Source organism: Dipteris shenzhenensis, chromosome 16 (genome assembly GCF_047967505.1).
Source record: "Dipteris shenzhenensis isolate YYH24624 ecotype China chromosome 16, Dip_SZ_1.0, whole genome shotgun sequence".
In the NCBI taxonomy this organism is placed as follows: domain Eukaryota; kingdom Viridiplantae; phylum Streptophyta; class Polypodiopsida; order Gleicheniales; family Dipteridaceae; genus Dipteris; species Dipteris shenzhenensis.
Genome location: NC_141611.1, coordinates 23,042,096 through 23,103,614, shown reverse-complemented (window position 1 = coordinate 23,103,614; position 61,519 = coordinate 23,042,096). Strand labels below are relative to the sequence as shown.

The following is a 61,519-nucleotide window of genomic DNA, read 5'->3' as shown; positions in this document are numbered from 1 at the left end:
CTTTGGAAAATCCATTTTAGCTGCTGCTTCCTGGTGATATGCCATCCTATAGGATATCCCAAATGCCTGACAACCTCTTTGGAATGCACTATCTGACCAGGCCAGAGAATAGAATGCCAGTCACATTGTTTCAGTGGAAGCAATTTGGATTTGTCAAAATTGATATGCAATCCCGCTGCTAATCCATACAATGATAATGTGGCCATAAGCATGCGGACTTCCCGAGGAGAGTTCTGTGGCATAAAAAAGGAATCATCAGCATATGCCTGTGCCAAAAAGGATGCAGCCCCAGGGATTTTAAGACCAATCATCTGTCCTGTGCTTGTAAGGTGATCAAGATACATCAGGAGGGGATGAGTCGCAATGGCATAGAAAAGAGCACTAAGGGGGCAGCCCTGTCTGACTGATCTACCCAATGTCCATGACCGAGATAGATGGCTTCCGAGAATGCACTGAGAAGTAGAGCCAGAATAAAGCCAATAAATTGCATTTGCAATCTTGGGACCAAATCCCATCTTTGTCATGGTTTGAGAGATAAAATCCCATTGTACAGTATCAAATGCCTTAGAGATATCTACCTGCAATATGAGCACATCTTGATTCGAGTACTTAGCATATTCAATTGCAGTCAATGCATTGGAGATATTGTCATGAATTTGTCTTCGCGGCACAAATCCATACTGATGAGGATGAAGGCCCGCATTCAGAGTGCCTTGAAGCCTATATACAATCATTTTGGCAATGAGTTTGTAAACTACAGGCATCAAAGTAATAGGCCTCCAATCTGACATATGATCACAAAGATTTTTTTTGGGCACAAGTTTGATGATGCCATGCTTCCAGAAGTGCGGCAATTGATTTTGTTGCCAGGCAACATTGATCATTTGTAAGAGAACATCTTTCAAATCATCCCAAAAAGAAATATAAAATTCCACCGTAAGACCGTCCCAGCCAGGGGACTTGTATTTGCCGAGATGGGACAATGCATTTTCAAGTTCCGACTTGTATGTATACACATGCACATACACACACACACACACACACACACACACACACATTTATGTATATGTGTGTGTGTATGTATATGTGTCTATGTATGTGTATATATGTATACATGCATGCATGTATCTATTTATATACATATTTTTTTGTGAAAAAAAATATCCATCACCATTCACTCAACCGGTCCTATCAAGGCTGAGACTAAGTGGGCATAGGACTGCCCTGCCCTAGCTAGTGATTGTTCCACACACACACACATCCCACACGCACACACAAATTCGACCACCGAGCCAAGCGTTTGACCGGCCAGTATAGTTGGGACAGGTTCGAGGTCATGTTGTTTTCTCGAGGAACGGAGTGCGGATGACCTAGTAGGGCTGCGATAAACTCGTGTTAGGTTGAAGGAGGCAAATAAAGCAAAATAAAGCTTATATAATCATAATCACAATCATCATCATCAGCAGCATCGTTCTTTTTTTGTTGTTGGATTTGCATGATCTTGAGCTGCAGGGATTTCATCAGAAATCGGTGCTCCATCGACGCCAAAAAAGAAGAAGAGGAAGAAGAAGATGGATTGATTGATCTCAGAAAAAATGCATTCGTTGTTCTTGTGGATTTCTCGTCACCGAATTCCTTCGTAGCAGCAGCAGCAGCTGCCGTAAAACATCTGGTACTTCTCTCAATCCCTAACAACATCTTTCGCCATGCCTAGCATTTTGGAAGTTCCCGCTCTCCCCGCTCCCCCCCCCGGTGGTATCTCCGGTTCCTTGCCCCTCGCCCAGCTTCCCCCCGATGGCCTCGATTCCGACATGCCCGACCCTTCCTCCTCCCCCCCCCCCCCTTCTGTCTCCGTTGCTACCCACACCAAAACCATTGGTATGATCCACCCCCCCCCCGATATCCGCAGTATCGTCGATAAAACTGCTCAGTTTGTCGCCCGCAACGGCCCTGAATTTGAGAAGCGCATCCTTGCAAACGGACGGAACAATGTCAAGTTCAACTTTTTGAACCCTAGCGACCCTTACCATGCCTACTATCAGCATAGGGTTTCGGAATTTAAGGTCCAAGTGCAGACTCCTTCTCAAGCTCCTAGTTTGGCCGCTGCGGTCGCTGCTGCTGCTGCGACTGGCCCCGCTGAACCTGCAGTGCCTGCGCCTAAGCAAATCCCGGAAGCTGTTAAGATTGAAGCGCCTAAGCCTGTCGGAAGGATTCTTGAGCCACCCGAACCTGAACAGTACACAGTGAGGCTCCCTGAGGGCATTACGGGAACAGAGTTGGATATAATCAAGCTCACGGCTCAGTTTGTAGCTCGCAACGGGAAGAGTTTTCTTCAGGGTCTGACGCATCGGGAACATCAAAATCCAACTTTTCTTTTCCTGAAGCCAATTCATAGTATGTTCACATTCTTCACAGCACTAACAGATGCTTATTCAAAGGTGCTGATGCCTCAAAAGGGGATCATTGAAAAATTGAAGAGGGATAACTCCCATCGCACTACTGTCTTAGAACGATGCTTGCATAGGTTGGAGTGGGAGAGGTCTCAAGAAAGGGCCCGTCAGAAAGCAGAGGATGAGATTGTGCAAGAAAGGATGCTGATGAACATGATTGACTGGCATGATTTTGTTGTGGTTGAAACAATTGAGTTTGCAGATGATGAAGATGAGGAGTTGCCAAAACCAGTGACTCTTGAGGAAGTCATCCGAAGGAGTAAAGCTTTGTCTCTAGACGAAGAAGAGGAGGTTGCAGATGCAGGTAAGGAAGTGGAGATGGAAATGGATGAAGAAGAGGTACAACTTATCAAGGAAAGCATGAAGGCAACAACCTTGGAAGATACAGCCCCCAAAGCTGAGGAGCCAACGTCTGCACAGCCTCCTTCCACCGAAGATACTGAACCTCCCATGAGAATAGTGAAAAATTGGAAAAGGCCAGAGGAAAGGATCCCAGCAGAGAAGGATCCGACCAAGTTTGTTGTGTCGCCGATTACTGGTGAACTTATCCCAATTAATGACATGGCTGAACACATGCGTATTTCACTGATCGATCCAAAGTATAAGGAGCAAAAAGAGAGAATGATGGCAAAGCTTAGAGAGACAACTCTGGCGACAGATGATGAAATCTCTCGCAATATAGTTGGTTTGGCTCGAACCAGACCTGATATATTTGGTACTACTGAGGAGGAGGTGTCAAATGCCGTGAAGGCGGAGATAGAGAAAAAGAAGGAAGAGCCAAAACAGGTTATTTGGGATGGTCACACAGGAAGTATCAGTCGCACTGCAAACCAAGCGATGGCCCAGACAATAAATAGCGATGATCAAGTAACTGCAATGAGTACCGATGGTCGTCCTCTCCCCGGTCCAGTGGCTCTTCCAAAGCTTGCCCCTCCTCCAGTGAGGCCTCTTCCCCCTCCCCCAGGCTTGGCCTTAAACATTCCACGCCCACCACAAGCTGCTGGGCAGTCGACAGCTGCAGTAGCCCCTACCGCTATGGCCCCACCTCCTGTTGCGAGGCCTACCGTACTTCCAGTCCCACCTCTTCGTCCACCTCCTATTCCTTCCACTCCCATCACGACAATGATGAACAGGCCCCCACCTCCACCTCCGCCGCTCCCAATGGCTGCAACAGCATCTAATATGGTTTCCACTACTCCACCAGTTCCTCAGTATTCCAGTCTTCCTCCACAACCTCACCCACCTTTTCCACCTCCCATACTCCAACCATCCATGCCACACATGCCGCCACCACCTCCTCCTCAGGTTATGCCTCCCCCACCTCCTCCAGAGGAGGCGCCTCCTCTTCCACCTGAAGAGCCAGAACCAAAGAGGCAGAAGCTGGATGAGATGCTTCTTATTCCAGAAGATCAGTTCCTCGCACAGCATCCGGTATGTGCCTTTAGTTTATTTGGCTTTGGTGTCACCCCCATCACGTTCTGTCTGTTGTTGGACGATGTGGCCATACTCTATATTGGTTTTAGACCACCTTTGAAATTTTGTTTCTTACGGGGTTGATGACAATATCATGCTTGCTTTATGCAGTTGTGCTTGATGGAGAGTCTGCAATTATTTTAGTGGGTGATAATTTTTGGGGTGGAGTGTATTGAGATTTTTTAGGGGGTGGTAATGCTGTGCTTGTAGCATGTGTGGGTAGATTTTATTTTAAGAAAATGGGAATGTCGTTTACTATATTCTTACGTTTACTATATTCTTACGTTTGGGGCTTGATGACATCTTACTGAAGCTGATAGTGATGTTTGCAATTCTGATGCAATTTGTTTTTTATGGGCAGGGATCTGTGCGTATTGTGGTTGCTGTGCCTCTAATGGAAGGAGAAGGTAATCTGAAAGGGCAGATGCTGGAAGTTATGATTCATTCTTTATCAGAGACAATCTCAAGTCTCAAGGAGAAAATTGCAGGCGAGATTGCTCTTCCTGCAAACAAACAAAAGCTAAGTGGCAGAGGTGGTGTTTTCAAGGATAACTTTTCTCTTGCTTACTACAATGTTGGACCAGGTGAAACTTTGTCTCTAGGTCTGAGGGAGCGTGGTGGAAGAAAACGCTAGTTTAGGGATGATGGTTATCAGTGTCAAGCTTTGATGGTGCTCAGTATTATGCTAAATCTGAACGCAAGTACTGATAAATTTATGTATATCAGATGGATGTCCTTTTCAGTGCACTGAAAGCAAACTCCTTTCTTTAACGACCTGTGCTGATATAATGTCTGTTTAGTAGATGCCAACTCAAATCTTGATTGCAGGTCTTGGTTGGAGACAGTTAGATTGGTTTACCTCTCATTTGAGCTTTTACGGGGTGGCGGTGGGAAAAACCACCCGCAGAGATGGGTTCTAGGATGGTGCTTTTGTTTCTTAAGTTGACAGTGGTTGTAACGGTTCATGTTTCATGCCATATCACAAAAAGTCATTTATTACTCTAGCTTTTTGATGTCACAAAATGTATTTGCACTGATCTTGAGTATCTGTGTGTCACGGCAGAGGGTTCATTCCATAAGATTAGGGTTAGTCTTGTTTGATAGCAGAGGGGGTTTTCGTTTCAAACGTAACCTTTCTTGCTTGATACAATGTTGGACAAGGTGAAACATCGTTCTTAGAGAAGAATATTCTACTTCAGGGGTGGTGTGGTTATTTAGTCTCAAGCTCTTATGTTAATTTATTTTCTGTGGTCCAATGCATACTGATAATTTGATGTAAAGCAGATGGAACTTACGGTCATGTTTTCCTTTATTTCTCTGTTGTGATCTTTATTGCTTTATGGCAAACTCAAAATGTGGAATGTGGGGTCTTGTTTGATTTTGGAAACACTAAAATATTGGATTCACTGTGGTAGGTGGGGATTAGCAAAATGATCTGTCAAGATTGATTCTAGTGTTGGACAATCCTTATGAAGAAGCTTCACTGTCATGGAAATTACGAAATGTGATGTAGGAGGTGTAGCTAATTATGCTAGATAAAATGTGATGGAAGAGTTGTCACTACCTAATGTTGGAAAACATATGTGAACTGATCTTTAGCATTCATTAGAGCCCACTATAAAATGTTCAGAGGCCTTGCACACCAGTGCCCTGTTGTGAACTGTATGAGATCCATGACCTGATCATCGTATTTTCTCCATTTTTCCCTTCAAAGAAAGAAATCACAAACCTCTGAAATACGAAAAGAATGGAAGGCACATACATACATAGTGGAAACTATTAAGATCAAAAGTAATGTGAACACATATGCAAGGAAACAAGATGGGGGAGGGCAACGGTCGTGTTGTCAATGAAATAGATAAGCTTGCCAAATGAAACCCCAAGTTGGTTTGTAACTAAGGAATTGAATTTAAAAATGAATGAATATATATTTACCCCTGTTCAAAGATGAGAAAGCCAATGAAATGTGATCGCTTCATATTTGCCCATGTCATTAGATGTTTTTAATTATTATAGATGTCAAACATCTATATTAAACATCAAATGCTTTAGATCTTGGAAATCTAGGATAAATATTTGAACAATAAAACTCTAACAAGAGATCCATCATTTCATAAACTTCAAATCTTAAGAAAAAGATGGAAATTCACTAAGAATACAAGTTAGTGTTCATAGAGAGATTGATGCTTTGTGGGAACATGAGTTCTCTAGAGTTTAAAATAAGGTGGGGATTCCACTAAGGTCTTGCCTTTTGGAATTTTATTGTAGGTGTAAGTGTTAGTGTGCATTATGTGCAAACATATGCAATGGAATTGTCTGGCCAATATGAGAATGAGGTATCTACTTGTTTGTTGGATTGTTAAGGTTACTCTATATATGGTCTAAATGAGAGTCATAAGTTATTGGTTCTTTGAATTCTAACTTGAAACAAAAGTAGTCCATCATGGTTTGTAGATTTGCTGAACATGGTGTTCTTTGAGAGGTATTATGTTGAAGTCACCACTATGGCCTTGCTTTTAACAGGTGGCACAATCACGAAGTCCCCATTTAGAGAAAATGTAAAGTAGCTCAGATAAATATTTCAATAAGATTTTTCAATAACTCGTAAAAGGGAAGCGAAAGGGAAAGAGAAAAATGCAAGAGAAGGTGAATTAGTATGGAGAAAGGTAGATGAGTCCTCATCCAAGGCCAAAAACTTAATCCACACAAAGTGACAGTCATCCACAAGGAGAGAAAAACCTAAACCTAGAACTCATTACAATGGCTTAAACTACCACTAATCCTAACAGTAAACACCCATTAACATGGTCAACTTGACCAAATGAACTACATTCTAAACTGACCCAGATAAACATTCTTTAATCAACACCATCCCTTGGGATCCTTGGAGGGCCAACAAATTATGTAGAAGAAAGACTAACCACGATAGACCTTCCCAATTACAACCTATGTGCACATTTTGTTTTTTAGGTTAATGCCTTGATGTTTAGACTTTTTATAAGTTAAGGTTGATTTTTCAACACAAAAGGATCTATTCTAAAAGTTTGTTTAAATTGTGGTAAAATAACAAGGTCAAAGTAAGGTTGATGACTTAAAAACTAGTATAACTCCAATCAAATAAAGAAGAAAAGTTTTAAAAACTAACTCCTCTTTTAAAAGTTTTTTCAAAGCTCATGGAACATTTGATGACATGGCTTTGAAACAATAACTCAAACACTCTCAAGGTATAGAAGCAACTTACATATATAGCTGCTGCAAAGTTAATTTCTCCTAGGAGAAGTTGCAAATAAAAAGTTTTGCAAGTAAAAAAACAAGAATTGGACATTTTTATAAATAATAAGTCACTTTTATTAAATTTAGAAAAGATGTTTTATCACTTGATAAAGAGCATCTAATGCAAAAATCTAAAGCAAAATCTAGCTTATCTTAAGGCAAGGAAGTGGGTATCTCCAAAAAACGAAAGCAAAAACAAAGTTTTAATAGTATCCAAACCATGTAATATGCTTTCAAATTGTACTTTTAAGGGTTCCCTAAATCCATTTGAGAGAGAGAGAGAGAGAGAGAGAGAGAGAGAGAGAGAGAGAGAATGTCATCATTCCAAGAGAGTTGTATGCGGACTACATCAATAGTCAAAGCAAAAAAATTGTAGTTGATGAGAAGAGAAAGCATGCAAGTGACGGAAGGGGAAGTTCAAGCGACTTTGTTCAATTTTATGGGAAGGAGGGGAAGTTGCTGCAATAGGATTAAGCCCCTAGCCCAAGCCATTGCAAGGAATTTCTAGATAATGGCGGTAGAAGAAGAAGAGAGAAGCATATTTGGGTGCCAACAAATATGAAATACTCAACATCTACTATGAAATTGTGCATTCATGACGGATTGCTAAGAGCAATTATGCTTGTAATGTCCTTCAACCTATACTCCACTACTAAGAGCAAATATGTTTGTAATGTCCTTCAAAGTGATAATGGAAATCAATTCCTTATTTGTCCATAAATTGTCTCTCTACAAACTCGAGCTCCTAGCATGAAAAAAATTTCCCCCAAGTTGAAGACAGCTCTAGGACAAAGCGAAAGAAATACATGCAACAATCCAATATCTATTATATTGAACTCCTAACATATGCTAAAGACAAAGTTGGATGTTGTAAACACGTTGAATTTCCATGGATATAACTCAAGAGGGACATTTGAAGAGATGTTTGCCAATAGATGGCTTAAGTTTTGCTTCCAACTACACCATTGGTGTAAATATGGCTATAACTAATTGACTAGGTTTACACAATATTAGCCAAATGATTCAAAAAGAGTTATCCCTTTCTCACGTTAAAGAAACCCTTTCTTTGTTTATCATAGTAGGCAACCTAGGGGAAAGTTTGGTTTAGTTGAGCCCTTGTTGAGCCACGTGTATAATTTTGGGTCCTTGATTTTAGATTGATCTAAAGGCCTAAAATAAGCCTTCCAAATTTGACTACATGCTTTAAGATTTTTGTGCTTTTCAATAGCTCTACTTTGGACTTCCTCTAATAATAGTTGTCTTTTTGTGTTGTCCCGCTCAAGCATAATTCCGACTTGTAGCTCTGGCGAAAAGCTCAAGAAAAGCCGACGACCACACGCTAGATTCTCCTTTCGCATGGATTCCTCTTCCAATGCATGGTGGCGACTCTGCAACTATGGGCAGCAAGCTCTCGGTCGGTTCTCACCCGAGTATTTATGTTTTTTTAACACCTTAGCTCAAGCCATTTCTTTACCTTTGTAGAGATCCAACAAGCTACCAACAACTTCGATGAAGCTTTTTTTTTGGGTGGGGGGGGGGGGGGGGGGGCAAAAACTTCGATGAAGCTTTGATGCTTGGCGTGGGCGGATTCAAGAAAGTGTACAAAGGAAAAGTAAAGGATGACAATAAGATCTCCATGAAGCAAAGCAATCCACGTGCAAAATAGGGTATGACAGAGTTTCAACGAAAATCAAGATGCTGTCTAAGCCGAGGCATCCACACCTTGTATCTTTGATTAGCTACTGCGAGGAGCATCGCGAAATGATTTTGGTCTACAAGTACATGGCCAACGGGCTTGATCACATCCATGTTAGCATTGTCCTTTAAAGACCAGACGTACACACTTGATCGCACCCACGTAAGCACAACCATAAAGGGTAGCTTTGGTTACCTAGACCTCGTGGTCACATGGGTATGATAACTAGGACCTTGATCACAAGGGTACAACAAAAAGACTTAAGATCACAAGGAAGGTTTAGGGCACAAGAGTGTGAGAAGGGGATTTCATTAAGGTCACAAGACTTAGACAAGGGATTTTGGTCAAATTGAGGTTACAAGGAGAGTTTTGGTCACCCTAGCTTTGGAAAAGCCGAGCTTGGTGTCACCATAAGTTTGTTGTAACAAGGAGGCTTAATGTTAGGCTACATGATGTCAAGGAGGTTTGGTATCAAGGTGTCCATGTGCGATTTCTACACTTCCTGGGTTGCCTCCCTCACGTGTCAAGGATATTTCGACCTTTGTATACGATCAAGACACTACCCATAGTACATGCAAACTTATATTTCCGATCATATGTGAGAGATCTACCTGCGGAGCGAGTTCTTGTCAATACCGTCTAAAGCAACCTTAGCATGACTAGCAATATCTGAAAAAGAGAGCTTGAAGTGGTTTTTGCATGCGAAAATATCCAAGATACCAAGATCAAACGAAGCTGATGCATCGCTTCTCGTGTCCCGCAATTGCTTCCTCTGCTCTCATTCATTTTCTCATCACTCGCCGAGTGTTTCTACTCTGCGTGCACACACTTCCAGCAATGTGAGAAGAATCAACTTTTTATAGTAGGCCGGGATATTGCCTCTAAGATCAAAGAAATCGCTAAAAGACTACGTGAATTTGAAGTTCGTCTAACATCGTTCATAGTGTACTGACATCCAAGTAATATGCCAGTATCTTATCCATTCGCAAGACTTATTCTTGGCGCTAATATTCTCGATGGTAATATTCAGGATGCTCTCAATCTCCATGGCCGAGAAAGAGCTCGTTTCCTCATATTACAACTCTTTAGGAAAGGAAGTGTACTTCCTTCCCGCCCCCACATTGTGCGGTTATAATAATTAAATTATATATTATCATATAGATATTTTATTTGCTCGTTACATTCAAAATTGATTATTTTCAATCTAAATTCTCACAACATTCATATCTTTTGATGCATGTTCTGAATGCGAAGGAGCTATGAAATCCAAGCAGAATGCAACATCAAAGGATGACGACACCTTTATTCATATGGTTGTAGTCCATGTCACAATATTGTATAGACTACAACAAGGATCAGTTATGAGCACTTGTGAGCATCACCTTATTTCATGTATTTGTTAGGCTTCAACTTTCAAAATATGCACATTACCAAGTCAATAATATATCACCTGCCCTGACATTTGCAAGGAGGATCAAGTCCTGACGAACCTTGTCTCACATCTTATATCCATATTTTTACATATTCATTTTTTTCCTTTAAAAATTTTATAAACACGATGTCTCATATCCATATTTTTAATCATTCATTTTTATATACAATGTCCCATACTACTACCCTCGTAGCACCACATCTGGCTAGGACAACATGATGCCCGCTCTAAGACCAATGTAGGTGATTGGCATTCCATAGCGGCACAATCTTCACGTCCCCATGGTGACGATGTGTACGCACACATGCATGTACACGTGCGTGCATGTATACGCACACGCACACATGTGTACTATTCTCTCTTGCAATATGTGTGTGCATGGACACACGTGTGCGGGTGCATGTGAACACACATGCACATGCATGTATGTGGGAATGGGCATGCGCAAGCACGAGCTTGAGGGCAAGCAAGCACACCTGTGCGTGTGCGCATGCGTGTCTAGGTTGCATCTCTATAGTCAATCTAAAAAAATGGTCACTTAATAACAAATCTACAAGGTCAATGTTAAAAGAATAAGAATTATATTCTCTTGCAACACGTATGTTGCAAATACCGAGAGGTATTTGTATATTTTGTATATCTTGCTTGAACCATGATAATAGCACTAATGCAACCAACAAACATGCACTAGGCATGTAGGGAAGTTTGACACAACACATTCGTAGATCTTCTAACTCTGCAAGACATGCCAAAAGATTCATCAAGATTCAATCCTACAAAGCAATTAGCATGCTCCCATTCATGTTCTCAAACAATATTTGTGAGTTTGTCGAGGATGAAAAGACTCCCTAGAGAGTCAAAAGTTTTTCAATGTTATCTATACAAAAGCTTATGGGCATATTTGTGAAGACGCCCTAGCACGCCTATTCCATGTGCGAGTAGGAAGTGATCCAAAACCTTAAATAAGTACACAACTGCACAAAGATCTCTTTCAACGTAGATTATGATATTCTGCAAGAGGATGAATTTATTGTATCATAGGACGCTAGATTCTTTGTGTGAATTGGTCTCATCTCATGGAGTCCGACTCTTTGCAAGACTAGTTTATACAAGCATAAAATATTTTGGACCCAGCTATATATGTTGTAGTGTGGTTGTTGACCTTCACAGCCGTATTGCCATTTTTCTAATCAATCAAAGAGCTTCCTGTGATACAGTAGATTGATCCTCTTGGAGAATATCATAATCTAAGGTTGAAGGAGATGCTTATACATGTTGGAATGTGGTTCCTGAACTTCACAGCGGTATTGCCTTTTTGCTAATCAATTAAAAAATGAGCTATTCAAGTAGCCATCAATGAAGTCAACAATGGGCAAATGACTATCAACGGGAGAGACTAAACCAATGAAATAGATAAACCAAATGATCAACAAGAGCGGTACGAATAAGGTACGTGGCCCACAATAAATAATTTGCCCTTACAACCGAAGGGTGGAAGCAGTACTTCAAAAGAGCTTTAAAAAGTGTGCCCGCTTTTAGACAACTGACCAGTTCCATGTCATATGTCTCACCTAGAACCCCTGTCCATTCTGTTTTATCTCCACTGTTGGTCAATATATCATTTCCTTTTTGGGGTGAATATTGTAATGTCCTAACAGTCCTGCGATTTCTGAAATTGCAGTTCAACATTAACAATATTAGCACTTACTTCTGTACTTTTACAGAGGCCTTGATCAAACCGGTAGTTAACAATGTAAGTAAATATGCTTTGGTCTACAATCACTTACAGTCTGAAAGGACTACTTGGACTACTTGGCTTTTAAGTCTCATGAAGTACATCGTCATAAATTTCTTTGGGGCAATTGAGCTGATGTCAACCGCTTTTCCTCCAATCAAATGAGGTGCACAAATGCCTGTGACTTTCTTAATAGCTTGTATTCAGGCAGAGCAATGCTGAAGGACTCTCAGATGTGTGCGCCATTTCTTTTGCCTTTGCAAATTGTAAATCTGCACACGAGCTTTATTCATGTCCCATGCAAGGAAGCAGAAATAACATACCCTTTCAAGTCAGCTGGCTGACTACTATTGATAATATATTCCTTCCATCATTCACTGCAAAGTCGGAGGAAATATATACAGTGAAAATTAATTCAGAGACGACTATGGAGAAAAAGACCAAAACTCTATGAGCTTAGAATTGTCAGGAGAATTAGTTGGACGTAGAGTGTGATTTTAACTGAGAGAAGCCCCTCCCAAAGTACCTACTAGGCTTAGGCTTTCAGATGTCCATTATACATATTTTCCCACCAACCAACTAGGTGAAATTCTATTCGGTCAGACATGCCATGCTAAGACAATTCATTTGAAGATCTTCCATTTTTTATTGACAACTCTAGTCCGAGTAACGGATGACCCAGTCCTTGCACATGCCACTTAAAGGCATGTTAAGGGCATTACCTTGCCTCACATTCATCATCAGTACCTCAGCCTCCAAAGCGACATCATCTTCTCACAACAAGTGTCCCCATAAACCCTCCTGCAAATTCATAATGTACAGCATGAGAGAACCCTGCTTCTTTTGCTAGTTTCTCCTGTTCCTTTCCTGTTGTAGAACCAAAGGGAATAAAGTCACTTAATTCCATGCACAAACTGCACAGCACACAAACTTTACAATCCAAAACTACTCCAGTTGCATTGCATCCCAAAAAAGAGACAGAAGCACCTGTCGGAAAACGGGCAATGGATTCCTTGAGATATGCATACTCCTCTTGCAGGCCATATTGGGTGGCCACAGGTACCACAAGATTGTCAAGCAGCCATTCCTATCAAAAAACTAGAAGTGAACAAAGTGAAGACTACTTTGCAGGAAATGGGGAGGGGGGGGGAAGAAACTTATACCTGAACGAAATAAACAGAAGGCTTGGTCGGTCTGTTAAAATCAAGAATGGAAGCAGTAGACCCTGCATTTTAAACAGAGTTCGATGACCATAAATGTGTAAGAACACTGCCGAAAATAAGCTTTTCATAAGATCATCATCTTAATACAGAAAGCAAACCTGGCTTTACTACACGGCAAATTTCACTGAGAGCACGGGGAATATCAGCAACATTGCGTAATCCATAACCAACTGTCACCGCATCAAACGTTTCATCCGCGAATGGCACGTATAACGCATCACCTTGCAGCCACCTGTTAGGAACCATAAATTAGTGTCACAACAAATAAACTTATGCTAGAAACTGCGTCAACCATCAAACAGGCTGTAGCTAAACTTCTACAAACTTCACTTACTCCAGGTTACTCAGACAAGTACTGTTAGCCTTTTCGCGCTCTGATGCTACGAGCAGCTGCTCCTCTGAGAAGTCGAGGCCTATCACCTAAAAATCAATAAGCCTCATGAAGTTTTGCCCTGTCCAAAAGACCTTCTTCCCAATACATAAAGCATGTATCTTCAAGCTGACTGACCTTTCCACTGGGTCCAACCTTTTTACCAAGAAGAAAGGCTAGATCACCACTGCCACAGCAGACATCGAGCACAGTATCACCAGGTTTTGCTCTGAAAATAACCACAAATGGAGAGATAAATACATGTACCAGAGACTAATCTCTTCACAAAACTTGCTCCTCTCTAAGTGTGGACTACGGAAAGTGTTTCAGCCACAAGGATAGTTTTACATCACCTAGAAGTATGTAATGAACAAGTATAGGGCACTATCAATTTTGAAGCTCCAAGCATGCCACAGAGCAATATTCTCCTCCCTGCCTTTCTCTTCTCTTGCATTGGAGACAGATCCTATGTGCCTAGGGCCTGTTGACATCCCTTCCCACTGAGCTGGCAAGCGGGATCCAATTGCCTACAGGGTCCTGCTTTAGGCCCATTGTATTGACGGTCATTTCCCCCAAGACCAAATTATTGATCCATAGAATATTAGCCTCACCTCACCTCTGTCATTGCCCTTAGGTTCCCATCCAATGTCTACCTAGATAAAGGTTTAGCAGCCCACAAAGCTGGCAATGCCAGTATAACAGAACGGAAGAAGGAAGGGAGCAAAAAATGGTTACTAAAAAGCACGAAGCACGACACTTGTAAATTTATCAAGCCCAAAAGGCACAGAGATGGCAAATGCTAAGTAGCAGGCTTCAAAAAGCTAAGAGATCTATATCCTCTAGAAGAGATAGGCGGACAAGACAGCATGAAAGTAAAATTAGCTCAAGGTCAGAGAGCAAGATTGTGCTTTGAAACAACGTTTGTTCGCAGGGCTTCCTAAAGATGGAAATAGAAAGCAAGAAGCAACCACATGCAGGAACTGATAAAAGAGAAGCTAAAAGGATCTAAAAAGCATAGATTGCCTACAAGGTAAGGCCTCAAAGTCAAAAAGGAAAGTTGAAACCATCAATGATTAGCCAAAATCACAAAATCCATAAAAAGAAAAACGCATCTAGAAGACTGTCAAGTAGTGCTCTTTTAGATTAGGGCTTGCTTTTTGGTTGATTCTTTGATTCAATTAAGAGTTAACTCTCAGTAACCAAATTAGGGTGATCTTGACAAAGTGTCCCCACCACTCTAACCACACATCTTATTAATAAATTAATTAGGGTGCTAGGTAAGTAATCCCTAAGCAGGTCGAGTTTGGAGCACACAATGAAGACATACACCTCCTCCTCTTGAGCTCCGCACCTACTAGCCCCGCAGCATGCCCTTCCGTGCCCCTTTCCAACCTTGTCCGCCGTACTTCCTACTCACCCCCTTATGCATCTCCTCTGCCCCCCATCTCCTACGTAGATCAATTGATGGAGCCTGGTGAGCAGGGAGAGATCCCAATCGCGAGCGGCCACTTGACATTCGCTTCCGTGACACCCAAGCGAGACTAGCAGCACTCCGACATAGATTGGCCCTACAGGACCACCCAGAGATATCTATGGATGAGGACCTGACATCCCTTCCAATTGAGAAGCGACGTGCCCTTATGCAGCAGTGGGATGTGGGCTGTTCTTCATGATGGTAGACTCCTAACCAGCCCCCGTCGCGGGCACCTGTCTGCTCTCCCACATAGGGGGCGGGGTCTATGAGACTCAGGATATCGAGACCCTATCGTGTACCATTTGGAACTGTAACGGTACCTTATGGTCAGATCCAGGGAATTTCCCGGAGTCATACACAGGACAAGACATAGTCTTTTACACAGAGACGCGTCAAAGTCTAGAGTGCCCGCTGCCGATAGTCAGCGGTTACACATGGGAGTCAGCGTTTAGAGATGAGACAAGGGAAACAAGCGGAGTGCGAGGGTCCGGAGGAGTGACAGTAGTTTACAGATCATCACTCGAGGTTCCTATGGGTCTGTATCCAGCGTAAAGATAGCCGTGATCTTTATATAGCAGTATGCTACTTTCCACCTAAGACATCCCACTTTGTCAGGGATATATGTGAGGAGGGTGAGACATTGCCATACGCATCTCTTCATCCAAACATCCTAGATTTCTCGATCTGCGGGGAAGTCCTAGTTGGGGACTTCAACGCGAGGATGCGCACACATCAGGTACCAATTCTAGACTTCCAAGATGCTGCCAGATATTGACCTTGATGAGGCAGGCTTAACACAGGTATCTGCTGATAGACGGGGAACAATCACATCATACAGTCATGCACTTTTGGATATGGGCAAGATGCACGGCCCTCCTCAGGTGGCTTCACTTGCTTTCCACATGGGGGAGGGTCTAGGGTAGTTGACTACATCATGGGATCCTCTGCCTTCGCATCGCACATCATTGACTCCTCCGTTTCACCACCACCCTAGGGGCAGATCACACCTACCTCTTTCTCAGCATCTCCACTGACACGACCCCGCAAGATCACTGACCTAGAATCTCGTCCTCAATCCAACCATCCATAGGCCCGCATCTAACCCAGGTGTCCCATACCACCTGAGCCCATCCAGAGGACCCTCGATACACCACCTATGATCCGCCATGTAGATGGCTAGAGTCCCGGCCTAGGTCCAAGCCCCATCCATCAGTTGAGGAGCGCTCAACTCAACTCCACGATAGCACTAGCTCTCAATCTATATAGAAGGAAGCCCGCTATAAATAGCATGATGCTATGAATAGCTCCCTCCATATAAAGCGAGCACTATATATGAAGCAATCTCTATATATAGCAATCTCGGCTAAAAATAGCCATCCAGCCCTATGCTATCCCGTAACCCACGTTCACCTGCTATCCAACCCTAGGTACACCAGACATCCAAGCATTTTGAAATTTCATGCTCTATTTTTGAAGGTGCTTCTATTGTACCATCTTTCCAATTAGCTCTATAAAAGATGCATATTTTCTTGGCTATTCAACATGTAGCACATATTTTCGTTCATTGAAGAAGTGTTGAGAGGTTCTGGTTCACCCATACTATAAACCCTAACCTATTGCCACCTTTAAGTTCAAGGAATAGATACATTGTTGAAACTCATTAGCTTTGTTGGATCCCTATGATTTTGAATTTAAAAGCGCTTAAGAAAATTTTAAATCAAATGTGCAAATTTCAAAAACCTATCACTAAGAGTTCAAAATTCATACTCTAAGCTAGCTGTAGATGATCTTTTTCACAATGATTAAAGTTCTTAGTAGAAGACTGCTTTATGATGCATTTAGACCATCAGTTCATAACTCATGATGGAAGAAGTATCAATGGGCAAAATTCTGACCAAAGATGTAGTCCCTTGATCTATCCTCGGAATACCCCTACATGAGGATAATCGCTATATCCAGTCAATGATATTGTTCTATACATGTATATAGTCAACCATTATATGAATAACATCCTATGTGACCCAAAAACTACGGAAATATACAATCCAAGATCTCTTAAAACAAGATCCACTATCGAATATCCTGTATAAACTTGTGCACAATAAACCGCTCTTATCACAAGATCATCCAATTGTTAGGATCTCTTATCTGGGAACACCAAGTTCCAAACAAGGCACTAACAGACCATCATCAAAAGAGATGTGGTAACCCTCCCTGAGATTGAGTCTAGACTATGGAGCTCCACGGTTGAACCCAAAAAATATATGGCTTCTCTCAGGTAAATAATCTTAGTCGGTCCTTGCAAAAAATCTAAACAAGTTACCCCCAATTCAATTCATTCTACTGGTACTTCACCCTAGAGGCCCTTGGGTATTGTTTCACGCTGAATTATACCACCACATCGGAGAATCTTAAATTCAATTCATCCTACTGGTACTTCACCCTAGAGGCCCTTGGGTATTGTTTCATGTTGGATTATACCACCACATCGGAGAATCTTAAATGTAACATACCTTAGTGTCCCATACCACCAAAGTATACTGTAAATAAAAAAACTTTGTGGACAATATGAGTGAATCAGGGTAGCCAATCCCTCTTCAACTCAGATGATCCTAGATTGAGTCAGGGTGGCAAATCCGTTCTCAATCCTTTTCTTAATGTGATTATATCACCCCCTTGTGTTACAATACCCCAATCAATAGGTCAAAGAAGAAAACAAGTAGGTAGCATCCCTAACAACTCTTGAATCCTAACTATCCATGACCTCGAGCTAAAAGAGTGAGAATCAAAATGACCCCGCCTTTGGACCTGATTCAAAGAAGGTATCCAACAAGGCCTTCATGTGTCCAAATGGTAACTTCGAAGAAATGTCATAACTCACAATCACATCAAGATCAAACTTCAAATAGAACCAAAACATGAATCTATTTAGCAGGATTCGAGAAAGGGAAATCTTATTGCCTTTGTTAAATCTAGTTTAATATGTAACAAATACTCAGGCATCATCAATATACCATATATGTAAAAACGTCAAGATATAGGCAAGAAAAGTATAATTTGAAAAAACCATCAAATTATAAATGCCACTTAGTTACAAATCAAAACCAAATTAACCAAAACCCGGTCAATTTAATAGCAAGACAATTTAGAATATAATTCATACAAAATTGGGGAACATCTTGAACCAAGAGTGGTTCAAAAGATCCAGTCGAGCCAAAAATAATTGGAATTTGGGTGTCTGTCAAAATTGAGCATTTCAACCTCTTCATCACTTCTCAATAACTCGGAAGAGGTACAAAGACTCTAAAACAAGCTGTCTACATTTAGAACAACACGAGCCTTCTTCAATATATTTCTGGTACTGATGGGTTTTATAGTAGTGAAGAGCTGCCCAAAGTTCATCCATCAAGGAATCCATCTCTCATAGCAGGTCATGAGGTCTACAAGGAATAATCTTCGCTGTAGCCTCGTCCTCCATCTCGATTAAATAGTAATCAAGCGAAGGTGTTTGGTTACTTTGATGTCCTTCCATGGCTGGGAAACAAGTTGCACAGGAGAGGGACTAGAAGAAAAGCAGCTACGTCCAAACTCGTGCTCCTCACGTGAGCAAGAGAGAATCCGGTGCTGTGTGGAATCAAGGAAGAAGGTGGGTAGAGGATAGCAGGAAAGATGGCGGAATCTGGTAGGCTGATCTCATATGAAAAGAGGGTGGGAAATTCGCCTTCATGAGCTGAATTGCTGAAGTGAGAGAGAGAGAGAGAGAGGAATCCCGGGTATACAAATAGCCAGGAAAGGCCATCAAAAGCTAGGCAAATTCAAGGTCTCTGCTTGCTTTAGAGCAAGTGCTTTCCTTGCTAGAGAAAAAAAAAAAAGCAACCTGCTTTTTGACCAAAAAACAGTCTCGCTTTTAATAGATCTTGTCACGTGAGAGGTCATTGGATGATTCGGAATGGCTTGCTGTTCCGAAATAAAAAATTTTGTGTACCAGATATGTCGGATCTTCGACCCAAGATTCTTTGGGAGTGTCATGACGCACCAATGCAGGATATCCCACGGTACATAGGACTCTGTCTCTTGTGAAACATACTTTTTTACTCGCCTAAGATGAGAGAATTTGTTCAGGACTATGTGGTAGGTTGCCGTACTTGTGAAGTGACCAAGGCAGAACGCCTTAGGAGCGCGGCGTTGCTACAACCCTTAGACATTCTTGGAAATAAGTGGAAGAGCATTTCCATGGATTTTATTACGGGATTGCCATGAACACGCAAGGGTCACGATTCCATATGGGTTATCGTCGACCGCTTGACAAAGATGGTACCTACTAGATCAACGGTCATAGCATCTCAGTTAGCTCAACATTTTGTTGACAATTGTTTCATCTGTATGGGATACCGTCTGACATAGTCAATGATAGGGACTCTATGTTTACGAGTGAATTCTAGACGCTTATTTTTGATAAGTTGAAGAATTGGCCAAGTTGCATATGAACTGGATTTGCCTCCTAATGTAAGGATTCATCCAGTCTTTCATGTCAGTAGACTGAAAGAAATACTGGGTGCTGAGGATCAAGTAGTTACTCCTCATGAACTCATTGAGGTTGAAGATTTAACCTTTCTACCACACAAGCCTGAGAGTATTCTTGGCTTTCGGAACGTCAAGTTAGAAATCGGACAATCACAAAATACAAGATTAAGTAGAAGGATCGTGTTGAGAAGGACGCTACATGGGAGACATTGACTAACCTTCAGAGAGAGTTTCCGCACTTTCTTTTGAACTCAAGAGTAGTTCTTAGAGGAAGGGGAGCAAGTCATGTGCACAGATTGTATATGATGTGTGCTTAGGCGCACAGGACTAGCTTTGATAGCCTAGGGAAGCTAGTGGCTAGGCAAGCGATTCTCAGGTTGGGTTGCAAGGGCAATGGACGAGTAAGGGTTCTAGCTATTTTTAGCGATCTTCCTTCTTCATTCATCCCTAGCTTTAGAGAGTCTGGGAAGCTGGATGGGACAAACTATCCCATATGGAAGGTGAAGATCCACCGGAGCCATCTGTGGCTCGGAAGTTGTGGAAGCTCGTGACCGGTATTGAAGAGAGGCCAGAGGATGTTCTAGACAAGAAAGAAAGAATTTTGATTCCAGTAGATGCAGACAATCTCGCAGCATTCAATCAATCGGACGAGAAAGCACTCGTGGCAAGGAACAAGCCAAGCAAGGGCAAGTTCAAAGATTCCAAGAACAACAAGACCAAGAATGCAGAGAAAAAGAGGCAGATGAAATGCTTCTACTCTGAAAAGCTTGGTCATTCAGCTAAGGAATGCCGCAAGAGCAAGGCAGACCTCAAGCGAAGGAGTCCAAAGCCAAGGAGGAGCCAAAGTCTGAGTCGGCCAACGTCACTATTGGCACTATCTTTATCATTACTAAGTACGGCTCAGCCTACAGAGTCAATGAAGGAAAGGAAGGCTGGTACGTGGATAGTGGAGCCTCAAAGCACAAGTCCAACAAAGAATGGTTCAAGACCAAGGAAGGAGTCCAAAGCCAAGGAGGAACCAAAGACTGAATCGGCCAACATCACTATTGGCGCTCTCTTTATCATTACTAAGTACGGCTCAGCCAACGGAGTCAACGAAGGAAAGGAAGGCTGGTACGTGGACAATGGAGCCTCAAAGCACATGTCCAACAAGAAGTGGTTCAAGACCATGGAAGGTACGCATCCTAACTCCAAGGTCACTGTGGGGGATAACCGGACATGCCCTGTGAATGATGTTGGTAGTATCCCATTCATCACGACTACAGTAAACGAGGAGCTGATTTCCGGTGTACTCTATGTAACGACTTTGTGCAAGAATCTCATCTATCAGCCGGATGGACAAACACAACATGTCGGACCTATTCGACGACGGCAAAGTCACTATCACATCCAAGGCAAATGGGAAGGTGGTGGCTCATGGCGTCGAGGGGCATGGGCTATATCCATAGTAGAAGATGTATCTTTGTGGGATACAGTGAGAAATCCAAGGCCTATCGCCTTTACGACCCGGTGAAGAAACAGATCCTTATTAGCAGCAACATGATCTTCGAGGAGTCAGAGCCCCACGCTGTAGAAGAGGTTCAGGAACTTCCGATATTACCGCCACCCAAGGTCACCATCAAAGAGGTGGAGACCACTGAAGAACCTGAGGAGGAGGAGGATGAGCAAGACGTTCCAGTACCGGCTCCAAAGGCATCTCCAACAAAGGCACCTCCGTCAGAAAAGAAGCTACCTCAGTGGTATTTGAAGACTTTAGTAGACTCACGGGTCACGGAAGTGTGGCGGTCTCAATGCAATGTGAAGACTCCCTCGGCAAACTATGCTATGGTGGCTTTGCTTGAGGAGCCCAGATCCTTTGAGGAAACGAGGGATATCCCAGAATGGGAGGATGCTATGCAAGCAAAGATGGATGCCATTCTGAAAAATGACACCTAGACAAGCCGACCAAGCGGAAGGTAATTGGTACTAAATGGGTGTACAAACTTAAGTTCAAGTCTGATGGGAGCTTGGACAAGTACAAAGCTAGATTGGTGGTGAAAGGCTATGCACAGTCAGAAGGAATTGACTTTGATGAGACCTTTGCCCCCACAGCCAGGATGGTGACGATACGTGCAGTTATTGCCTTGGTTGCTCATCACAATTGGCCTAAATTTCAGATGGACGTCAAGTCTGCATTTTTTAATGGGACCCTGGAGGAGGAGGTATACAGCCATTGGGATTTCAGATTCCAGGATCCACATCAAAAGTATGCAAGCTGAAGAAGGTCTTATCTGGGCTGAAACAGGCCCCCAGAGCATGCTACCAACGAATAGATGTTTTCTTTCAGAAAATCGGGCTTCAACGGAGTCCATCAGAGGCAAATCCTTATCTTGTCTCAGAGGGGGATTTGCGGCTGGTATTAATCTTGTGTGTGGATGACCTCATCATTACAGGAGATCATGCGAAGAAGATTGCTCAGGTCAAGAAACTTCTCATGGAGGAGTCCGAGATGACGGACTTGGGAATACTTCATTACTTTCTTGGGATTGAAGTGAAGCACGGAAAGAGCTGCATCTTAATCTCACACGAGAAATATTGCAGAGAGCTACTCAAACGCTTTCAGATGGAAGATTGCAAAGTGGCAGTGAATCCCATGGAAGCTGGTCTGAACCTGAGTGTACATGATCCATCTCAGCCGGTTGATTCATCACTGTATCAACGCATGGTGGGTATTTTGTTATACCCTCACCAATACCAGACCAAATATTTCTTTCTCAGTGGGATTGCTTTGCCAGTTCTCCGCCACACCCAAAAAGGCCCATTAGCACACAGGCATGAGGGTGCTGAGGTACTTGAAAGGTACTTGCACCTATGGTATCACTTACACGAAAGGCATTGAGTTGGAAGGTTTCATTGATAGCGATTGGGCAGGTGATGGTGATGGTGATGGTGACACCCAAAGATCGACTACTGGGTACTGTTTCATACTCTCATCAAGAGCCGTGTCATGGCTGAGTAAGAAACAACCTACTGTTGCCCTTTCATCAACAGACACAGAGTACAGGGCTGCTTGTATAGCGGCATGCGAGACATTGTGGCTCAGGTTGATCTTAGAGGACATGAACGTGACTCAAGAAGATGCAACAGTGATTATGTGCGACAACCAGAGTTGCATAGCAATTGCCAACAACCCCGTGTTTCACGCACGGACGAAGCAGATCGAGGTTCACTACCACTTCGTTCGAGAACTCGTCGACAAAGGTGTCATAGAGTTGATGTACTGCCCAACTGACGACAACATCTCGGATGTCTTAACGAAGGCGCTCCCCAGGGAGCAGATGGAACACCTCATTAGACGCATGGGGATCAGCCCACAGTTGTGTCATTGAGAGCGGGTGTTAGAATGTCACTATCCCCACCTGTGAGCCCCCGATTCGAGGGGACAAGGGGGCAGGAGACAATAGGCATATGGGGGAGAGGTATAGCACTCAAATACCTGGCTTTCTGGATGAGGATCTGTACCAGATCTGAGGCGACAGGAAGCAGCACCTTGCGTGGAATATTGCGCCAGCAGAAGGGAGGTATGCAGGGTAGTGTTTGGGCCTAGCAGCAGCAGCCCACAAGCCCAGCAAAGGAGCCTACTTATAGGCCAGACCAGTCGGGTCTGGTCGGCCATCTTCTGCCCCATATAAACACCAGATCTGGTCAGTTAGGGCTCCCTACCAGTCAGTACATGCAGCAGGGGACCGACCCCTAGTCGGCCACTGCTTGAGGGCTCCTGGCCCTCCTATAAATAGCCCCCCCAATCCCCCTCATTCTCCATCAACCTACACATAATGCCTTGCATCCAGGCAGTGTGCTAGGAGAGGGAGAGTGCTCAGTTTGTGACAGCAACCCTTGCTGCCTTTTGTGCTCAGTTCTGAGCTTTGTCATCCCACATTCTGTGGACGAATACATATCTGAGTTTTGTCTCTATCTCTCTTGAGAAAGGTTTTAAGTATGAGTGTGACCATCTATCTAGTTTACTGAGTGTTGTATGAGCTGCGATCGGAGTGAGAGGTGTGAGAGATTCTATCCTCCTATTTCCAACACCCATATACAAAGGTGGCTCTATAAGGAGTTTCTCCTGTCTCCCTCCTGAGCCCATCTGTCGCGGGCGGAGTGGTACAAGAACTTTGCTTGCTGGACCTCCGTGGCCTGAAGATCAAGCCTCGTGCCCTCATAACGGTCACCTATTGCACCATGTTTTTGAAATAACATTCCCCAAAAAAAAAACATTCCGCTCATTGACACAATATTCAAGGTGGCCTTTTAGTTTAGATCATTTTTCAAAAGCAAAGCCTTGAGGCTGAGTGTGGCATGCAGCATGGAACACTCCAGCGCTACCAGGGCAGAGATTTTGCAGAAAGGTTCTATGCTATGACAGCCATTGCAACAGAAGCAACAAGCTAGACGAGGGAGGAAAACAACATACCTACAAATACCTCAAGGAGCATGGCTAGTCATCTGAATACTTCAAAGAAACCACAAAGTATTTGAACAAAAAATTTCTCAACATAAAAGTAGTAAACAGTTTAGCATCAAAAGCAACATACAATGAGACTGTACCTCTTCCAACTGCTCCCACAGCTTAAAGAAGAGAGATGAGACTCACGAGTCACCATATCAAACACCCAACTCTTTGGGAAACTCTCAAAACCTTGAATATTCTGATTGGAAAAAGCTCATGGTTTATTCAGGCTCATGAGTAGGATTGCTAAATATTCAAAAAATATGATAAGACAAGAAGTGACACTCAATTAAATGATAGGGAAACAAGGCGGCACAACTACGAAGTCCCCATCAGGGAAAATGGTAGAAGAGGATAGAGAAGAAAAGCAAGTGAAGGTGAATTCATATGGGGGGGGATAGAAAAAGGAGAGGAGAGAGGTGGGGGGGACCAATAAATGTAAGAGGGGAGGGTCCCATTAGTTTGAGAGTGGGAATGGAGCCCCTTGTTATACATTTGAATACCCTTGCCATAGTTTTAATATACCATACATGTAATAAAGGCCCGCCTCAAACCCTGAACATTAAACCTTAAATCTCGCATTTACATAAAGGGCCACCTAACAACCATCTAACCCCTCATCCACTCTCCATTCTATGTAGTGTATTTGGAGACTAAGGACCATTAGGCCAAACAACCACCATCATCCCTTCCTAACAGGACAAAAATAAATCATACACATGAAGATATGAGCAGATATATTCACCTGCTCCAAGAAACTGCCATGCGCTTCCAAACTCTATGTTGACCCAAGCTTAACCAATCGTTCAGCTGGCAGAACAGAACAGGAACTTAAGGAAATGCTTTAATCAGAGAATAATCTGAGTCAAACGAAGTCAGCATTGTACTCAAACTTTCCTTAAAAGCCATAACATAAGTACAACTACATACCTATCTTATCATCATCCTTCTATTAGAACAATGACATAACAAAAAGAATGGCATCCTAAAAACAAAAACAATAAAATCAATAGAAATGAGGAAAGAGCCTGGTGGAATGTCATATCACAAACATTGCCCAAATGTAGTTAAGGAAAGGGATTAGCATACCACACTTTACTACTGCCCAATCTGGGCACGAGTTACAACACTGTAATGGAGAACTTTCTCAATTTCAGCTCAAAATCATGGATTCACATTTGCACACATTGGCCTTACCTTGAAGTGGAGATGTAATTTTACACTAGAACATTCTCATAACTTCATTGCAGACATAGCTGCAACAAAAGGTGTTGAAGCAAAGGTTTCCCAGAATCATATTTTCAAAGGTCAAGTTTTTTTAAAACCCTGCCAACCTTCAATGTTAACTGTATTATCCTTGCAATTTTAAAACATTCATAGAATCTATTGCATTCACACAATGATCTTGAGCAAACATTGCCAAATCCTCTACGTAGACAAACAGCTCCATAAGCAGAGGGAAATCGTCTCCTAGTCCCCGTTGTACAACAATGACACGTATTGTTCGCTATGGCAGTGGACCTATAGGAAGGCCATTGATCTTTTGCTGCCAAAGGCTAGTCTATGGCCAAGACTTGTTGGATATATTAAAGCAGTGGTCAATGTTAGGTTAATAATAAGGTTAAATTTACTTTTTCTCTCATTGAGGTTTTTTCTCCTTACCCACAATTAGTAATTGAGTTAGTTGGTCGAGTTAATTGTTTGTAAGGGTCTTAACCACAGTTAGGATTACAGGGTTTTATACCCTTGTACTTCATTTCAGCCTCTTATTCTCAATACAACAGTTCAGTGAGTTGTTTCTCCTCCACCTTGTGCACCTCACTTCCATTTTCTCACAAATTGGTATTGCAGCAGGTTGCCTCTCGCTCCCATGTCCCTCCCTGGCCTTTCAGGAAGCACTTATGTGGGGAAAACCCTCAGTTTCGTCATGAGAAAACCCTGCTAGAGAACTTGTTTTCAGTCATCTGCCTTCAATTTTGGCATTCAAAGAGCTCATGGATCTTTCTACAATAGACCATCCCTCATTTTCTGAAAATCACCTACATTTTGCTGTTTCTAGGTGATTTTGCTGCCGCTCGACCTGTCCCAGTCTGTTTCTGCTGCTGCTGCTCGTCTGTTTCACAGCCCCTACATTTTGCTGTTTCAAGGTGATTTTGCTGCTGCTCAACTTGTCCCAGTCCGTTTCTGCTGCTGCTGCGCGTCTGTTCCAGAGTCCCTAGATCAGCAATCACGATTCCTGTATAGCTTTCAAATCTAGAGGCAACATTTACTACTATTCTGAACTGCTTCAACCTGTTCATAGCTGTTTTGAAGCCTCGAGGATACTACTGTTTTTTGGATGCTTCGCAGGTTGCAAATTCGCTCAGCTTTGCCTCATTTCTGCTTCCATTTGGAGTGCCTTTTGCCCTCAGAAATTTGAGGTTTTTAGTCACCGTTGCTTGCATTTTTATGTCCTTGTGCCAATTACTTGCAGGCACAAGTATAATTTCAGCGTGATTGCAGTGAATTTTGTTGGGTGCAATTCTGTGCATTTATCTGAGATGGCTCAAAATCCCAGTGATGTGTTCAGAGTCCTCGCTCAAGAGAAGTTGGATGGCACCAACCATTCTCTTTGGAGCTTTATGATTAAGAATCCTTTGGTTTCAAAAGGACTGTGGATTTCGTGACAGGTAATGATGTCCGCCCTGGAGTTATATCTCATGGCATTCCTCTGCAACAACAAGGAGCTAGTCATGGTGCTGGCAGTGATGGGCAGTAAGCCCCAACCCAAGCACCTGCTCAACTGACACCAGAGCAGAGAAGATGGTGAGATGCCCAAGATGCACAAGCCTCGTCTTTAATTGCACTTTCAGGGAAGAGGGTCATTATACCTCATATCAGGTCCTGCCGGACTTCTAAAAATGCTTAGGGAACTTCAGAAGTAATGTATGAAGCCTGCAATAAGGCAAGGATCTCAATTTTGAAACAAGAACTTGAATTAGTAAGGATGCATGAAGGAGACAACGTCAAACATATGATCAAAATTCATGATTTCAAGGAGCAACTCCTGAATATAGATGAAGTTATTCCATATGCTCAGCTTGTCTCTACTACTTTGAACTCCCTGCCAGAGTCATATTGTCTTTTCATACATCGCTCAATCTTTCCCTTAGGGGAAATCCAAATTCACTCACCTATCAGGAGCTTGTGGGACATCTGTTGCAAGAGGAGCAGAAATGGAAAACATGTCAGTCAATCTATGTAGGGAAAGCAAACACTTGTTGCTGCTAAGTACAAAGGATTTTGTTGGTTTTCAGCTAAAACTTGATGCAGGATGTCACAAGGATACAAATAAGCCCAAGAAGAGGAGCAAATGCCATTACTGCAAAAAGCCAAGTTACCACATCTCTGAGTGTCCAAAGAAAGAGTCTAGCGTGGCAGTTGCAAATTCCTTCACATTTGGATCCTAGTAAGGATGATTCTACCGCCAACTTTGTACAGCATGATTGGGCATATTATTCACTTGCAGTTATGATGCATCTTGGAAGTCATGTTCATTCATGTTAAAGATAGTGCTGCCTTTCACAAAAAGGGGATATCATGTCATTTTTTAAGATGATAAGTGCACGGTTCGAGATGGAGAAAATAAGTGTGCCTTGGTAATGTCAACTACTCTCTATGTGGATTGTTTCAGCCTTGATAGTTTTGAGAAGCGGTCACACTTACTACTTCCGCCTTTGCCATGCATGATGCAAAGCTCTGGCATGCCAGGATTTGGGCAGCTTGATGCTATTACAAAGATATCAGATGGATTATGCATTGTCACATTTTTGGAGGTTCCCCCAAAACATGTTTGTTAGAGTTGCATTCTCGGCCAAATGCACAGATTTCTGTTTCCAGTGGATCGTGTTGTTCGGGCTGCTATAAAATTGCACCTAATTCAAGCTCATGTTTTCTGTCCCATGAGGACTCCATCCTTGGAAAATCTTCTCTACTTTCTCACAAATTGTTTGCTTGATCAAGGAAAAATCGAAACTTTTTATGGTCTTCAAGCACATCATTTCTTTGGTTGAAAATCAATCAGGTACAAAGTGCAAACCCTACGTTCTGACAGAGGGAGGGAATACATGTCAAATGAATTTGCAAAATTCTACAATCCAGAGCCAAATGGTGTGGTTGAACGTAAACATCGGTCACTCATGCAAATGGCTAGATGCATGGTTAAAGCAAAGGAGCTGCCACACAAATTTTTGATGTAATGGATGTATATTTGCACTTTTGGTTGCTTAGCCTTGCACATGTACCTCAAGAATTGAGAGGAAATCTTGATGATAAAGCTCCTAAATCTGTGGTCTATAACAAAGAAAGCAAGGGCTATCACCTCTACAATCCGGTCTCATAAAGCAAAGTTTTGTCAATAAAGACACCATTTTTGCAAAAAATTCACATCAGATCCTTGCTGAACTTAGTAAACAGTAAAATCATGGTTCTTTTGATGACTTTGCCCATAGATTTTGATGCAAAAGCTGATACACCTGCTGAAAATCAGATTTTGCTGCAGGAACCATAAGTTGGAGGTGCTTCAAATCAGCCTATCCTGTTACTCAGCAAGATGTTGATGTTGTTGTTGTACAGGAAGGTTCAGCCTCGCAGGAAGCAAGAACAGCCTCGCACTATCCATGAAAGCAAGCTTTCTGCCCCTCTTTCTAGCCGAATAGGCAGAGACACTTTCAGATACAGCTTTGGTTAGCAATCTCTTGTTAAATTAGGGTTGGCCACCTCCCCACTTGTGAGCCCCTTATGAGGAGTGCATCAGGGGGGTGCACCATAGAATAAGATTAGGCATGGGGGCTGCCATGTGGGAAGCGGAGAGAGAGAGAGAGGAGATACCTAGCAGATCAGGGCCACCATGGTGGGCAGAAGTGGTGCAGTGCCACAGGGCTGTCCATGGATGGAAAGGACATGCATGTACAGGGAAACCTCAGTACGGATTGGTTGGAAGCTTTCCAAGGCATGGAACAAGGCTGAACAAAGACGGAACAGGTGCAGCAAGTTATGAAGGGCTGGGCTTGGAAATGAGGCTGGATATGGGCAGGCCTGCCTGGGCCAGTGGCCACCTGCCATGTGGCTGGCCATGCAGGGCAAGCCAAAGGCTAGAAGTATGCCCCCAAAGGGGGCTTTATAGGAGTCTGTTTTAAGCCTGTGAGCAAGCCAGCAAATAGACTGTGCATCAAGACAAATATAGAAGCAACACTTATATATTTCTGTCTGTCCACATACCAGACACAATATAATACCAAAATGTTCTCTTACTATATGCCTGGCACCTTGAGATCTCTGAGCCCGCGTGCTCCACTGAGCTTATGTAGACTCTCTGTCCAAAGATCCTTCCACCTTGCTGTGTGGATACCAGCCTAGGTGGGCTGCCACTCTTGAGCTAAGTCTGCAGCACTTATAGGTCTCCTTCACCTCTTGGATGTAGGCCCAAGGAAGCCCTCCTGCTGCTCCTTCCTGCTCCTGAACTGGCTGCTCCAAAGGATGAGCATGGAGGCCCAAATGGCCCCCTTATATAGGGCACAAGACCCTGCCAAAAAAGCCGACTAAACAGTCATTACCAGCCGACAAGTGGAGCACGTGGGCTTAGAGATCTAGAGGTGCCAAGCATATAGTAGGAGAACATTTTGGTATTGTATTGTGTCCAGTATGTGGATGATATTTGTCTTGATGCACAATCTATTTGCTAGCTTGCACACATGAATGGTTGTGAAGTATACACATGTTTATAAAGCTTGATTCAGTAGTGAAACACTTCCGTGTTACGGAAATTATATTTTCTGATATATCTTGCTTTGGATATTATTACTTTAGTCAAGTGTGACTATGGCAAAGTACTCCATAGGAGCGCACCAGACGCGGCGGGGGTCCTAGTGGATACTTTGTGTGGTTAGTTGGGGATGCCTGACTAGCTTGTGTTTTGCCATGCTAGATGGTCAGTATTGTGGGTGATTCCATGTTACTACTGATGTCACTGGTGTTATTGGTGTTGTGCTTGATTATTGTGCTTTGAGCGCGGTTATGTTGGGATCGGTTGATTCGGTGATTCGTTCAATCGATTGTTAATAACTAATGTAATTGGCGGCTTGAGTACAGGTGATGGAACTCATAGCGAGGATTGGAGTTAGTGCGAGGGTACCGATCGAGGTGTCGCACAGCGCATTATATATGGCCATGGGCCAATTTTGTATAATCAAAAGAGATAAAGTAATACAAGTGTGTATGTGTATGTGTAGAGTATACATATACATGTACAAAAGAGCAATTAAGAAACGTGAGAAGACATATCTGATTTTGGTGAATACGGTAACGACTACTCAGCCAAACACTAAGCCTACACACCAAAAGTTTCTTTCTCAATTTTCTGATTGTTTCTTAGTGGATTTACCGCCTGGACTACCATGTTCTCGACCTGAAGATCATATGATAGAAATCTTACCAGGCAATACTCCACCTTGCAAAGCTCCTTATAGAGTCAATCAGATAGAACAAAAAGAAATTCAAAAGCAAGTGGAGGAACTATTAGAGAGAGGATTGATAAGACCCAGCAGTTCTCCTTATGGAGCTCCTGTCTTATTAGTCAAAAAGAAGAATGGAACCTATAGAATGTGCATAGACTATCGTGCACTAACAAAATCACAGTGAAGAACAAATATCCAATCCCTAGGATTGATGATCTTTTAGACAAATTGAAAGGAGGGGCCAAGGTCTTTAGTAAGATAGATCTCAAATCTAGCTATCATCAAGTTCGTATGGTAGAAGAGAATATATACAAGACTGCCTTTAGAACTCAAACGGAACATTATGAGTTCCTAGTTATGCCTTTTGGGAACCGAATCTTTCTCAAACACCAAAATTGTGTGGTAGTATTTTTCGATGATATTCTGGTGTTTAGCAAAGATGTTAAGGAGCATAAGGAACATCTGAAGCTAGTCTTTTCACTCTTGAAAGAAAATCCATTGTACATAAATCTTGAAAAGAGCAGTTTCTTTCAAGATCAGATAGAGTATTTGGGTCACATTGTATCCGCCGATGGGATTTGAGTAGATCCAAAGAAGATTGAGTGCATAGTTACATGACCTAAACCCCGAGATATACATAAATTAAGATCATTCTTGGGATTATGTAGCTTTTATAGAAAGTTCGTCAAGAATTTCGCATACATTGCACGTCCATTGACAGACCTTCTTAGAAAAGCTAAACATTTCTTATGGACCGAGCGTCAAGATAAATCTTTTACAGCTTTGAAAGAAGCTCTCACACAAGCTCCTGTGTTGCAACTGCCCGATTTCTCGAGACTATTCTTTGTAGTTGTAACCGATGCTAGTGGATATGGAATTGGAGCCGTACACTAATGCAAGATGGACATCCAATAGCATATGAGAGCCGAAAATCAACACCAACGGAATGCAATTATAGCACATATGATAAAGAACTAACCGTTGTTGTGCATGCCTTACGAATGTGGAAACATTATTTGATGGAATCTGAGTTTCTTATCAAAACCGATCAGCAAAGTATCAAGCATTTGTTGACTCAGCCTCTAATATCTGATAGGCACATCAAGTGGGCATCATTTATACAGAGTTTTCAGCCCATGATTCAGTATCAACCTGGAGAAGAAATGTAGTTGCTGATGCTCTTAATCACATCACTACTGTAGAGACCCAACCTTTTGAAGGTATGAAGAATTCTTATCAAGGGGATCCAGACTTTTTCGATATATGGAACAAATTAGAGAATAACAATTGGAATCCTATGTGGGACTATTCATGCAATGATGGATACCTCTTTTATCAAAAGAAATTATGCATCACTCGACCCTTTAGACAAATTGTAATGGAGGAAATGCACCAACCACCATATATGGAACATAGGGGAGTGACTCCCACTTTACAAGTAATAGCAAGAGAATTTCATTGGCCTACTATAAGAAAATATGTGGCTAAGTTTGTAGCCGAATGCATCACTTGCCAGATGATCAAGAGCTACAAAGGAAAGACCCCAGGATTGCTAATGCCTTTGCCTATTCCTACGCAACCTTGGGAACAAATATCTATGGATTTCATAACAGATTTTTCTACTATAGCGAATCAAAATGATATGATTTGGACGATAGTAGATCGCTTTAGTAAGCAAGCTTATTTCATCCCATGCAAGAAGACTTTAACAGCTCAACAAGCTGCACATTTATTCATCAAGCATATCTTTGTTCATCATGGCTTGCTAAAGATTATAGTGTCTGATCGAGATTCGAAGTTTTGCAGTAATTTCTGGACTGCATTATTTCATAATCTAGGCACTAAGTTAGATTTCTCTTCAGCTTTTCATCCGGAATCGAATGGACAAACTGAAGTTACAAACAGTAATATGATAAGAGCTTATGCAAGTGTCAACCATCTCTTACAGTTTGCTTATAATAATACTCCTCATTCTGCAACTGGAAGAGCACCCTTTGAGATTATCTATGGGAAGGTTTTACCTATTCCTATCACACGATTGACCCATAGAGTGGAGGCAGCAGATGCATTTACCCATGACTATCAAAATATTCTCAAAGAGGTTCGAGAAGCCATTGCAATCGCTCAAGAGAAGTACACAAAACAAGCTAATAAGAAACGAAAACACATGCTTTTTAAAGAAGGTGATTATGTACTTCTTCAGATTGAGAAAAGAAGATTGAAGAGTATTGAGAAATGGCCAGTAATCAAGATGTCCCCACGTTTTTATGGACCATTCAAGGTGATTCAGAAAATCAATGATCTAGCTCATAGGCTTGAATTACCTGATAATTGGAAAATACATAATGCTTTCCATATCAGACTCTTAAAGCCCTTCAAAGGACCTTTACCTATTCATCCTGTCTATGAAGAGGCTCCATTGATTGTTGATGAAGAAGAAATTCTAGAACCCGAATACATTATTGATGATCAACAAACCTCGACCCAAAAAGAAAATGTCTATATTAAATACTTGCTCAAATTTAAGAATCATCTGAGAGATGATGCTCAGTGGATGCCTGAGCGGTTCTTTCGAACTTTCCCAAACCTCATTAGTTCCTATAATCAAACATGCAACCGAGGTCAGTTGCAATCCAAGCAAGAGAGATGTTACAGAAATTATATTTTCTGATATATATTGCTTTGGATATTATTACTTTAGTCAAGTGTGACTATGGCAAAGTACTCCATAGGAGCGCACCAGACACGGTGGGGGTCCTAGTGGATACTTTGTGTGGTTAGTTGGCGACGCCTGACTAGCTTCGCCTGACTAGCTTGTGTTTTGCCATGCTAGATGGTCAGTATTGTGGGTGATTCCATGTTAATATTGATGTCGCTAGTGTTATTGGTGTTGTGCTTGATTATTGTGCTTTGAGCGCGGTTATGTTAGGCTCACCTATCAGTCTTCCAATGCAGGATACCCTCTGGTGGGATTTCATTTTCTAACATCTCTTTGACGTGTATGAACCTGATACTTTTGAGGATGAACCAGATATGGTGCATTAGATACAAGCCATACAGGCTGAAATAGACTCTATTCAGAAGAAACACGCTCGGGATTTGATGGATTTGCCTATTGGTAAACAGGCAATTGGTAAAAAGGGGTTATACAAGTTTAAACGGAAATATGATGGTACCATTGATAGGTACAAAGCATGGCTAGTTGCCAATGCCTATGCTCAGAAACATAGCATACATTTTGAAGAAACTTGTGCCCCCACTTCAAGGATGACCACCATCATGTGTATGATTGCAATGGTTGCACATTTTGGCTGGCAAGTGCATCAATTGGACATAAAAACAGCCATTCTGAATGGGGACCTCCTAGAAGAGGTGTATGTGAAGAAGCCCATAGGTTTTGTGATGCCTGGTTAAGAGCACAAGGTATGTGGGTGGCATAAAGCAAGCTCCTTGAGCATGGTATGATAAGGTAGATGCATATCTGAACAGCAACAATCTTTGCAATAGTCCAACTGCAAGCACCTCTACAACAAGAAGGATCGAGGTGATTTACTGTAAGTTTGCACTGCCACAACTGCACAGGTATATGCATAGCCCCAAGACACTACATTGGCAAGCTCTCAAGCGTGTTTTCCACTACTTGCAAGGCACGTGGTCATTTGGATTGATGTTTTGCAAGGGATGACTTGCATTTGCATGCTTACACTGACTCGGATTGGGATGGTGATTATGACACTCTGCAATCAACCAATAGAAACTATTTCTTTTGGCGATATTCATGAAATGCCACAACTGCACAGGTATATGCATAGCCCCAAGACACTACATTGGCAAGCTCTCAAGCGTGTTTTCCACTACTTGCAAGGCACGTGGTCATTTGGATTGATGTTTTGCAAGGGATGACTTGCAGTTGCATGCTTACACTGACTCGGATTGGGATGGTGATTATGACACTCTGCAATCAACCAATAGAAACTATTTCTTTTGGCGATATTCATGCATTTCATGGTTGAGTAAGAAACAATGAACAGTTGCTACCTCATCTTGTGAAGCTGAGTACAAGGCAGCTTTTACAACAACAATTGAATGTGTTTGGTAGCGATCATTGCTTGCATATCTACATGCATCATTGAAGTCTCACACATTGACAGTCAAAATGCTTTTGCAGTAGCACGAAACCTTGTGTTTCATGCCCACACGAAACACATTGTAATTCACTATCATTATGTCAGACAACAGTTACATGCAAGGGAGATCAGCCTGATCTTTTGCCCAACAAATCATAATGTGCCCAATCTAGTCACCACGGCATTAGCTCAAGAAAAGTTAGGCTTTCTGCAAAGCTTTATATCTAGATTCTAGAATACATATGCTTTTCAATCCTTAAAGATTGATTTATCTGAAGTTGAAACTTGAGAATCAAGATTGAAAGATTGAAATAATAGATTCAAGAATACATATGCTTTTCAATCCTTAAAGATTGATTTATCTGAAGTTGAAACTTGAGAATCAAGATTGAAAGCTTGAAATAAATTTGAAGAATGTGTTGGTGTTTTACATATCCTTTTTGGGTTTCTTGACTTATATTCCTCTTTGTTAACTCTAAACTTGAGTGTAACATATCTTAGTAGCCAATAGCCTTGAATATATATATTATTATTTCGAAACCTATCCGTTTCGTCTGACAACACGAAACAAAACGAAACAAAACCAAGGCTTAGGAGGCCAAATAAGACCACAAGGGAGGTGAGAGAAGAAAGGGATCGTCAACTACTTCCATCTCTGATCAGACCACAGGGATCAGATAAGCCAGAGATCCATCTAGAAATCAAACATGACTATGTCCTTATTCCCGAGCACATTCTGGGCCATCAACAGCAAGAGACATGACATCAACTCACCACTCAGTTCCTCATTCAATGGCATGATCTTGATGATTTTGACTCTACTTGTTGGCAGCCGGATGAGGATATGCAGCAGTACACTGACATCCTGCAGCAGTAATTGCAGCATCAAATACAAGTCATTATACATCAGTCCAACGCCTCAAGTATGTGGATGCCAAACTTTATAGACAGCTTACAAGCAGCCTTATATATCTCCAGCCAAGCTTGGCATTTCCAACAGTCCACAAGATGTGTCAGTTTATGGACCAAACAATGGAGATACATTGTCATCTCCTGAGATAGAGTACAGGACGACATCACGGCAGTATATATCTAAATGAATCCAGGAACATGCCCAAACTCATCCTGAAAAATACAACACATCATGCAGTTCAGTCACTCCTAAGATTGAAAACCATAAACTCCATCACAAGGGACTAGCTACTATGACATCCCCACAAACGTCATCAGCCCCCAACAGTGGGTCTAGACCATAGTATAAACATATGCTCTCACACATACAAATCCACACACCCACACATACTTGAGCATGCATTTATACAAAGGTCTTCGTACTGAGTTTCTGTCAGCACTCCGGAGGTGAAGGGTAGACTCAGACGGGACAAAGGTAGCACTAAAGGAGAAGGCTAATCAAAAAGTAGTCCACATTCTCTTCATTCACGCTACAACTGCTTGTGAAGACTATATGATCTCATTTTGTGGACGATAGAACCGCAGTATGTAAAACCACATGGACCATGTTTCATACTTCTACTTAGCATAGTCACAAAAAACGTTTCGTCTATTTTGTTGTTACGTTGTTTCAACAAGTTTTGTTTCGTAAAATATTAAAACAAATGCTTCATGATTTGGGCGAAACACCATTTCATCCAGAGCATTTCGTCTTGTTTTGACATGTTTAGTGACGAAACATTTTGTCACATTCCAATAGATGAAACGCGTTTTCATGTGACTATACTACTTAGGGAAATTCTGATGCCAGCTGCAAATACCTTGCAAAAGACTCCCATGCTTCATGCTAGCACAAAGCATATTGAAGTACAGTTTCACTTTATCAAATATTTTGCACTACCAAATACCTGATATCTTTAAAAAGCCACGGGGAGGCAGGGAGTCTTAATGGTGCAAAGACAAGAAGTTAATGCGTGGTTTTATATATTTTTGATGCCCAACTCTGGACCAGCCAATGGTCACATATAAAAGTTGACATTAACTAAGCATCAGGGCAATTCGTGTATGTAATGGGACTGCAAAAGAATTTGGCCTGCCATGTCATCTATGGTTGTGAAAAGCCTAATTTTGCATTTCATAGGTTTGAACTAGTTGTGCCTTGCAAGTATTTTTCACACTAATATACAAGCTGTCCCTCTCCACCTATGACACTTCTATAAAGAAAGCCAACCATTTTCTCCCTTCTTTTGCATTCATCTATTCGGTCCCAGCCAACCATCCCGTTCCTTGAACTTTTTACTCTGATGGAATCACAACTACTGGAGAAGTCGGCAGCATAACGACATGTCTGTTGTAACATGACCTTTGTAGTCTTGGAAACGGCATTAATTCATCCAGGTGCAGCTGATCCTCCTTAAAATGCTGGACATTGCCTAAGGTAAGCAATCTTTATATTTAGATCTTAACCATTCCTTCCATAAGGAGGACCTTTTCCCAGACATTTACAGTCACAAGACACTTAGCCAGGAGAAACGAACAAACTGGAAACTGAAAAGGAAAAGACATCAGGGAGGCTTCGGTTCCTCCCTGAAGGATAATTCATTGCCTTGATTGCTTGTGGCTATGACTGTGCAGCATAGTAAATGACAGTGGGAAAAGAATCAAACAGCCTTTCTACCGGTCTTCCCAATTCATTTGTTTTTGGCTTGCTAATCCATCTACAGGAGTCATAGCAGCAGACTTTCTATATGAGAAAAAAAAGGCCCGTTACAATGACTTGCTTCATACACACATAACAGAATAACTGTGTCAGCAGTTCAATTGATTATGGATTCTAGCTAGATATTGGGGAAAGAAAAGCTAGTAGCTTCGCACCTACCACCTGCTTTGCTTGTCTATCACGACTATCATTAATGTTGAGCTTTACCATGGGTCCCCGTGCACCAGCAAGGTGTTCCACAAGCGAAGCACAAGGTAAACCCTAATTATAATCCTTTGGGGACTACTAAACAGAGGCATACGCACGTGAAGTCCTCTCGACTCACAAAGCCATGTTACAACTCTCACCTTAGTTTAACACTATAAACAAGACTTCATCTTTGTATAGCTCACATTGTCATAAACAGGTGCAATGCGGTTGAAAAGCTCTTGGCGTTCTGCAGCCATCCTCTTTGTGGATCCATCTGAAGGCAAACTGGCCGAATGTCGAAGCATGTTGGCTGCTCCCACAGGAATTGGAGCTACAAAAGTTCACAAACCCCAAAAAAGAAAAACGTAGCTGAACTTCCTTGAGCAAATGAAATTCCGAAGCCAAGACATACCTGAACCGCCCCATCCCAGGGGAGAAAATGCTGCTCTCAAGACATGCAGGCGGGGCAGAGGCAGAGCACCAAACGTTGCGAAAGTTGGGGATGTGGATGCTAAAGCTCTCATCACGGCTCCTGTTCTTACTCTCGCGGTTCATTCTCCGACTAATTGTCAAAATACGAATTGCTCCTGCGACGTGTCATTTAACGAAGGTGCCACGTGTCGTTTAAGGGCTTTTGAGTTGGAGAGGTTTATGGAATTCTCAAATCTTATGACGGCACGTGGCACATTCCAAGCCGTTAGATTTCACAAAAGAAAAGCCTAAACACCCTCTAAATATAACCCCTCTCTAATTTCTCCTCTTTTTTCCCTCTCTCACCTCGCTTATAGGCAACACAACAGTCGCTCACGAGCAACCAACTAAGGTGGACAAAACGCCCAAACCGCTCATTCGAGCAAGAGCCTGTGCCTTGAAGCCTTGTTGGGGGACTTTAATTCAATCAATGAGGACTCACTCTCCCCTAGCTTCCCTCCTCCATCATGCATCACACATGACTGATAAACTGGTTAACTACCCTCTAAAAACTTATTTGGGGCGGCGAGGGGATTTAATTCAATCAATGAGACTCACTCTCCCCTAGCTCCCCTCCTCTATGATGCATCATTGATAGATAGAGATCGATTCGACTACCCTTATAAAACCTATTGCTTTCTCCATTTTTCACATATGACAATCGTTTTTTTGCTACGGCAAATGAAGAAGTTGTTTGAGGTGAAGGAAGGGCCTACAAGGTTGTATGTTCTAATTTGAATAATTATTGGTCAATTGTGATCTAAATTTTAATGAGAAAAGCTAGAAGACAATTGAGTTTTATTTCAATGTAATTAAATATATTCTAGTGAATTGTGCTTTTGTTTCAATATTTGAATTAGATTTTTAGGTATGCTCTCAGATTCAACTGAGAGCAAAGTGCAAGACTAGGCAATCAAAGGCAAAGTCTAAAGTTGAGGCATGCACTCGACCAAGAGTGTAGGTATGCACGAGCAGTCTTAGGCTATGCGAGCCCAGGCTGATCTTATTCAAGGGCTCCGACAGCGGTGCAATCAAGAGCAAAGGCAGGCCCCAAATCAAGGACATAGGCATGTTAGAAGTCCAAGATACAAGTGTCCACGATGAAGAAGCCTTCTAGGTTATCGAAGGATAGAACCACTAAGACCAAAGGCATAAAAAGAGAGAAGCCATGCTTGAGGAGCTTGTGGTTTGCAAGGCACCGAAAGATGGCACATAAAAGTGAAGTCAATACTTCAAGCGAGTGGAAGACAAAGACCCTTATAGCGTGTAGAGCTTCCTCTAAGTGTGCGCCAACAATGGGTGTACAATCCAAGATGAGTGCATGAACTACGTCCCTCACGTTCTTGAGAGCAGCACAAAGGTGGTGTCCAACTAATTCCCCATCAGATTCTTCCAAGACTAGTAGCACATGTCGAAGCTTTCTTGTGTTTCCACCAAGAAGTAAAAAAAGAAGATGTCAAGGCAAAATGACTTGAAGTAGAAGAAGGGAGAAGAGGTTCAAGGTATCATCATGCAAATGAGAGCCCTACTCAATCCATTGAGCAAGTTGTTAGATGATGAGACAATGCATACTTGGCTATTGAGTGAGACTCCCTCCAATCCCTAGAGATGGTGAAACTTATGAAGAGCTTCTCAATCAAGCGATCAATCTAGAGAAGAGTGGCACAATCAAGCAAAAGCTAGAAGGCTAAGGACAGCAAGCACGATGATATCCCATCACCCACATCAAATAAGGAAGTGTTGACGACACAACTAAAGAAGGAACTACAAGAGCTAGGCATCCAAAGAAAACCCAAAGCTAGTGAGAAATGGTGCAACAAATGCTCACACAAGAGTCACACAGAAGAAAAGTGTCATACGACGTATTGCAAGGCCTATGTGAAACATGGCTGTGATAGCTTAGGATGTTGATACAATAACAAATGGACATTTAGTGTCAACCAAGTCACACAAGTAAGCTAAGAGATGACAAACCACCCTGCCCTAACCAATGAAGTGGGTTTGGACCAAGGGGCCAAGTTCCAAGAGACCAACCACCGAGGTTTTGCTAACCAAGCATCCAAGAGGTGCTCCCAAGCCACTAAGACCAATACAAAGGAAAAGCAAGGATCAAACATTTTGTCTATGAAGAAGAGGGCCATGTTGTTGACCTTGAGTTTGCTCAACCAACCCGAGTTCGAAGAGACCAAGCACCATGGTTTTGCTAACCAAGCATCTAAGAGGCAACCTCCCAAGCAGCAACGACGAGTAGAAGGAAACCACACAAGTGGACCAACCAATGACAGCGGTTCTCATAAGTTCTTGGGCAAGTTTTGAGAAGTCGATTCTTAGAACTGTTGAGTCTAGTAGATTTATAGATTTATTTACGACCCCGAAGTAGAATGGATTCAGACGTGCATCTAGTTCTGAGAGTTTGAGTATAGTCCTAGAACTTGTTGAGCCAAAGTTGCTCAAGTAGAGATACACTTGTGCCTTGAGCCAAGGCAAATAAGCATGAGGTTATTGCACCAACACCTTGTTGGATGAGCATCTATTTGTCACTATGGCCATTTGTAATGGGCTCCAACCCCTTCTTTTATGATAATACAAGTACACAAATATTTCATTCATTCATTGCTCCAAGCCCTTCTTCCATGATAATACATGTACATACATATTTCATTCATTCATTGCTCTTATTATTTGTCTTACTCAATCGCCCATCTTCATGTGGTTCTATCCATGACTACACTTGTTGTTAGTTAGATGCTCATTTCTCTACATCCCAAGCACCAAATAGTACATTGCATGCCAAGAAAACCCCAGAGTGCAAGGGAGGGCATCTTTTGGATCAAGCACTTGGATGTTTGTCGAGTACCATACACATACCAAGCAGTGGGCACACTAGTCAACCGAGGTTTGAGAGGAAAAAGGCCATCAACATTTGGCAATACTGCTGAGGATTTGCTATAAAGGCGAGTGGAAGAATTGAGTGGATAGAACAATGGTAGGCTTTAGGTACTAGTGCATAGTCATTCAGAGCAATAGCTCATACTGAAGAGCAATGAACTACAACACTTGCTTGGTTTAGCATATATTACAAAAGATTAATCCAAGTGTGTGAAGACGACTTGCAAATTTTGAAGAATAAATTGACAATCATTATCTAGATGGAGGATTGTTCCCATGCAGCCTATAGGATACTTTCAAGCTTTGATTGATGTCTAATACAAGCTTGGTGAGACGCCAAATATATGTGGCCAAGCAAGAGGAACACTTGCACCAAGGTGGAAGGAGTTGCTGAATTTTGGTGATGGAAATTGAAATGATTTTGGAGCCAAGGATGGTTAGTTGATCATGGAGAACAGAATCCTAGTAGTAGAAAGCATGAGGATTGAGAAAACCTAGCCAAACACATGGAGAGATGGTATTTGACTACTACACTAAGACCAAGAGTGAACCAATTCTCAAATTTCACCCAAGATATTGCAAGGAGCTAGCTATGGAGGGGCTCTCGAGGCAATGGCATGAAGATTCCAAGCATTTGTCCACGAAAAGCCAAAATTTTGAGACTAAAGAATGGTGGGCCAGTAAGATAGATAGACCAATCAAAGAGACTTTCAAGATTACTTGGAGGAAAAGAGTCAATGACCCCATCTAAAAAATGTGACTAATCTCATGCTTCTAGCTCTGAAGAAAACTTGCAAATAAACAATAAAGTTTTCAAATTTTCTTGCTAGGAGAGATCTCAAAAAATAAAACTAGATCAGAATTGTTGAGACCAAAGTTACTTCAAAGAATGGTGGACCAAAAAGTTATATAGACCAATCAAAGAGACTTTCAAGCTTATCTGGAGGAAAAGAGTCAATGAAGAACTACCCTAGTCAAAAATGTGACTAATCTCATGCCTCTAGCTTTGAAGAAAACTTGCGAATAAACAATGAAGTTTCAAGGTTTCTTTCCTCTTCCAAATGCCAAATGATGGTGTGAAGAGAGCAAGAAGAGAATGCCAAGGAGAGGATTTTTTTTTGGAGAGATGGCCTTTGCTAGCAATGGTAGAGGATATAGGGTTGCCACCACCTCTTTATCCAAACCCGATAACATTTGAAGTTCTCCTTGACAAGACTGATGTTGAATGCAACAAGCCAATAGATATGCAGACATCGATAATCATGCAAATGCAAAAGGGATAGATGGGATTAACATTGAAACGCCAAGATGGGAAGAAGAGGACAGAGACGTGTCGGATCATTTCATCTCCTTCCTAGCATCACCTTACATGTCAAAGAGAAGGACTTTGGAAAGAGAATAAAAGAAGTTAAAGCTATTAGACACTTTTTGGTGGAGCTTAATGGTTCAACAGAGACAAGTCAAAGAGATACAAAGGGACACATCAATGGTTGGCAACAAACAAGAGCTGAAATTAGTAGAGAACTCAGTCACCCTTTGCCTTCAAAGCTAGAGGTGGTTCTAAAGTACATAGAGGGGGAGTACAGTTGACCCCGTCAACTGGGACCACAAAAATTACCATTTGCAAGCTACAAAACAAGTCCTCTTATGCAAGGTCCATCCAAGGAGGACTTGGGAACTTTTTCAAAGCTCCTAAAGTGGCAAAGCAAACAATCCTGGTAGATCCTCAATACCCAAGCAAGAAAAATCTTTAAGCACTCTCCCAAAGTGGGTACAAGTGGTAATGAAGAACTAGGCACCTCTTCCTCCTCAAGCAAAGACTCTAGGGAGCCTCAACAAGGAGAGCTCCCTTTCCTCAAAGTTTAGATGACCAAATGGATCTCCACGTGTGAGATTGTAGGTGGCATCCATGGCCCCTGCCACTAGCAGCTTTCCTTGAGGGATGGATTTGTAATAGGTGGACTAGAAAGAGTTTCACCATGACCAACTTTTGATCCTTGAGGAATGGTTTAATGGTCTTCCTCTTTGAGAAGTTAGAAATGCCAAGTGCCATTGTCAAAAATGTCACTTGAATCATTAGAAACAAGCCCTTGTCTGTGCAAATGTGGGATCTATCCTTCTCACCAGACATGCCTCCACTATCAAAAGCACGCATTTGGGTGGAATTTCTCAATTTTCCTCTATCACTCTTCCCAAAAATTGATACTCTTTGCACACCCCTAGGACAATTCATGGGATTAGAATTGGAGGAATTTATCAATCAACAATAAAATTTTCTTGCATCGTTATGGACCTAGTGTCTGACCCCCCAAGCACAATCCATGTGGTGGATGGAGATGCTTGTGAATTGATACAAAAATTCTTTTACAAGAGTATTCCCAATTTGTGTTTCCTTTGCAAAGTGGGAGGTCATTTTATTAAGGACTACCCATATAGATTAGGATGTAAGGGCTCAAAACAAAACAAGGAAGAGGAAGCCTCGAAGGTGGTGCAAGAAGATAGTGAAAAAGTTCTAGAAGTAATGGAAATTCAAGATATGGGGATGAAAAAAAAAATGAAAAGGGTAAAGCTATAGACACAAGCAATGCTTTTGAGGTATTAATGGAAGAAAGCCTAGATTTGGATGATTCAAACGATGAGGACTTTGTTCCCAATACTCATAAATTTGACGAGCAGTTGCATAAAGTTGACAAAGTTGTAGCTAAATAGGAGAGTCCACCCTTTACAGTAATCAAGGGGAAAAAGACTACATAAGTGGAAAGGAAAGAAGCGTAGCTTAAGAGTGGTAACACCAAGGTGAATGAGAACGGAACAAATGTAGCTAACGCTAGGGAAAAGAGAAGAACCTCTAGAGGTGTTATACTATCTCCATAGCAAATCCCAATAAATTTTAAGAAAAAGAAAAAGAAAAACAATCAGGTTTAATGTAATGCAAAAGTCATGATAAATTTACCTTTCTTAGTATCAATGTTCACGACTAATGAATGAATTCAAGCCAGCTCTACTAAGAAGATGGTTGCTGAATTTTTTAGCATTACAGGAGATTAAGGTCAGTGGAGATATACTTAGATGGCAGTTAAATTAGATAGCTAACAAAAGAAAATGGTTGATCACAAATCACAATGAGGATAGAGGAGGATCAACCCTTTGGGTGCTGGGGATTCTAGGAGATTACTACAATCGGGTGTTATAACTGATTGGGGGTCCTATGGATTGGAGTTGACTTTCGGCATGAAAAACTCTCTTGTGAGATCATTTCCATCTATTCTCCTAACTCGGTGTGGCAAAGATGCCTTTTGTGGGATAGATGCCCCCTTTGCACCCATTCCATTATTATGGGGGACTTCAATATGGTGGAGTCAAGAAGTGATTGGTAGCAGGGATTGGGCAATGTAATAAGAGGAAGAGAGGCCGTTGCATGGAAGGAGGCAAAGAGATATCTAAACTGTTGGATGTCTCAAAGGATACTTCTTTTATAGCATCCAACAACCAAATAGGATCGAATCACATACAAGGGCTAGGATTGATAGAGTCTACATTAAAAGGATTGTCATATATATATATGAAAGGATTGTCATATATATAGGATTGAAAATGGAAGAGAATAAAGAGCTATACACATGCACAAAACATATATATATATATATATATATTTTTTTTTTTTAATTTTTTTTTTGTGCATGTGTATAGCTCTTTATTCTCTTCCATTTTCAGATCATAAACCAATCATGATGATCTTGGATAGAGGAAAGGGTAGGAAAGGGAAATCCTAGTTCAAAGCAAATCTTTTTTTTTTCTAGCTTCCTCATGTGCAAGATAAATTAAAGAGGATATGGTTTGTGGGAAAATGTTTTGGCGAGTGGATCTAGGCGAGCGGTCACCATTTTAGGTGAGCAGTCACAATTTTTAGGGAGGTTTTAGCAATTTAGGCGAGCGGGCATAGTCTAGGCCAAATTTTTTGAGTGACTGATGTTCTTTATGACAAGCTTGGTATGTCAAAAGGTATTGACTAATGTTCTCCATGTCCTGACTTTTGCAAGAATGTGCATCCTATTAGCGAGGAATGGGATGATTGTCACTATCAATGAGGACACATTGTTCATGAAATCCAAGATGATAAACAAGTGACTGCTCTAGGAATTGAAGAAGAAGGGCTATAGAAAAGTAGTATATTGTTGGCTCTAGGAGACAAATGCATGCTAAGACATTTCATGTATGTAAAATGTAATGTTGCATTAATAAAAGAAACAACATTTATAGCCCCCAAACATCATTCAAAATAATAAAATAATATGCCAAGCTCCCTTGAGCAAGAATATCTCCTTTAGCCCACTAGGTCAAGCATATATTCTCATCCCACTTCTTAAGCACTTTTTGTTCTAAGAAGGAAGCTACAATTAAAAAATAAACAAAATTCACAACCCATAGACATTATTCCACAATAATAAAATGATCTATCATAAGCTCTATTGAATAAAAATATAATATATAATAACCTCACTTGAACAGTCATATGTACTTTGTCCCACTATCTCAAGTATCTCCTACTCTAAGTAAGAAGGAATGGTGTGATAATAAAAGTCCCCAAACATTGTTCCAAGACCATAATTTAAAATTAGTAAAGATGAGTCACAAAAAACAAGCTTGAAAGGTTAGGCAATAAAATGCAAACCTATCCTAAAAAATCATGATAGATGATTCAATATCAATCTCAATATAATCATCCACAAGGTAAAAAACCATGAACATACTGTAATTACCATCCTCTAAAACCATGACTACAAGAGTTTAAATAAATTGAGAAAATCACATAGTCTTCGCATATGGTCAAGGCACTCCAAGGGCTTTAAGCAAAGATCCAACATAACATAATATTTTTTAAGGGAGACACAGTGTCTTCACCACCAAGTCCACTTTCAAAGTCCATAGTCCTGGTGCCTTGATCATGCATGTGTCTCTCCTTCTTTGTTGTGGAACCAAAATCCTATCTTGTTTCCATACGAATGTATCTAGGCCATAAATTCTTGCATGCACAAAGATGAGTTTGAGCTCCATTGCATTGCTTGATATACGAATGGCACAAACATGCATTACTTGAGTTGTAACAAGATAGAGATACCTTCATGTAGCTTCTTTTCGGTGTGAGGGATTTTGTTAATCAAGTACTCTAGCCACCATGGGCATCCCTCCACCTCCCACTTTGACAAGCCACTAGGGTGCTTCCACCATGTTTTAGGAAATATGGATAGGGGTCCTTTCTTGACCGCCCAATCATTGCACTCTTGTGGTAGCTCAATTGATCCTACCCTCATCCACAAGCTTACAAAACCACCTACAAGCCATTCACACAACTTATAAACTAGCACTTACCTCCATGTAACTAAGCGAGTGGAGAGGAAACTTACATCCAACATTACATGTAAACTAGGTGACACACGAACATAAGTATCTCTGGTTGCTTGTCCTCTAGTGTTAAGCTCTTCATGTCATGTACTATGTCCAAATATGTATCTTAGAAGTGTATCTGGTGGCAAGCTTTAGAATATTTCATTGCCTCTCCTAGGATCTGTATGGTGAGCACATCAACATCTGGATCAATATGCTCAAACAACTCATAGGCTTGCTCCATCATCTGAGACTAATAAGTCTCCCTAGCTATGTACCGTCTCCATTCCTTATCATCTCTTGGCATGCCAAGCTCCATCTGCATTGCTACATTGTCAGTGCATGTGCAACACCTGCTTTTTCTTGCCATTCGAAAAACCTTACTCAATTATTTCGTGGTGGCTGCAATGTAGAACACAATCAAATATGAGACTCCATAGAAATATACTTCTTTAGAGTTATCTTGGCTGAGCTCAACATGTTAATCTTGTCCTCCATTACTATCTTTGCATTTAGCTCCCAATTTATGGAGAACAAGATGCTAAAGAGTCCCTTCCCATTGGACGGTTTGCAATGGAGTACATCCTTTAGCCTTCACCTTGTCTTCTACCTTCTCCGATGCTTTGTCTTTTATCTTCTCACACTCCTCTAGTGCAAGGGATGAAATGTCAACTTTGTCCATCTCCTCCTTATACTTTCATTGTTACTCCTCTTGCACAAGAACCACTTGCAAGTTCTTGAGATAACGTGGGTTTTACAAAGCATTTCCATGCAAGGAATGGATATCTCTAAAGCATTTAACATAAAAACAAATTGTGCAAGAATAACCATGGGAAGGTTGTACGAGGCCTTAGTGGACCCACTCCTCTCCTTCACAAGCATGACCTCCAATGGTATTTTGTCCTCATTGACAAAGTAGCACATGAGCATGTCCTTACTTAATGTGCCAAATGTTTGCATCATGAAGATGCCATGTAGTATTGTGTGTGGGACATGCAAATGGGCAAGCCTGCACACAAAGATGTGATGGATGAGGTGATTGATTGAAATAGACACAAAAATACAAAGCACATCACTCACAACCAAGTGGAATGATACATGTTTATCTTGGCAAGTGCAAGCAACACCTCTCCCTCTTATGAGTGCCTAAACTACCAAAACTTGCAGCTCACTGGGATGTGTTGATGTGGGGAGTTTGCATATACTGATGCATCTCTCTCTCTCTCTCTCTCTCTCTATATATATATATATATATATATATGTATGTATGTATGTATGTATATATATGTATCATATATAATATACATATATACATATACATATATATATATATATATTAAATTTATTTATATGTATATATTTATATAAAATTAAAATTGCCACACCCATTGTGAGTCTACATTAGAAAGTCAAGTATTTTAAATAAAACTTTTTATGTCTATAGAGTTTTGGCAATCTAACATGAGAAATGGATTTGTTCATATCATTCCGATCATTTCAACTATAAATACAACCATATTGGACCATATGGACCAAGTTATGGGGTAATTTTTTTAAAATCATCAGTCAATATATGGCTTCTGCCGAGCGAAAGCCATAGATTGGCTCATAACTAAAAAAATTTGCCTACATTTTCTTCAAAAATTTTGGCCCAAATTGCATCAATTTTTCTTTTCATGAGCAATCTATGGTTTTCATCGGCCATAGATCAGCTCATGAGAGAAAAAAATTGTCATCATTTGCTTCAATTTCATTTGCTTATGACCTTAAAAAATTGGTGCGCTTTAAGTCAAAGTTAAGTATTTTAAATAAAACTTTTCATATATGTAAAGTTTTGACATTTTTACATAAGAAATGGACTCATTCATATCATTATGATCATTTTGATTGCAAACATAACCATATTTGAAGTCATATATACCAAGTTATGGGAAATTTTTCTTTCAATCATGAGCCAGTCTATCCTTTCGTCCAACTAAAGCCATAGATTGGCTCATGACTAAAACATTTGTCTACATTTGCTTCAACTGCTTTGGCTCAAACTGCATCAATTTTTTTTTTCATGAGCCAATCTATGATTTTCTCCAAGAAAAGGCCATAGATTGTTTCATGAGAAAAAAATTTGCCATCATTTGCTTCAAGTGCACTGGCTCAAAGTGCACCAAATGTTTCTTGCCATGTGCCAATCTATGGATTTTGCCCTGTGAAAACCATAGATTGGCTCATTAGAAAAAAATTTGATGTAGTTTGAGTCAAATTAGTTGAAGCAAATATAGACAAATGTTTTTAGTCATGAGCCAATCTATGGCTTTTGCAAGGCAAAAGTCATGCACTAGCTCATGACCAAAAAAAGATTTCCCCATAACTTGGTCCATATGACTCTAAATATGGCATGTTCACAACAAAATGACCGCAATGATATGAATGAGTCCATTTCTCATGTTAGAGTGTCCAAATTTTACAATTTTAAAAAGTTTTATTCAAAATACTTAACTTTCCATGAGCCAATCTATCGCTTTCGTCAAGCAAAAGCCCTAAACTGGCTCCTGACCAAATGTTTCTCCCCATAACTTGGTCCATATGACTCCAAACATGGTCATGTTTGTAGTCCATAACTTGGTCCATATGACTCCAAACATGGTCATGTTTTCCCTTATTACTTGGTCCATATGACTCCAAACATGGTCATGTTTGTAGTCCAAATGACTGAAATGATATGAACTAGTTCTTTTGTCATTCATTTAGACTCCAAACATGTTTGGAGTCACATGGACCAAGTTATGGGGAAAAAACATTTGGTCACGAGCTATATGGGTCTTTCGCCTGGCAAAAGCCATAGATTGGTTCATGACTAAAAGAATTTGTCTACAGCTACTTCAACTGCTTTGGCTCAAACTGCATCATTTTTTTTTAATGAGCCAATGTACGGTTTGCGTCGGGCAAATTTGGTGCACTTTAAGTCAGTGCATGAAGCAAATGATGGCAATTTTTTTTTCTCATGAGCCAATCTATGCATAGCCTTTGCCCACTGAAAATCGTAGATTGGATCATGGAAAAAAATTGATCCAATTTGAGCCAAAGAAATCGAGTCATGAGCCAATCTATGGCTTTTGCCAAAGTGAAGTCATAGATTGGCTCATGAATATAAAAAAATTTGGTCCATATGACTTCAAATATGATCATGCAGTCAAAATGACCGAAATGATATAAATGAGTCCATTTCTCATGTTATATTATTAAAAATCTATAGATTTAAAAAGTTTTATTTACAATAGGTGAGGCAATTTTTTATTGTATCTTGAAGAATAGATGGCAATTTTAATTATGTGGTTGGTCATGGGCCAAGTATTTAATGAAGGTGTTAAGATGGAAGGAAGGGAGTGGAAGCAAAGCTGACATCGAGTATACATAGCAATTGCTTATCATGCGGGGCATAAGGATTTGTGTGAGTGATAGCATCTCAGTGAAGCAAGGGAGGGGGTAGACTAGATATTTGAAGGAGAAAATGTTATAAACCAAGAATTGCATCACATGTAGAGCTAGCTAAGTTGGTGTGTAGTTAGGATTCAGCACTGGGGAAATTTTGAAGGAGAGGTATGAGACACAATGGCAACATGATCTATTTGATGCTTTGTTATTAAAGGTACTTATTGTAGTTTACATCGTTCAAAGGTAATCCAAAGCCATAGCATAGCCCCAATATTGACTGTAAATCTACTGAAAACCAAACACCATAGTTGGCTAGATGGAGAAGGTTTCAAAACTAAGATCTCCCTCTATGGCATTGTTGTCAGTGATCTATGCAATGCTATCATACAAAGTGCAAAGCAACATGCCTATGATGAGGGATGACACATAGGCCACGGCCCATCTAATGCCACCTTGTAGCAGTAGAGAGAAAGAGAGGGCAGGACACGCAAGCCTTTGGAGGTGGTACATGTTGTTAGGTATGTGATAGTTATAACCCCACTATCTAATGAGAGAACACACTTGGAAGATGATAGGGAGACTCTGAACAAGCAAAGAAGACCAACAAATGTAAATGGACTTGAGGACAACAATTGCCACAAGCCTAAATATGATTATGTCTACCAACCTAAGCAAAGTATAAGATGTCCTCAAAGGATAAATATAGGAGAGGAATAGACTAGAATAAACACCACCTTGCAAGGCCAGCAATCAGTTTTACCTTTCATGCACTATTTTTTTTCCTTGATCACAGTATGGGTATCATGCGACCTAAAAACCCCAGGACTACAAAAATTGCTTCCATTGTAGGAGGGTCTAGGGTTATATATAAGGTTATATATATATATATATATAGAGAGAGAGAGAGAGAGAGAGAGTATACGCTTCAATAAAGCATGCACAAAGAAGCATGCCATGGGCACAAAGTAACACTAACTTGCATGCAATACAAGCATTGGTTTGATGAAGGAGGTGATACACAATGCACTAGATCTTTTTTTATAGCAAAACTAACTACTTTCACTAAGGATAAGCAATTGTGAGATCTTTTCCCTTACTCAAAATGGTTACGTCTGGACAGGCCTCAACCTAAGAAAATGGTTACGTCTGGACAGGCCTCAAAATGGTTACGTCTGGACAGGCCTCAACCGTATTAGATAATTGGGGAAAATCCCAATTCCCAGCTTGGCAGTTTTTTGATAAATTGTAGTCTTCCTCCATGAAAAACTAGAGAAATAGGAGAAAGCAACTACATTATCATTCACAAAATCATGAAATTTTAACTATGTTTTCCCTTGATAATTGAATCGTAACACAAACCATGCAATATTGTGCTAAAAAACTTGAACATTTCATTATGAAAACAAACATCATTAAATTCTCACTTTGTAGTACTTCTGGGGAAAATCAAATTCCTCCATAATTGTTTGCATGGAGAATGGTTCTGAAGTCATAGTCTTTAAAACAGCTTGGAATCAATGGAGGAAGAATCATCTCATGAACCTTTGTGGTGTTCATAAACACTTTTAATCATAGCTCTTACATCCTAATCATGTAAAAAATGAACTATCCTAATAAAAAAAGCCTATATCCTAATAAAAAAATGAACTATCCTAATAACAAAGTATATACTTAATGGGAAGAATCCAACCACTGCCATTCCTCGATAATTCTATGCCAAGGAGAATGGTACCAGGTATATATCTGTTTAGTCTACAAACACAAGCCAAATGAATAGAATTTAAGGAGTTAGAATCATCTCATGAACCTTGGTGGTGTTCATAAACACCCTAGTATCTCTTACCTTAACCACACCTTAGTATCTCTTACCTTAACCATACCTATTCATGTGAATCTTTCGTCATGTCATCACTCTCAATGGTGTAATCCCAAGAAGCCATGAACTAAGTTGAGGTATGCAAGATTATAGTTGATGCAATGACAAAGTGTTGATATGAACTATGTATCATTGCCTTAGTTGACACATTATGTAAACAAGAGGCACATGTGTTTAGAGCACTGCCCCCAAGAGGCTAAGTATAACTATTGTTGCTCCGCTTTCAAAGGGCATCAAAAATAGAAAGTTTGTAGTAGCTAGAGCTCTACCCCTAATGGGGCAGTGCTGCTGACAAAAATCATACACAAAAGTTAAGACCCAAAGTCCACAACTTGTAATTTAAAGAAAAAAATGAATTGGCTAGTATTGAATGTTCAAATGACTACATATCATGTATCAAAAATCATAGATCGTAAGTCGCTCCTCTCTGGCACATATATCATCTATGGTTTCAACACAAATGTATCCATATTCTGCAACATCTGCTCTCCTCGTGGAGATGGACCAAGGTGGTAAATAAGGGGAAAATACATAACAAACATTTGGCTTGCAATTTGTATTTCTATAGCTGTTGATAAATCCGACCACATTGCCATGCTGAACATCGCTCAAATTTGATGCTTCACTTCCTTGTCACTCGATTGAGCTCTTGGAGCCATCTTATCCAGAGGTGCCATTGACTTGGAACTTGCAAAGGGAGCTTGGAGTCTTGGATCATTGGAGCCTTAGCATTGTTGAAGGATCTCTCATCCCTCCCTCTCTATCTCTCCATCCTTGTTCTCCCTATCTCTATCTCTATCTCATCCTCTCTCCCTCTATCTCATTCCTCCCTCTCTATCTCTCCGTCCTCGTTCTCCCTATCTCTATCTCTATCTCATCCTCTCTCCCTCTATCTCATCCTCTTCTCCATCCTCATAAGCCTTTCCTCTACCTCTTCTTAATATCATCAAGAGTCATAATGTATTCTCCCCAGTTGGACTCAAGATTTGAAGCCCCCGTCCAGGTGTGGGGCCCTCAAGAGTCTTACTTGCAAAAGGTTTCTCAAATGAAATTGAGCCTCATCCACTTGACCAGGTTGAGAATAGGCTTAATAATGTAGCCAACTTGTTTCTAGCCTTCTTAATGTCAATAACTCCTAGATTTCCTTCATCCTTGGGCCTTCTGCAAAAAAAGCCATCATACCTTTAAAATATTTATATTCACTTCCCACAAAAAGGACATGCATACTCTAATAAACTTAGAGGGGGCCCAGCAAGAGAGGTAAAAGATGGAATTAGGATAAATGCATTGGTTTAGACCATTCTTTTACCAACTAGATTAGCCTAGAATCCTCTCCATTTGTTAAGTTTCTTTTTAAAACGCTCCAAGAACCATCAAAACCCATTGGGATACCAAGAAAATAAAAAATAATTCCTTTAGGAATTCCTTTGCACCCAGTTGGTCTAGGAAAGCTTGATCACCTCCATTAAGGGTGGCATACCCTATTCTTGTGTGATTAATCACTGATCCTGAGGCCTTGCAAAAGATATTTTAACATTTTGGATCCCCACTAACATCCTGACTAGTGGTTCTGGGTGTTAAATTAGTGTCATCAATAAATTGTTGGCTCACAAGATACTCTCCTATAGGTAATTCTATGATCTTAATATTGTCAACCTATACTTGTGTAGTATCCAACCCAAGGAATCAGCAACTATAGGAAAAAGAAAGAGAGCAAGAGGGCACCCTTGTTTGATAAACCTTTTCAGAGTAAAGGGCTGAGTCATCTCACCATTAACACACACCTTCGTACAGGCATTACTGAGGAGGAGTTTGACATATGAGACATATATTAGGCCTAGACCCATATCTTGTAAGGATTGAAAAAACAAATCCCATTCAAGTCTATCATATGCTAGTCAAAATCCACTTTAACAAAGCATATGTCTTGACCCACTAATACTCACACCCTTCCCATATGTTTAAAGCCAAGGCCTTAGAAATGATCTTGTAGCTATAGTTTATCTTAGTAAGAGGTCTCCAATTTTTAATTTCTCTTTGTTACCCCTTTGGGCATAAGTTTGATTAGTCCTCCATTGACCTGGCAAGGCGACTATTGAGCTAAGACACTCTCTTGCCATAACAAAACCAAAAAGTGGTGTAAGATTCAAAGGTAGACCATCTTCCCTAGGAGTATTACCATCTGATGTTATATCCAATGTCTCCTTCAGCTCTTTCTGTGTTCATGGAGCCTCTAGGAAAAAATTGTCAAAATTTTGAACTATTCTTTCCCTAGCTACCTAGCATTCTCGTCTTTCTTTTTTTATGAGAGAAAGGGTATTTATATTATATTATGTCAAGGTTTGTTTTTACAAAATTCAAACTCTGCCCCATAATAACCAAAAAAGGGGAGACATGTTGACACGAGCATATCTTAAAATCCCATTGGATAACACAGAGGATCGTTCATTATTCTTGTGCCTCTTCATCCCATGAATCCCACCTTTTTTGTTCAACTGTGGGAGCCACCAAAGTAATAGCTGTTACTCCTATCACTTATCTTGCACCTTGAACTCTACCCCTACCTCCACCTATAGAAGTGACAGGTGTAGCCTTGTCTCATATCCATTGACAGAATCCCATAGATATCTACCAACTAGAATGTTGCGCATCATAAAGCTCCACAAGGAGTAGTTGGTGCCATCCAACTTATCCTCCTGTGTGAGGACTCTAAAGTATTCATTGGGATTTTTCTAAGCCATATCTGGCAAACAACTAAAAAATGCAGCAAACTAGACAAGTGAAATCCCTTCTTGGGATGTAAGATGCACAACCAAAGTTTGCAAAAAGTCTACCCAAAATTTCAATTGTTGTCTTAGCCTATCAAAGGCTTAAAATGCACTAAAATGTTCTGCAAATGCACAAAATCTGCAAAAAATGGCAAGTGTCTGCAATGTGACTCAAACTGAGTCCAAAACTGCTTGCAAGGCTTCCAAATAATCTGTTTACTGCCAAATTGTATCCAAGATGCAAAAGCCCCAAACTCTTGTAAGAAATTGCAACTCAAAGAGGGCAAATTGACCAAAAGCCCCAAATGTTGCCAAAATTGCACTTTGCCTGCATAAGCCCCAAATTTCTGGACAAACTACAATCTGTTTGCAATGTCTAACCAAAAATTGCACAAAGGCACTCCACAAAATACAATGTGCCTGCAAAAAACTCAGAAGCCCCAAATTCTCTGAAAAGAGAAGAATGTACAGAGGAAAAAACTGCAAAGTAATCCTGCAAGAAAGTCATGCAAGGAAAACTTGCAGAATATATGGACACTTGCAAAAGTATTGAACTAAAAGTATGGTATATGCATGGAACGTACAACTTATGTATGGCCTGTACAACAAAATGCACAGGATTAATAGCGGTGTGTACGGCGGCTTGTACGTCGTATGTACGGGAGCTGTGTAGTATGGTGTAGGTATGAGCAGCCCTACTATATGGACTGTGTATGACAATGTACCAGCAAAATACCAATACTATATGAACGGCCCTGACCGTTCTGTACGGGCATTGTATAATGTACGATGCTGGCTACTATATGGGCATTGAGTGTGGAATGGCAATTGTATGGGAGTTGAGCATGGAATTTTCGGACGAATAACTCCTGTTGTACGAACTGAATGTGGTGCTTGCTGTACGGATGAGTGGTGCAAGACCTGTACGTTATGTACGATAGAATATAGTATGACTACCAGTACCTTCGTATGGATGAGCAAGGCAAGGCTTTGTATAGATTCTCGTGTGGAGCAGGCGATGAACAAAAGTCCAAGAGCAAAGGCAGGAGTTTGATGATGGGGTCAAGGTTCGAAAGCGAAGGCAGGCTCTGATCAAATGTAGAAAACGAGGGAGCAAGAAGCAAGAGTGAGCTCGAGAGCAAAGCAAAACATAGAATGCAATAGAAAAGATAAGGTAAGTATATGTCAGGAGATGGTTTTGTCCAAGTGACAAAACCATACTAACCCACTAACTATGATTAGGGGGAAAAACATCTAATGAGGGCAAAGTGCCTCTAACTCACTTATGGATTACAGTAGAATATGCCAATAATTCTAACAAGCTCGACCCCACTCCTTATTTGGTTAGTTGCTTCTTTTTGAAGTTTTCTATGGTGGCCAAGTCCCTTATATTTGACTATTGTTTCAATGTCTCTATCGAATGGTGAGGAATCCACTCCACCCAGCTTGAAAATCCCTTGAGGAAGAACTCATTCACTAGGGAAACCCTAACCCTTTTGACTAGCAGTGCCTCTGCCTTGTTCCATGTCCTTAGTTTTCCCACCAACTAATTGCCCCTCTGTTCCATCTTGCTCTAGAATACCTTCAAAAATATATGCAAGTAGGATCCATCTTTGGGCTACCAAATTGACTTGAGTGTTGGCCGTCGCTACCTCCTTCTCAAGGCATTCATGCACTTGTGTGAAGGACCTCTAGCTTCATACATCATACCTGTACATCATCACCATGTTAGATATGCCCGACTTAGATCATCATACTCATCACTACCACAAAGATTAGAGCATCTTTACAACCAAATATTCCACACAGTCTCGCTCCATTTGTCTTGCGATCTAGCTAGCTTATCAGCTAACAAAATATAGGCATAGTTAAAAGGGATAGCTACAACTTGCCTTTGGATCAACTCCAAAGTTCTAGATAGAGAGAGAGAGAGGGGGATAGTTCATGAACAATATCTTCCATTCCTTGGTAGCATCCTCTACACCTGTCCTCCTCAAAACCAATTTCCCTAGCCCTACTAGAAATCTATATTAGCTTATGCATAATTAGCCACAGACTAAATTTAAAGACTTTTAACCACATCAAGAAGACAAAGACTGTTTTTCAGTTACAATTACTTGATGAAAATGTTTGGTCTCTTATAGAGTAGGATTAAAATAAAACAATAGCTAACTCTCCCGAAGCAAACATAATATTCAAGACAACATCATATTCATCATATTTTCAAAACACCATCATGGACACTATGTACTCTTACCATAAATTTTCTTTGTTTGAAGCGATTATATTTATTATGACACTATAAAAAAGGCAAGGCTTGTCCAAGTGAAATGTGTTTTAGGAAAGAGGCCAATCCACAATATTCTAAACGTTTGAATTCCAACATCAAGTGGAAGTGATTGTAATACAAGGTTCGAAACAGTGCATGCAACAACAAACATGTCTCTATCAAGAAGTTTTACATAAATAAGATATTCACGTATCCAAAATAGATTCCATGAAAGTATTACAATACAAAATACATGGAGGTCCACTCCTCCATCTCTGTTCAAGTAAAGTCACACTCATTGTCAATGAAGATGCTTCACCTCAAAAACAGTGCCCTGGGAAAGACTCTTTGTACCATGGATCATCAACCATGGCCCTTGCTCTCACTTCCACGTATACCAATAACACACTTTATCAAAAAACCAAACCAAAAGAAGCACCCACATTTAGACTACAATGAAATCAGGCAAAGCACATATCAAAGTATTTGTGAAAGAATGTTGACAAAGGTATTCATTAATAATCTACCACCATATCACACAAGCCAAATTGAAAAATGAAAGTGAATATATGAAACCATCAACACACGGTAAGCACTCGGGGGTAACCCTATCTATCATGTGCCTTCAAGGGCTATTCCAAAAACTCCTCAACTTACGCACAATAAAACCACTCCTCTTTACTTGTGAGCTACTGGAATTTTCCTATAGCTAAACTAAAAAACCCCTCCTATTATTGCAATCTTGTTAAAATTTTCCCAAAAGTTGAATTAAAAAACCCCTCCTTCTGAATGCACCTAGTACACTAAAATTTTATGAGGTGGACCCCCTCGAGGATAAGTAGAACAACACATTGTGTTATCTAGCGTCGGATCTAAGAACCAACATGGTTCAATAGCTAGGTAATGCGAGCTTGCATAGTTTGCTAGCTAGCATGTGATGCTAGCATGTAGATGTAGCTAACAAGCATGGTTTGACCTAAACTAGGCTAACTAACATGGTTAAAAAACTAGATAATACTAAGTAGCATGGTCTAATAGCTAGATTATGCTAACTAGCATAGTTTGATAATTGCACATGCACCATAACCATGTGACATATGGCACCATTTTGCGGCATATGACCTCTCATTCAAAATCTTACCTACTAGAAACTTTGTTTCACACATGTAGTATGCCCATGTGACATATGGCACCATTTTATGGCATACTTGACCTCTCGTTCAAAATCTTACCTACTAGAAACTTTGTTTCATCTAGGTCCTATACCCTTACCTATATTCTCTGAAACTCTCTCTACTAGAAACTTTATTTCACCCCGGTGTAAGTCTTTGTCACAATTGCCTGCGAAGAGTGTAGGTCTTGTAATACCATTGTTTTGAACCCAAGTAAGATCTGTCTTGAAATCATAACCCATTAATAGTTAAAATTCAAGATTAACTAATGTCCCTGGCTGTAGTCGCGAATAGACACTTCAAATGGACACAATACATGATCGGCATGATGGTCTTTATTGATGTTGGACGCAAATGTGTTGTTTGTAGAAGAAGACTTGATCTGGGGTGTTCAAGAGGACCTTCTTGTCCACTTTCATGGGTGTTCCATGGTTTCTCAGAATGTAGAGTTTTGCTGCAAAGAGTCCAAGGGAGACGTGGAGAAGCAAATTATCTCCAAATGTATAGAGGCACATGTGTGTGTGGTGAGGTTCATCGCATTCTTCAAGGGCCCTCCTTTGATTGTTGTATACCCATATTACATTGGGTCATTCTTGGAAATCGGTTGATGTACATGTCAATGGTTTTAGAAGGGTCACTTTGAGATACAAGGAAGAGGGAAGAATCACAGGAGAAGATGCAAGGCACACAAAACCAATGCTCAATATTGTAGAGGAGGCCTGCCTGAATGTATTTGTGGATGCAGTACCACAAATTATCATGGCTCTCTCACCCATAGCACATGGAGCAGTTTTGGCAAACTTCAAGCAGAAGGTGCAATCAAATGACTAACAGATACAAATAGACTACACAAGTAGGCAAGGGTTGGCAAGAAGGGGATATCCAAAAGAAGTGAATAATCTTGCTCTCTTTCCTGTCATATTTCAATCCTAGCATGTGCCCATAACTGCAATAGAGTCCCATGAACTTCAGATGGTTGGAATGTGATATTCACAACCATAACATCAAGTTGGATTCACAACAAACCACAAGGTCTAGATCAACATAATCAATTGGGGCCTTTGCATGATTCAAGGTGAACAAAGGAGGGCAATCAAGATTCAACTTCATCAGAGGGAACTCAGGGGATAGTTTGACATGAGATACAATGTCAGAGAGCAATGGCTTGCAAGGAAAATGGATGGTGGCAATGCACACCTAAGGATAAATGCACACCTAAGAGCATTTATCCAAAAAATGATGATGCATATTCAACCAAATTTGATGTTTAGCTCTCAGTTAGACCATTTCCCAATGTGCCAGTTCTGGAAGCACAAGCTGCTACGTAGCATTGCCAATAGTGGCATAGTGCAATCATGAAAGGGTTCCTTGCAAATCCAAACATCGATATAATGCATGTGCAATCAAGTCAGTGGACAGACATGGTTACATTGTGAGAGTGATTTTGATCGACATATAAGGGGATGTTCCCACTCGCGGTCCCAATCTATCATAAATGCCACAATGAGTAGCCAAACATGGAGAATATTTCCACGGTTATATGCCCGTCTTGCTTGCTTTGTAAGGTTAACAACCTATGCATGAAGTTGACAAAAAAGTTAGGATTGGCACATGGCAACATATCCTCAAAATGCCCTCTTAGCAAGAGAAAAACCCATCTCCAACCAAGCATTGCGGAGCAATGGGTGGGAATGTAGGAAGCCTTAGCATTTTTTGGCATTTTCACTTGCTTCGCAGATCATGGGAATGCGCTCTAGCATCAATGGTAAGATTGTGGAACAGTCACATGCACCCTAGCTCACATAACTAGCTAGATTTTTCCCTGCATCTTAGAAAATTACTTTTGTAAAATGTAGTTGTAGAGATCTATGATCTTTGGCAAGTTTTTATCTCATTCCAATTGCAATGCAAATAGATTTTGCCCTCCATCTTAGAAAATACTTTGCAAAATTATTTGTAAAGAGCCTATGTTCTTGGCAATTTTGTATCTCAATAAGACCACAATGGAAATAAATTTTGTCCTCGATGTGTCTCTTTTTTATGTTTTTGTTTTGTTATGTTTAGATTTTAAAGCACAATTGTCGAATGAGTTGATGCTTTTGTCATCTTATTCTTTTTATTGAAAATGCATTTGTTAGTGTAACAATTGTTAACATATTGGCATTTTGCAAAGTTGAATGGCATATTCTAATTGCTAGTGTATTAGCACTTTCACATAGTTGAATGGCAAATTCTAATTTGGAGAAATCGTACTTTTTAACAAATCTTGTGTGTATCTAGACTTTAGTATAGAATAATGCAAAGATAACCAAGGCAATGAGGGAAGAAGAGTAGAAAAAAGGCCTCCAATGGTAAAAAAGTTAAGAGGAAGAATAAACAAAAGATAGAGTGAGAAATCCTTTGAAAGAATGAAGGCACTTGCACATGACAGAGACACCCAAGCCCAAGCTTTGTGAATTGGGGATGCACAGCTGAAATGGTCAAGTCCAAGTGGCGTGCAATGATCATGTATAAAGGAGACAGACTTGGCACGCCATTGGGAACACAATTAACAAAGCCCAAAACCATGGTCTGTGGAAGATCTCCAAGTCCATGAATGTTGACATTCAATAAAATGTCAACAAGATATACTTAGAGGTGTATGGAAAAATCTTCGCAACAAAAATGTCTCTTTTTGTTTACGAAGATACTCTATGCAAAGTTTGTGTTGGGGTAAGAAGTTGACTTTGCCTTTAAAGGGGTGTACAAAAATGAGCCTCTTACTGAGGAAACTTTATTCTCTTTCACGGTGGAACTGCAATTGTTAGTTCAAGGCACATTTCTCAACCCTCCCATATGAGCATGTGGAGAAGGAGGCATGGCAAGTAGTGGAAATTATGTCAATGCTATGCAAACTCTCCACCAAGAGATACGATTCTTGAATACTAGCATTGATCAACTATCCAAGCTATTGTCCAAAGGGCAAGCAAGAATAATGCATCAAAAGGATATGACACTGCAGCGTCAAGTGTAGCTCATTCCGAACCACTTCTGTCTGGTGTGTAATTTGGCATTGACAACAATTGCAAAACATATCATGGTGTTTAAATAGAGCTTGACAAAGCACTCTATGACGTTTTAGGGGTTAAAGCCTTGCATCCTACCAGCCCTCACCCTCCAACAGACAATGGGGAGTTCAGCATTGGTCAAAGCATTATGCAAGGCTTATTGGATGAACTTGGGTGTGGAGAACATCAACTAGAATGAGAATTATTTTGTAAATTTTATTTTTCTCCATTGAAACATTGTAAAAAATCGACATGTAAAATTGATAAATACATCGATAAGATATTTTTGTTCAATGTATTTTCAACATGTGAATTTTTAACTTGAGAATTGAATTTGGGTTCTATTTTTTTCGATTGTATCTTTTATTTGGACATCATGTATATTGTGTGACTTGGCATGCATAATAACCTAACATATATATTTGTTCTCAATTGTGTGCATTTAATTGACACATAATGTATGACTCTTTCCAAACTACTTTATGGTGTTTTGTGTAATAAACGCTTTCATTGGACACATCCAAGCCCTTTGCATTTTCCCACCTATTGATGTTTACCAAGAGGTGCACACAAACTTTCTCGACATTCTCTGC

At 40.8% G+C, this 61,519-nt stretch overlaps 2 protein-coding genes across 5 annotated transcripts; one reads left to right on the top strand and one right to left on the bottom strand.

The window, feature by feature from the left end:
- The first annotated feature begins 1,379 nt into the window (after positions 1–1,379).
- On the top strand, positions 1,380–4,694 carry LOC147892708 (putative splicing factor 3A subunit 1). Its single transcript, XM_087386924.1, has 2 exons — positions 1,380–3,881; positions 4,285–4,694. The coding sequence occupies exons 1-2, from the start codon at positions 1,707–1,709 to the stop codon at positions 4,555–4,557; spliced, it is 2,448 nt and encodes an 815-aa protein (XP_087243050.1). The 5' UTR covers positions 1,380–1,706; the 3' UTR covers positions 4,558–4,694.
- Positions 4,695–11,788: 7,094 nt separating this feature from the next.
- On the bottom strand, positions 11,789–38,175 carry MENG (S-adenosyl-L-methionine-dependent methyltransferases superfamily protein). Of its 4 annotated transcripts, none has more exons than XR_015542335.1 (10): positions 38,033–38,175; positions 37,824–37,951; positions 24,885–24,949; positions 13,791–13,881; positions 13,617–13,702; positions 13,381–13,514; positions 13,223–13,284; positions 13,047–13,146; positions 12,112–12,926; positions 11,789–11,993 (listed from the first exon to the last, which is right to left on the bottom strand). XR_015542335.1 is itself a non-coding variant. In XM_087387130.1 (10 exons), the coding sequence occupies exons 1-9, from the start codon at positions 38,142–38,144 to the stop codon at positions 12,826–12,828; spliced, it is 879 nt and encodes a 292-aa protein (XP_087243256.1). In that variant the 5' UTR covers positions 38,145–38,175; the 3' UTR covers positions 11,789–12,436; positions 12,782–12,825. The 4 variants fall into 4 exon arrangements, 3 of the variants coding, with proteins under 3 accessions (XP_087243256.1, XP_087243257.1, XP_087243255.1); XM_087387130.1 differs by having other exon boundaries at positions 11,789–12,436; positions 12,782–12,926; XM_087387131.1 differs by having other exon boundaries at positions 12,782–12,926.
- Positions 38,176–61,519: the final 23,344 nt, after the last annotated feature.

Bases quoted from the DNA above. Each gene is read 5' to 3' on its own strand.
- MENG (XM_087387129.1), bottom strand. From the start codon at position 38,144: ATGAGAGCTTTAGCATCCACATCCCCAACTTTCGCAACGTTTGGTGCT. The intron at 13,882-24,884 runs GTGAATATATCT...GGTTATTTTCAG, and splicing joins ATGGCAGTTTCTTGGAGCAG to AGCAAAACCTGGTGATACTG. The intron at 13,285-13,380 runs GTTTGCTTTCTG...TTTAAAATGCAG, and splicing joins TTGCCGTGTAGTAAAGCCAG to GGTCTACTGCTTCCATTCTT.
- LOC147892708 (XM_087386924.1), top strand. From the start codon at position 1,707: ATGCCTAGCATTTTGGAAGTTCCCGCTCTCCCCGCTCCCCCCCCCGGT. The intron at 3,882-4,284 runs GTATGTGCCTTT...TTTTATGGGCAG, and splicing joins AGTTCCTCGCACAGCATCCG to GGATCTGTGCGTATTGTGGT.